The sequence below is a fragment of the Helianthus annuus genome, chromosome 6 (assembly GCF_002127325.2).
Source record: "Helianthus annuus cultivar XRQ/B chromosome 6, HanXRQr2.0-SUNRISE, whole genome shotgun sequence".
In the NCBI taxonomy this organism is placed as follows: Eukaryota; Viridiplantae; Streptophyta; class Magnoliopsida; order Asterales; family Asteraceae; genus Helianthus; species Helianthus annuus.
This window is the reverse complement of record NC_035438.2, coordinates 27,852,109-27,924,197: the sequence shown is the minus strand read 5'-3', so window position 1 is coordinate 27,924,197 and position 72,089 is coordinate 27,852,109. Positions and strand designations below refer to the sequence as shown.

At 36.4% G+C, this 72,089-nt stretch overlaps 5 protein-coding genes and 1 non-coding gene across 9 annotated transcripts in view; 3 read left to right on the top strand and 3 right to left on the bottom strand.

The window, feature by feature from the left end:
* Positions 1 to 71, bottom strand: part of LOC118480072 — a 107-nt gene extending 36 nt beyond the window's left edge. Inside the window, exon 1 of the small nucleolar RNA XR_004861711.1 lies at positions 1 to 71. This exon is cut by the window's left edge and continues 36 nt beyond it. This is a non-coding gene — a small nucleolar RNA (small nucleolar RNA R71).
* Positions 72 to 5,645: 5,574 nt separating this feature from the next.
* LOC110863886 lies at positions 5,646 to 8,061 on the top strand. The gene is made up of 2 exons (XM_022113122.2): positions 5,646 to 5,888; positions 6,225 to 8,061. The coding sequence occupies exon 2, from the start codon at positions 6,228 to 6,230 to the stop codon at positions 7,944 to 7,946; it is 1,719 nt and encodes a 572-aa protein (XP_021968814.1). The 5' UTR covers positions 5,646 to 5,888; positions 6,225 to 6,227; the 3' UTR covers positions 7,947 to 8,061.
* Positions 8,062 to 13,523: 5,462 nt separating this feature from the next.
* Positions 13,524 to 18,307, bottom strand: LOC110865095. 3 transcript variants are annotated; one of them, XM_022114300.2, is made up of 7 exons: positions 18,162 to 18,307; positions 17,540 to 17,667; positions 14,998 to 15,311; positions 14,489 to 14,641; positions 14,123 to 14,338; positions 13,831 to 13,886; positions 13,524 to 13,797 (listed from the first exon to the last, which is right to left on the bottom strand). In XM_022114300.2, exons 4-7 carry the CDS (start codon positions 14,630 to 14,632, stop codon positions 13,695 to 13,697), a joined length of 519 nt encoding a protein of 172 aa, XP_021969992.1. In that variant the 5' UTR covers positions 14,633 to 14,641; positions 14,998 to 15,311; positions 17,540 to 17,667; positions 18,162 to 18,307; the 3' UTR covers positions 13,524 to 13,694. The 3 variants fall into 3 exon arrangements, with proteins under 3 accessions (XP_021969992.1, XP_021969989.1, XP_021969990.1); XM_022114297.2 differs by having other exon boundaries at positions 13,524 to 13,886; XM_022114298.2 differs by lacking the exon at positions 17,540 to 17,667 and having other exon boundaries at positions 13,524 to 13,886.
* Positions 18,308 to 39,387: 21,080 nt separating this feature from the next.
* LOC110865094 (riboflavin biosynthesis protein PYRR, chloroplastic) lies at positions 39,388 to 45,204 on the top strand. Its single transcript, XM_022114296.2, has 9 exons — positions 39,388 to 39,784; positions 41,690 to 41,824; positions 42,699 to 42,798; positions 42,876 to 43,001; positions 43,087 to 43,400; positions 43,515 to 43,634; positions 44,191 to 44,436; positions 44,513 to 44,638; positions 44,793 to 45,204. Exons 1-9 carry the CDS (start codon positions 39,437 to 39,439, stop codon positions 45,054 to 45,056), a joined length of 1,779 nt encoding a protein of 592 aa, XP_021969988.1. The 5' UTR covers positions 39,388 to 39,436; the 3' UTR covers positions 45,057 to 45,204.
* Positions 45,205 to 48,001: 2,797 nt separating this feature from the next.
* Positions 48,002 to 51,410, top strand: LOC110865092 (ubiquitin-like-specific protease ESD4). The gene is made up of 9 exons (XM_022114295.2): positions 48,002 to 49,062; positions 49,144 to 49,223; positions 49,350 to 49,443; positions 49,527 to 49,625; positions 50,303 to 50,395; positions 50,494 to 50,613; positions 50,707 to 50,810; positions 50,887 to 50,959; positions 51,048 to 51,410. The coding sequence occupies exons 1-9, from the start codon at positions 48,280 to 48,282 to the stop codon at positions 51,108 to 51,110; spliced, it is 1,509 nt and encodes a 502-aa protein (XP_021969987.1). The 5' UTR covers positions 48,002 to 48,279; the 3' UTR covers positions 51,111 to 51,410.
* A 993-nt stretch (positions 51,411 to 52,403) lies between these two features.
* On the bottom strand, positions 52,404 to 55,115 carry LOC110865091. 2 transcript variants are annotated; one of them, XM_022114293.2, is made up of 2 exons: positions 54,961 to 55,115; positions 52,404 to 53,498 (listed from the first exon to the last, which is right to left on the bottom strand). In XM_022114293.2, exon 2 carries the CDS (start codon positions 53,484 to 53,486, stop codon positions 52,629 to 52,631), a length of 858 nt encoding a protein of 285 aa, XP_021969985.1. In that variant the 5' UTR covers positions 53,487 to 53,498; positions 54,961 to 55,115; the 3' UTR covers positions 52,404 to 52,628. The 2 variants fall into 2 exon arrangements, with proteins under 2 accessions (XP_021969985.1, XP_021969986.1); XM_022114294.2 differs by lacking the exon at positions 54,961 to 55,115 and adding an exon at positions 53,608 to 53,966.
* Between the last annotated feature and the right edge of the window lie 16,974 nt (positions 55,116 to 72,089).

Here is a 72,089-nt window from a genome sequence, read left to right as displayed (position 1 = left end):
CACGGTGAGATGTTCCATGAGGCGTTTGAGCGTTTTAACATGATGATTAAAAACTGCCCTCATCATGGAATTGAGTTATGGGAGTTGATGAACGCCTTTCATGAGGGGTTGAGTGCCGAAGACGCACGTGATCTAATGTCTATCACCGGAGGGACGTTTGGAACGAACTATGAGAATGAAGATTGGGAGTTTTTGGAAAGCATGGCAACTACATCAAAAAGGAAGGCCCAAGCTTCAAGAAGAGCCTGACCAACCACTAACCGACCACAAGTGCACGCCATAGATGATGGTAATGTTCAAACCACTAACCAAATATATAATGTTTGTGCTTTGTGTAATGAAATAGGTCATGCGGCTGAAAACTGCCAAGGGATGTTGGAAGGGCAATACGAGGAAGTCCATGCGGTTCAAGGTCAAGGTCAAGGAGGAGGTGGTAGGAACTACAATAACATGAATTCTAATACCTACCACCCCGGATTGAGGAATCACCCGAACTTTAGATATGGGAACCCGTCAAATCAAGCGAACCCAAATTTTCAAGGTAGCCAAGGTAATTTTGGTTCACGGCCATCTTACAATAACCAAGGTGGGTACCGAGGCGGGAATAACCAAGGGTATCAAAAACAATACCAAACGGGTCAAGAACAAGGGGGCCTTTCGGGTGGAAACGAGGTGATGGAGATGCTAAAGAGCATGCAAATGGAGATGCAAAAACGGAACCAACTAGACGAAGTGCGAATGCAAAAAGATGAGGTTCGTGATAAAAGCATCCAATCACTAACAACCCAAATGGGTCAATTAGCAACCGATGTGGCGGAATTAAAGAAAGGTAAGGGTCAACTTCCAAGCGACACTAAGGTAAACCCTTCACATGGTTCGTCACGAGGTAACGTTAATATTAACCATGTTAGTGTTCTAAGAAGTGGGAAAGAGTTTAAGGCCAATTTGTCACCCGAATTGGTCGAGGGGGTGGTTGAGGACATCACGGGAATAGAAAGTGATGATGAACTTTCACCGGTTAAACCAAAAGAACCAATTATTAAAAAACCGGGTTTGGGTGAAAGTGAAAAGAATGAAAAAGTTGAGGGTGAACCGAGTCAAGTTCCATTTCCATCGGCCCTACTTGACCCCGGAAAGAAAAATTTTATTGTGTCAAGAGGTCCTCAAAAGGAGGAGATGTGGGATATGTTCAAACAAGTTAAAATAAATCTCCCACTCCTTGATGCAATAAAACAAGTCCCTGCTTATGCAAAATTCTTAAAAGAATTATGTACACAAAAAAGGCAAAACAAGAAAAAAGTGCCTAAGCGGGTGGATTTAACCGGGCAAGTGAGTGCGGTGTTGAATGGGGAGCTTCCTCCTAAGCTCCAAGATCCGGGCACGCCATTGATTAATGTGCAAGTGGGTAATTTTCAAATGGCTAAGGCGTTGCTAGATCTCGGTGCCGGAGTTAGCATTTTACCGGGGGGCTTATACGACCAATATGACTTTGGTCCATTAGCAAGGGTGGAGACGACGGTTGTTTTGGCCGATTTGTCTCATAAGTTGCCTCGGGGTATGGTTCAAAATGTTATTGTAAAAATTGATGAGTTTTATTACCCGGTGGACTTCTTAGTGTTGGATTACTCATCGGCGGACCCTAAACAACAACAAAACATAATTTTGGGTCGACCATTTTTAAGCACCGCACATGCTATTATCGATTGTAGATTTGGTACAGTTGATATGGCATTTGGAAACAGAAAAATGCGTTTGAATGTTTTTACTAACAACTCTAATGCTAACGGTGTTGATGAGTGTTTCATGGCAGACATAGTAGATGGATGCAACCCGCATGAGTATGAGGAGGATGGTTTGGATATTTGCCTGTATGACTTTTCTGAACAGGTACATGCTTATGCACTAAGGATTGAAGAGGAAGCACAAGATGCTATGGCAATGAAAGAAGGTAGACCACCGTGGACCCATCAATTCGAGGGTCTACCGGTGGAAATCGATTCGGGTACAAAACCATCGTTGGAGGAACCACCAAAGTTAGAGCTCAAGGACTTGCCTGGCCATTTGAAGTATGTATTTTTAGGGGATAATGACACTTTACCGGTCATTATTGCCTCTAATTTGGAATTGGCACAAGAGCAAGCATTGATGGAGGTGTTAAAAGCGAACAAGGGTGCTATTGGATGGACGATTGCCGACCTCAAAGGAATTAGTCCATCCATCGTCATGCATAAAATTATCACAACCGAAGATGCCAAACCGACACGAGAAGCTCAAAGGCGGTTGAACCCGAACCTAAGGGAGGTAGTAAAAAAAGAGGTAATTAAATGGTTGGATGCGGGAATCATATATCCGATTTCGGATAGTGCTTGGGTGAGTCCCACCCAAGTTGTGCCTAAGAAGGCCGGCATTCAAGTAGTCAAGGATGAAAGTGGTGAACAAATTGCCACCCGACCGGTTACCGGGTGGCGGGTGTGTATTGACTACCGGAAATTGAATGCCGCCACTTCTAAGGACCATTTCCCGCTACCTTTTATTGGCCAAATTATTGAAAAATTGTCGGGTCAAAAATGTTATTGCTTCTTAGATGGGTATTCGGGTTATAATCAAATTGCCATACACCCGGATGACCAATGCAAGACCACCTTCACATGTCCATATGGCACCTTTGCCTTTAGGCGAATGCCATTTGGTTTGTGTAATGCTCCGGCAACTTTTCAACGATGTATGATGAGTATTTTCTCGGACATGGTTGGAGAGTCGCTCGAAGTATTCATGGATGACTTCTCCATTTTTGGCACTACTTTTGATGCTTGTCTCAACGAATTGCAAAAGGTTTTGAAAAGGTGCGTTGAGAAAAATTTAGTGCTAAGTTGGGAGAAAAAGTCATTTCATGGTGCAAGAGGGCATTGTGTTGGGGCATGTGATTTCGGAAAGAGGGATGGAGGTGGACAAGGCAAAGATACGGGTAATATCATCTTTGCCACCTCCTAAAAATGTTAAGGGTGTACGGTCATTCTTGGGACACGCGGGTTTTTATCGACGCTTCATTAAGGGTTTTAGTGTTATCACCAAACCCTTATGCAATTTGTTATTAAAAGATGTCCCGTTTGATTTTACTAACGAGTGTATGCAAGCTTTCACTGTTTTGAAGGAACACTTGGTCAAGGCGCCTATCTTGCAACCACCTGATTGGTCAAAGCCGTTCGAGATAATGTGTGATGCAAGCGATACCACTATTGGTGCAGTTTTGGGCCAACGGGTTGACAAGAAGCCGGTGGTTATTTATTATGCAAGCAAAACTTTATCCGAAGCGCAACTTAACTACACCACAACCGAGAAGGAATTACTAGCGGTGGTGTATGCTTTGGATAAGTTTCGCTCGTATATTTGGGGAAGCAAGGTAGTGGTTTATTCGGATCATAGTGCGGTTCGGTATTTGATGGAGAAAAAGGATGCGAAGCCGCGTTTGATTCGGTGGGTCTTGTTATTACAAGAGTTCGATTTAGAGATCCGAGACAAGAAGGGAAGTGAGAATGTAGTAGCGGATCATTTGTCTCGAATACCGGTGGAAGGGACCGATGATGCAAGCGAGATTAATGAAAGTTTCCCCGATGAACAGTTGTTAGCCGTGTCCACTTTCGTTGCACCGTGGTACGCTCATTACGTTAATTATTTGGCCACGGGTGCCATTCCAACTCATTGGACCAAAAAGCGTCGTCAACAATTCATGGTCCAAGTGAGGCAATACATTTGGGATGAGCCGGATCTTTTCAAGATCGGACCGGATCAAGTCATACGGAGGTGTGTGCCCGAGACGGAAGTGTTAGAAATCTTAACTCATGCTCATTCGTCCGCTTGCGGGGGTCATTTTAGTGGGCATAAAACCGGCTATCGGGTACTTTCTTGTGGGTTTTATTGGCCCACTATCTTTAAGGATGCAATTGAGTTCGCCCGAAATTGTGTAAATTGCCAAAAGATGGGTAGCATATCGAAGAGGGATGAGATGCCACTACAACCAATCTTGGTTGTAGAGATATTTGATGTATGGGGAATAGATTTTATGGGTCCGTTTCCGAATTCGAATGGCTTCCTTTATATTCTTGTGGCGGTGGATTATGTCTCGAAGTGGATTGAGGCTATTGCAACACGAACAAACGACCATTCGGTTGTTTGTAAATTTGTTCAATCCAACATCTTCTCTCGCTTTGGAATCCCGCGGGTTATTATCAGCGATGGTGGTTCACATTTCAAGAACTTTAACTTCGGAAAATTATTGAAGAGGTATAGCGTGAACCACCGAGTCGCCACCCCTTACCATCCGCAAACGAGTGGACAAGTCGAAGTGTCCAACTGCCAAATCAAGGAGATCCTCATGAAGACGGTAAGAACGGATAGAAAGGATTGGTCAAGCAAGTTGGATGATGCTTTGTGGGCGTACCGTACGGCCTACAAGACTCCGATTGGCACAACACCTTACCGGATGGTGTATGGTAAGGGTTGTCACTTGCCAATGGAATTGGCACATCGGGCGCATTGGGCGATCAAGACAGTAAACGCGGATTACGATGAGGCGGGAAAGTTGAGAAAGTTACAATTAAGCGAGATAGAAGAGATTCGAGATGAAGCGTACGAATGTGCATCGGCTTACAAGGATAAATTAAAGAAAGTACATGATGCGAAGTTGCGCAAGAAAACGTTCGAAGTGGGGCAGAAAGTTTGGTTGTACAACTCTCGATTGAAAATGTTCGCGGGCAAACTTAAAAGCAAATGGATGGGTCCGTATGTTATTCGAAGAGTGGGGCGATTTGGTGATGTGGACATCCAAGATGAGCAAACGTTGAAACAACAAACGGTGAACGGTCACCGCTTGAAGCCGTACTTGGAAGGAAATGACATCAACAACTTGGAGCTTGACAAAGCGGGCTACATCTTGCGCCCGGTCGAGGAGGAACAACCATGAGAGGCCCAGGTTTGGTGGTAGTGTACATAGTAGTTTTGTTTTGTCTTGTTTTGTATATTTGCACAATTGCCATAGTTCCTCGAAGTCCGTGTTAGAAACAAGTGTGGGGATGTTCGGGTCGCGAATTGCTCTTACATTGTGTTGAGGACAACACGGGATTTTTGAGGGGGTAGGGTAATTTTTACAAGTTTTTGAAAAAATTAAAAAACATAAAAAAACAAAATCGAAAAACTTAAAAAATTTAAAAAATTTGTCACATAGAACCTCAATTTTTAGCGAAACAAAGATGCCCAGCGTGTACCGTAATTTACGGTACAGCCGTAAATTACGGTGGCCATTATCATTTTTTGGGACTTTTATGGTACAATCCTACTGAGTTACGGCAAGGAATTAAAAGTTAGTGTTCACCGTAAATTACGGTAATACCGTAATTTACGGTGGTGGTTGAAATTAATGGGGATTTACGGTAGGAGTCTCCTGTGTTACGGTGCAAGAAGTGACATTCAGGTCTCACCGTAATTTACGGTGAGACCGTAAATTACGGTACGCAGATAATTCAGGTCCGTCGTTTGGGGTCCGCGTGTATATAAAAAATAATAATAATAAAATCTAATACAACAAACCCTGGTCACGTGAATTATACCCCATCCACTCATTTTCTTTCACTTTCCATCACCATCTTCCTTCTCTCAAGACCCACAACCTCCATAGTTTCTTCCACCTTCCATCTCTCATAAAACCTTCAATTCCTGTCCAAATCAAGTGGAATCTTGGTCTAAGTTGACTAATTTTTCACAAGCTTTGTGATTGTGAGGAGAGATTTCAGAGAAAACGCAATTTTGGGGTCCGAATTTGAAACCCTAGTTTGAGATAATTTGGGGGTTTTGGGATTTTTGGTTTCACAAGCACTCTTCCGTCTTGAAACAAGGTATGAACGCCTACTTTGTTATATTATGGTGCTACATTGTGAAAAGTAAGGTGATTTAGGTTATGTGTTCTTGCCCACTTGCTTGTTGTTAAGATATGATTATGAAAGTGATTATTGAACATGGTTGATGGTTGTAGATGTAGGATTTGTGGTTAAAGTAGTGAACTTTTGGGATGCTCTACATTGTAGAGACACCATGCCCAATTTTTTGAAAAATTCTTGATATATTTTTGGTTCACTAACATCTACAACCATGATAACAAGCAAGTGTGGGGAGGATTTTGAAAATAGGGTTTAATTTGGTGTTTGTTTTTGTTGTTTGCCTCATGTGTGTAGGAAATGGCAAGGACCAAGGAAAAAGCGGGTTCAAGTTCATCTTCATCAAAAGGCAAGGGCAAGCAAAAGGAGCAACCATCAAAGAAGAGGCAATATATGGGTAGGGTTAGTGAAAGCGAAAGTGAAGGCGAAGAAGAAGAGATGGAGTTAGACCCAAGTGATAAGCCGGTGTGGAACTCGGGGTCTTTGGACGACCAACCTGAGATTTGGCAGCCAACCCTTTATAATGACTGCATGAACAAGTTAAAAAACAAAGTAGCCGCATTCATTTGTGAAAAAGAGGTTGACGAACCCCAGTTTGGCCAGTTCGGGGTGTTTGCTAAGTTTCGTGCTTTGGGTTGGGAAGGAGCGCTCAAGTGTTTTGACAAAGATAAGAGCAATCTGTTTATGACTGAGATTCAGGAGTGGATGTCAACACTTAAATGTCACAACTTCAACAAGCCATCACAAATGAAGTTGATCGGGATGGTACATGGGGTGCCAGTTGAGATGTCATTCGACACGTTGAAGAAGCTGGGAAAGTATGACAGTCTCCCGGCTAAGGAGTACATGATTCCCACGCTTGATGATTTATTGCTCAAACCAGAGAAGCACGTGAGATGGAACGACATGTTAAGGGATTTGTTTTTGCCCGGTAGGTACAGTGGTGTGTTATACCGAAAGAATTTGAAGATAGAAGCCAAACTGTTGCATACAATCTGCCTGCTTAATGTCATTCCAAGAAGAGGCGATAAAGAACAGGTGAGGTTTCCAGAGATACCTGTTCTGTATTCATTGATGCATGGATCCCCACGCTTTCCAATACGCTACCTGATTATGCACCATTTGTGGGTATGCCGAAACAAATACGGAAGAGACATCGTCCCGTACTGTCGCATCATAACGGGTTTGATGAAACAGCAGAAGGCACTCACATCCGAAGACCGAGGTTTAACGAAAAGGCACCAGCCTTTTACTTTGGATAGGTTGGGAAACGTTTGGACGTATACTCAGTCTGAACGTTATCACAAATTGAAATCGGAGGGTCAACGGTGGAGGGCACTGAAATTGGGTGCAAGGGAGTTGTTACCGGGAGAGCCGGATGAGCCGGAAAGCGATGAAGAGTTGGTTCCTAGTGGGGACGAGGACTACGCGGACGAGCCGCAGGGTGGTGCAAATGTTGGTTTTGGGGTTTTTAGTGGTGGTCATGGTGGTACGTTCTACGACTACGCGCAGCAACCGTATGAGCCGGGGTGGGCTTATAGTGGTTCAATGCAAGAGGTGATCGAGAGCCAACGCCCTCCGGCGTCCATTTTTGATACTTGGTCGGGGCCGGAGAGGACGTTGTACGATCAAAACACAAGGAATAGTGCAAGCATAGAGCGGTCGTTAAAACATAGCTTCGATCGCAATGAGTCATGGAACCTTACCCACGCATACTCTCGAGAGGTGGATGCTAATAACAGATATCATGATGATCAAATGAGGCGGATGCATGCGGATTGGCATGCCGGAAGGCCGGTTGTTGAAGATCCACAACATGTGGACTATGCTTCATTGCCGCCTTATGATGGTAGCATTTCTTATCCGACTCCACCACTCCACCATTCTCAATGGCTTGACCCAAGGCGACAGGAGGGACCGCAACAACAAGAGGGGAGTAGCAGCGTCGCATTCGGATTTGGAGAGTGGAATGATATGATGTCATCCATCTTTGGACCTCCGGGACCGCGCTACTATTGATCAGGTGGTATTCTCTCTTGTGTATAGTTTGTATATATTTGTTGGTTTATGTTGATTATGGTTGGGAGGATGGGTGGTGATTAATCATGTGGTTGATTGTTGGGTTGGTGTTTGTTGGTGGTGTCGTGTTAAAAAATATATATATATATATATATATATATATATATATATATATATATATATATATATATATATATATATATATATATATAAAATGAAAAAATACAAAAAGAAATTTGGGGTTTGAGAAAAGAAGCTTTTGTGGATGTTGATTGGGTTAGTGATCAAAGCCTCCCAAAGCCATACATTGGGGTCAATGTATCCCAAGTGTGGGGATGGGGGGAATTTTTTTGAAGATTTTTGAAAAATTTTAAGCCAAGCAAAATAATGTGAAATCTTGACGCCCTAATTTAACCCCAAGTTGATGCACCGGCAACCCTTGACACCTTTTTCATTCTTGGTGAGAGTTGTAGCCACACGTGTACATAAATAACCTTTGATGAGAGTGGCTACGGGTGGGGGTGCGTTAGAACTTGTGCTTGAATGCGATTTGAATCCTTAGTTAAACATGAATGTAGAAAGGATAAGGGCATTAGGTAGCCTCGTCGTTGATGTGAGCGAGTGTGGGATTTGGGGGGTTGGACCTCATAAGTTATATATATGAGCATGGTAGTGAGAGGGGCGGGGGTTTGGTCATTTAGTTGCCCATTTTGTGCCTTTAAAGCTTATCATTTGTTTCCCCTAGCTACTTACTTGAAAATCTACCCAAATTTGACCCGGTCTTATACTATTAGTGATAGAATTAGTAGTTTTGTGAGTTTGAAGTAGTTTTGGTTAATGTGTTATCGTATGATTGAAAAAAAAAGAAAAAAAAGAAAAAGAAATAAAAAAAAAGGAAAAGCAATGAAAAAAAGAAAAAAAGAGAAAGGGTTTCATTGTCTTGTATATAGTAGTGCATATTTGTTAGTTGGTTTTTGTGTTTGTAATAAAAAGACCGGGTCGAATTTTCGTTACTCATATATATTCCATTTCCTACCCTATACACCTAGCCACGTTACAACCTTGAAGTCCCTTTGATTTGCGTTCATGTTTGACCCATTTTAGGAGAATGATCGATTCAGGTACAAGCTTATGATTGTGCAACCACCCGTTTGCCTAGTGTGTGTCTAGCTTATATTTGCTAGTTTTCACTTGTAGCCGAGAGGAGAGAATTTGAGAGGGGTGCATTGCTGGGGTGTTAAAAAGGGGTTGGTAAAGAAATTGCATGCTTTGTTTGGTTTGATTTGATCACTTGTTTTGAAACCATGTTGATGAGTTGCTTGGGACAAGCAACAGTTAAGTGTGGGGATGTGACGGGTGGTCCTTTGGACAACCCTTGAGCACGTTAAAAGATGAAATAATCTTCCATTTAACCGTGTAATTATCTTGAATTAGATAACTACGACGCTTATGTTTTAGGTACGATTTAGGAGCTAAAAGATGGATCAAAGGCAGTTTTGGAGGCTTTGGTGGAGAATGGGTCGAGAGGAGAACAAAAGAAAGAACAAAAAAGTTAGAGCAGCTGAGTACCGTAAATTACGGTTCTACCGTAATTTACGGTAGACCTGATTTCCATTTTATCACCACCGTAACACAGACTGTTGGAGCCGTAACAGATTGATGTCCACCGTAAATTACGGTGGAGCCGTAATTTACGGTGGAGCCTGCGAGGAAAAAATGTAACTGCCATCATATAATCGGTTTTTGAGTGTCTTTTGACATTATCTCATCATTGGACGGTTCTTGGACACCTTGGGGACGAATTTTGGCTTGTGGCTTGTTTTGTGAACAATTTCAATCATCCGGTTTGTTATTTCGATTCGTATGAACAATAGATTGATGTTGATGATGATTCACCGTGCCATGTCCGGCTAAACTCTTCGGTGATCATCCTAGGTGAATGTTTCTGAAACTTTTGTGTGTTTAATTTCCGCATTTCTAGAATGATATCTTGCGTTGCTTGAATGTCATGGTGTATGTTTGATTGTTTGTAGTTTGTTAATCAATATTGCAATTTCTAGTCTTAATCGTACGTTCTTGGTGCCGTTGGCAACCGAGATATCACGGGAAGGGTTAGGGTTGGTTATTGGTTAATAGGTCATCGGGAAACAACCTCGCGTTATCTAATCCGAGTACTTTGTTCCCTTTTATCACTTCAATCACATATACACGAGTTATGTCTATGTAACTCTTTCTAGCGAAATTACACACAACTGTTTAAAGAAACTGAAACCTAGGGTGATCATTGTTCTCTCCTAATTGTTTACAACCAACTTTGATTTGAATTAGTTCTTAATTTAGTTTTCTAAAACAACAATCCACAATCTTGAATTTTAATTTTCTGCAATTTAGTTTAATATTAGTTTAAATACAAAGCTATACAATCGACACATTTTCCACATACTCCCTGAGTTCGATACCCTTTTACCACTAACTACAGTTGTTTGGGGATTAAATTTGCGTGACCCACGACATCACGTCAGCTACTCCAGGCATCAATAATCAAGTCTCGCAAGCTCTAGATGTTAAAGTCTGTTGAACAATTTCCTTTTTCTTTCGATCCGCCTGTGGATCTGTTTCAACTATTTTGTGATACTTAATATTACAATTTATTCAGTTGAAATAAATCTATCTTTTGCTTCCGCTGTGCATTTAAATTTGTGTTGTTTGACTATGATGATATCAACTACGTCACGATACTCCCCACCGGGCCCACCGGTAATACGTGGAAATATCAGGGTGTGACAGGTTGGTATCAGAGCCAACACTGAGTGAATTAAACACTAACCTTTTGTGTTTAATCTCAGGGTGCTTCGTATCAGTAAAAACAATTCTAAATGACATTTATAAAGTTATGGTGCTTTGAAAAAAAATAAGATAAATGTCTTTATTAATTATAAAACATATATGAAGCAACATTAGTATGTATGCGGCTGGATGGGAGACAATGCATTGGTGGCGTCTAAAATTATATACCCAACTTTATCGTCGTGAATGTGGTTTTGTCGATCTAGGTGATTCATTGTTTTAATGTTTGCACGTTTACTTTTTTTTTATTAGAGACTCGTTATTTATTTATTTATTTATAATGAACCTTTTCACTTTCGTGTTTATAATAAAGTGTCTTGATTATTTATTTATTAATATTGATATTAATACTAATACTAATAATAGTATAACAAAATATAAAAAAGTAACAAAAGTATTATAATATAAAATAATATAAAAAACATAAGTATTCCATATATAACTTTGCAACTTTTTTGTGCATCATCACTTGTACATTGTGCTTTGATGTTTTCCAAAAAAAAAATTTATTTTTTACTTTTAACCCTAAGGTTTTTACCTTTTACAATTTTAACCCTACATAATTTGTTTTTTTAACTTTAACCCAAAACTTTTCATTATTTTCAATTTAACTTCCCAACTTTTGTCACTTATACTTTTCATCTTTTGCAAATTTTCGTTTTACGTATAGTTCTAAATTTTCAGGTTAATACGACGCAACGTTCATGTGTGGTTCAACGTTTTTACCTCTATTTTTTCATGTTTGACAGGTTCGTCGCAACACGCATATCCTAAGTCGAGTCAGGGTTCGTGGTTGATGCCGGTTGTGTGACATTAGTACTATTTGACACCGTTGTACGCCCCGCCGCAACGCGGGGTGTGCTTTGGGGGGTTTTCAAAGAAAAAATGGTTATGCATATGGTCGTCGTAACGTTGGTTTTGGGGGTTTTCCAAAAAAAAATTGATTTTTTTTACTTTTCACTCAAAAGTATTTCATAAATTACTTTTAACTCAAATCTATTTGTGTTTTTTTTTACTTTTAACACAAAACTTTTTATCTTTTCCAATCTATCCTCATAACTTTTTTTACTTTCAACTTTGGTCCTTTATAATTTTCATTTTCCGCAAATTTTTCGCTTTATGCTTGGTTCTAAATTTTGTGACTTAACGCATCGCAACGTGCGTCTTTGGTTTAACGTTTTACGTTTCGTTCTAAATTTTGCGAGTTAACACGACGCAACGTGCGTGTGTGGGTGAACGTTTTTACATTGTCTATTTTTTCCCCGTTTGACAATTTTAACATAACGTGCGGGTCCCAGATTGACTTAGTTATAACTAAAGAATCTCCGCCACATTGCGGCGGGTCATAATCCTTGTTATTACTTACTTTAAAATAAAATAATGTATTAAAGTACTTAATCTTGATTAGTTATTTATTAATATTGATACTAAGTTAGAACCCCGCGTATTACACGGGTTGAATAAATATAACTTTATATACTAAGTAATAAAATAGTTACATCTTTTAAAAACTCGTGTATTGCACGATTTGAATAAACACATGTCTTACACGAATAATGTAATCCGTTAACACAATTAGTCATCAAGATATGTTTTCTAACAAAATGAACTTTGAGGTACTATTTACTTATTGTAACATCTCACTTTATTTTTTATTAGGTTAGAGAGTTGTATATTACATGGTTTATAACATTTTACTTTGTTTTTTTTATTTATTATTAGGTTAGAAACTTACATATTACTTGATGTTGGATAATCAACAGAAAAAAAAAAAGAAATATTTTAGTAAAAAATATTAAATACACAAGAGATAAGTTGGATATTATGATGTAATATTATTATTTCATTGGAGTGTAAAACGGAATAATGAGATCCTTTATTAAAAATAGGATTCTAATTATACCACTTGTATAAAAAAAATATATATGTTCTACATGTATCACTACTAGAAAATCTGAAATTTGTTACACCAGTTTTCGTAGGAAATGCGTTACAAAACAGGCTTTCCTACACATTTGTGACAAATACCTGATGTAGGAAAATGCCTCGTAGGAAACCTGTTTCCAACGCATTTCCTACGCAATTTCCTACCCATTTCCTACAAAATCGCCGTGTCACAAACTGCTACAGATCTCCTACAACAATTCATAGTTATTTTTAATATATTATTTATGATAAATATTAATTATTATATTTTCAGAATTTTTTTAGCTACACATTTCCGACAAAAAATAAAAATAAAAAATTTCATTCAGCATTATTCGTGACAAATTTCCGACAGAAAAATAAAAAATAGTTGTTACAAATTTCCGACAAAAGCATTTTTCGTGACAAATTTCCGACAGAAAAATAAAAACAGTTGTTACAACTTTCCTACGAAACTCGGTATTTTTCGTGACAAATTTCCGACAGAAAAGTAAAAAATAGTTGTTACAAATTTCCGACAAAAGCATTATTCGTGACAAATTTCCGACAGAAAAATAAAAACCGTTGTTACAACTTTCCTACGAAACTCAGTATTTTTTGTGACAAATTTCCGACAGATAAAAGGAAATTAAAAATAAAAATTTACTATTTTTTGACTGTTTTCCGACAAAAGTTTGTTTTTATGTTGTGACACATTTCCAACAGAAAAAAGCAAAGTCATTTTTTTATTATGACACTTTTCCGACGACCTTAATTTTTAATAGAAAAAAATTGCAAAATAAAATTTAAATTTACATTTTTCCAGCAAAAAAAAATGCAGGAATAATGTTTGAACCAAGAACCTGTTTTACAAAATCCAACGAAATTCCAATAACACAAATTCAAAAATCATGCGTTGCAACGCAAGTTCAAATATGTTTAAACCGTAAACTAATACAATTTAACATATTTCCCAAAAGATATCAGAAACTATAACTAATTTGAAGGAGGACGCCAATTGTTCATAAATTCTTGAAGTTGTTGTTGAAGTTCTTCCCTTGCTTTCCTTTCTTCGTCAAGCCGAGTTGTAAGTAGATTCCTTTCTTCTTCAAGCCGAGTTGTAAGTAGATTCCTTTCTTCTTCAAGCCGAGCTTCAAGATCTACCATTTGAGTTCGCATAACTTGAACCTAAAACATTGTTAAAATGTATATAGTTATAATTAGTAACTACATTTTATAAAGAAATAGTTGACGCAAAGAAAAGTTCTTTATTGGTTTAATTTCGAAAGATAATAACACATGTATACATTCTAATACGATAAATTCTAATGGTCGGATCCTGTTTTATACGGTTTGTTTTTAATATGATATGACAAGAACTAACATTTCTAACTTTTAGTAACATCAATCGGTAATAAAGATACCTCTTCTTGAGACCGTTGGTACTCTGCGTGCGATGGTGCAGACCCGACAGAAGAAGAAGATGTCCCGGTCACCAAATAATCTAGATCCGAAGAACCTATCCCGTATACCCGGCGCGTGCGACCTTGTCCGACCACACGTGCCCACACCTCAGGGTCATCTGGAAACTCGCTATAGTTCGGCCCGTAAACCTCACGCATCGCACTCAAATAATCCCCCTACAATTTATCAAAACACGAACATTATATAAAAACAATACGAGTTAATTGCCACAGTAAACAACACATAATGAAGATGAATCTATGGAGAATAAATTAAAGGACAAGGGACGAAAATAAGTTAGTACTCAAATAATAAAGATAACTTACATATACTTTTTTGGCTCGTTCCGTACAAAACTTCAATTCCTCCAAGTTATATATGTCAATGTCCCCGTCCCACAATTTTTGCTTGCATTCTTTAGTGAGGTGGGTGTCCAGAAAGATTTGTTTAAAATTGGGTTCCTCATTCATTTTCCTTTTCTAAAAAAAGAGTGAAATAAATGTAAGGATTAACTTTATATATGGAGTTTTTTATTTCACTTGATAGCATGTGCTTGAGGTGGACATTTCTTGGATTATTTCCTAAACCTGCACCTATATTCAGCTCACACCATCAAACTTTAGTTAACATGCTTACAGTTTCTTATGTGCTGTAATTATCTCAGAATGAGTAGTTGAAAGTGTAAAACACATATTAAGTTAGTGTATTCATAGTAATTGTTTCTACTGTTCACAAATCTCATTTAAATTCACAAGCTCACCAAACAGTTTCAAAAATAGCTTTTGTATAATAGTTGTATACATAAAATTCATCATCAGTGAAGTCATGTGCTTGCCTGCTGGGTGGTCTAAATCCCGGCTTAGGAGTACGTCCACGAGTTCCAGTGTTACCACTATGAGCACCATCATTATCACTACGAGAACCATCATTACCTTTACGAGCACCACCATTACCACTAGGAGACCCACCTTTACCACCATAAGCACCACCCTTACCACCACGAGCACCACCATTACCACTAGGAGATCCACCTTTACCACCATAAGCACCAGCTTTACCACCACGAGCACCATTATTACCACTACGCGCACCACCATTACCACCATAGGCACCACCCTTACCACCATGAGCACCTGCCATAATGTACACCTGCATTTGATAGAACAAAAAAATATCAGATAAATAATACATGAATAACAGCCTATAATTGCATATAAATAAAGTGGACATACCGTATGATAAATCACAAATAACATAAACTTTACAACAAAAAACAATGTAGCCGCCCCAAAAAAAATGTAGCCGTTTAAAAAAAAAAAAAAAAAAAAAAAAAAAAAAAAAAAAACAATACTCCTAGCAATCGTCTTCGTCTGAAGAGTGGTCCAACACAGCCATGTGATCATCACCACCATCGTATGTATCCTCCTCAACTTCAATTTCTTCACCTCTGAATCCTTCATCCTCCTCATTAGTCGCTTGCTCCATTGTGTCGGTGTCTGTGACTAGGATGATGCGTTCACTACTAGTTACTTTATCCGGTAACTCAAACCGTTCATCAATCTGAAGAAACTCGTGTTCTTCTGTGTTTTCATTGTTCGCGACTTCAGTTTCAGGTTGGGCGATGTCATATATGTGTCGGGCTTTTGTCTTGACAACAGCCCATAAATCTTTTGTATCATTTCTTTGGGCAGGGTATGATGTGTAAAACACCTGTTCCGCTTGTGATGCTAAGATAAACGTGTCGTCACCTGGAAGTCGGGACTTGTGTTTGACATCAACCAATTTGTTTTTGTTAACTATTACACCGCGATAGACATTAAACCATGTACAGTTGAACAGTACAATAGTTGAAGGCCCATTGCCATTATACTCTAGCTCTAGTATCTCATCCAATAAGCCGTAGTAGTCCGTCTCTTCGGTGTTATACGCCTCCCCTCTCACACATACACCATAGTTATTGGTCACACGTCCCCTACCATGCTCTTGAGTGTGGAACTTAAAACCATTTACAAAGTACCCTTTGTGAGATTGGGCGATATTGGATGGTTTGATTTGGATCTTGATGCATACTTTCCATAACCATTTGATTGTATTCGGTATATTCACCAAAATCGTCATTAGTGTCTTGACCCGCATCTTGAGAGTGTACGGGGTTTGAACGTTGACGCACATTTTGTGTACTAAATGACTCACCGTGAACATACCAGACCTTATAATTATCCATGAATCCATTTTTATATAGATCCCCCACAATCTCAAATCTCTTCTTAAAACGACGATTTTGGCATTTGCCACACGGACATCTAATTTTAAAAACCTCGACCCCTTCTATTAGTTCTCTTTGAATGTTAGGTGTGTTATCAAATGCATAATCCAAGAAAAGGTTGACATGACGTTGAAATATCGGATCGAAAAGACCATCACTAGTGGTTCTCTTCATGTACATCCAGTTTCTATCACGCGACATCCTTATGGACCTATAACTAAATGAACTAGAAATAGTAATGTTATTAGTAATACTATTATAATATAATAATATTTATTATAATAATATTAATAATAATAATAATGATAATAATAATAAATACAAATAAATAATATAAGAATAAAAACTGACGGGTCGGTTCGATCATTTGGGTTGTAGTTGGCTCTTTGAGTTATAGTTGGGATGAGAAAACCATCACACAAAACATGGAAAACCTTACGATTGGTACCCTACTGGTGCTGCTCTTATGTTTATTGCTCGTTCTGGGATTGGGGGGCAGAGGCAGGGTGTTTTTGGCTACCTGTTGCTTTGTTTTTAAGGGTGGGAAAGGCTGAGTGGGTGTTGAATACGTCTGATGGTATTTTCGAAGACCTGCAGAACCCGGACTTCTCATTTCATTTTATTCATTGGAAGTTAAACTGTTATTCAGTGGCAGTTTAAATTATTCGTATTGTACACTGAACAAAAAAAGAAGTTAAAAATATTAATATTCAATGAAATTCAAATATCACTGCTGTCATTAATGAACTGGTGAGAAACAGAAGCGAACAGTTAACGGTTTTATGGGTAAATTGGTTATCTGGTTTGAGATTGACAAAGCAAAATGATAAATTTGAAGGTATTATTGTCGTTAATGAACTGGTGAAAAACAGAAGCGAACAGTTAACGGTAAAGAAAGCTAGAACATGATTTATGGACCACATAATGTAACGGTTATTACGCGCTAATCTTGAAAACAAACCCAAATAGTTTCATGGAAGCACTCGTTTTTACGGGGGTCATATTGCTACAGAAATCTTGTAATGATTCTTAATATTCTAGATACAAACAGTTAAAGAAACTAAGAAAGCTATAACATGATTCGTGGACCATATAAAGTAACGGTTATTACCTTACGCGCTAATCTTGAAAACAAAGCCGAATAATTTCAGGGAAGCACTCGTTTTTACGGGTCGTTTTGCTAACCGTACAGATCCATATGTATAATACTACAAACAGTAAAATCTTGAAATCCAACACCTATCACATTACATGGATAAGAAGCAGAAGAAAAAGATCAAATCAACATCATGATCTAAAAATGCAAATTACCTACACTATTCAGTTTGTTCCATCATAAAAAGAAAATGAATTACTTTTAGGCCCAAAACTTACACAAATTTAGTTCATTTTTACTTTTTTAGTAGCAAAATCTACACCAAGATTGTTCAAATGTAACACAATGGATCAAGATCCAAACTTTATCTAAAATTAGTGACTGCAGGATTAAAAAAAAAGCAAAACCCATCAAACTAAAATTACTCACGTGCGTGCATAGTTAGATATGAACTGAAGTAAAGCCCGAAAAGTTAGATAAACTTAAATTTCTATAGGAACCCTAATTAGCTAAGGCTCTAAACCAAATAAACTCAACGATGACATCAATAGATAAGATGAAATATCAACCAATTAAAACATATTCTTCATATAATTGAATCAAAGGACAAATATAGGTAAAGAAACTGGAAATTTACCTCACAAATAAATAGAAAGTGGAACAATTTTTGAAGTGAATTGAACCCTAGAGATGATGAGAGAGCGGCTGGTGGTTTCAGACGAGCAGGAGTGAAAGAGAAGGGTCGTATACAAACCCTAGCTAATTTGGGTTTTGATTTTTGAGCGGGAGTGAAATAGCGGGCTCGCATAGTTAACCCCTTGGTTAAATTTTTTTTTTTGAACACCCAACAAACTCAATCCCGAGTACTCTCGGGGCACCCACTGGACAATAGCGGGCTCGCATAGTTTTGAGCGGGAGTGAAATAGCGGGCTCGCATAGTTAACCCCTTGGTTAATTTTTTTTTTTTTGAACGGCCAACAAACTCAATCCCGGGTACTCTCGGGGCACCCACTGGACAAACGGAGTACTCCGAGAGTAACCCAAGTCCACCACTAATTCCGGGGAAAACCCGGTAACCCACCCGCCCGTAGGCACGACGGTGAAATTACCGGTAAAACCCGTTTGGCTCAAGGATCCAACCCAGGTTTCCCTGGGTCTCCTATCATTGCCCACTAATGCCTCACTCTGCACCAAGTGGGAGTCGAACTTGCATCTCTCAAGAGAAATGCAAGCCCTCCACCACTTGATCTAGAGATCATTGGCCCTTGGTTAATTTTTTAATTAGTTGTTTTTTTAAATGTGTGAATTATTCGTGAATGTCGGGAGGTGTAGCATACATTGTCTTAATCGGGTCTGCGCTAGAGATCCCCTCGCATAATATATCCCCAATTTAAACCCTTTAATGAGAAACCCCTATCACCCAGACTCGAACTTGAGACCTGCAGGGGAAAACTCACCCAAACCCACCATAGGTAGAACTTAAATACTCGTGGTCACCACTAATTGAGGCACTAGTGATGGTTTTTTTAATTAGTTGTAGTTAGTAATGTTTAGGCATTTGTTTTTAGAAGTATTTTATTTATTTTCAAATTTTATTGTTTCGTAATCCGTATATATGTTTTTTTTGGACATTCCAAGTTATTTATCCGCATGTTCTGATAGTACATCACTGTGGGCGTTGAATAGATATCAGTTTGGTTCGGTACGTTACAGTACCAGTACGATACATGCACTCGGTATAAACATTAACACACATTTTACATCGACCGAAAACAATAGTGTTTGGTATGCAGGAATGAGGGGTGGAATGGAATGAGTGATTACGAGGGAATGAAGAAAAGAGTGTTTGGTTGGTAAATGGAATGGAATCACCCATTCCAAAAGGTATTCCATTCCCTCAAAATCATTCTTTCCATCCCCCATGTTTTTTTCCCATTTCATCCCCTCTTGCACCATTCATCAACACCACAACCCACGACCTTCGCCACAACCCACCACCACTACCACCACCCACCACCGATGCTATCGCCGCCACCCGCCACCACTTCACCATGACAGCCACCGTCGCCGTCGTCACCCACTCACCACCGTTATCACCCACAGCTGCGATCAACTGCCAACGCCACTCTTCGCCATCGCTCACCACCATCGTCGACGCCACCACAAACCACCGCTGCCGCCACCTTTGCTGCCACCCACCACCAACGGCCACCTTGTCGCTACCACCACTCATCGTCACCGCCGCACCGCCACTCGCCGCCACCACCACCACCCATCACCGCCACCAACACCCACCACCGCCACCTATAACCACCCACAATCACTGCCACCGACCACCACCACCACTCATCGCTAAATTTATTACTCCGTTTTTCTTGCCTACCGAACAATACACAATAATAATTCATTCCATCCACATGGTAACCAAACAAGACATGGAATGGTAATGATCCATTGCATTCCCTCGTCCATTCCATTACCTAGTCCATTTCCGAAACACCTGGGACCAATTATGTACACTTATGAAAACAAAAAAAAGGTTGAACCGGCCAGACGAGAATCGAACCAGCGACACCCCACACAACAAACGAACACGTGACCGGTCGGGCTAAGCCCTCATTCGGTTATTTTATGAAGTTATATTATATTTATATACACATTAGGTATTTAATATATTGTCACAAATGTGTAGGAAATATAATTATTTTATTATTAATAAACTAAATTTAGTATTATTTATAAATATATAGTGTATATCCTTGTTATTACATGATTGTTTCCTACGCCTTTGTGACAAATCTAATGAAAAATAACTTTTTGTCGGAAATGTGTCACAGGTTGTGACACAATTCTAACGGAACGATTAAATCAACTAAAAAATAAATTGGTTGTCGGAAATGCGTCACGAGTTGTGACACAATTCTGACGGAATCAGCTAAAAAATAAATATTTTGTCACAAATGTGTAGGAAATATATTAATTTTTAATTATTATACTAATTTTACTATTATATATAAATATAGAAGTGATATCCTTAACTGTTTGTCGGAAATGTGTCACAAGTTGTGACACAATTCTGACGGAACGATTAAATGAACTAAAAAATAAATTGTTTGTTGGAAATGCGTCACAAGTTGTGACACAATTCTGACGGAACAGGCTAAAAAATAAATATTTTGTCAAAAATGTGTAGGAAATATAATAATTTTTAATTATTATACTAATTTTACTATTATATATAAATATAGAAGTGATATCCTTAACTGTTTGTCGGAAATGTGTCACCAGTTGTGACACAATTCTGACGGAACGATTAAATTAGCTAAAAAATAAATATTTTGTCAAAAATTTGTAGGAAATATAATAATTTTTTATAATTATACTAATTTTACTATTATATATAAATATAGAAGTGTATATCCTTGTATTTATTTTTAATAAAATTAAGTAATATGACTTAGTTGTCGGAAATGTGTCACAGGTTGTGACACAATTCTGACGGATCGATTAAATCAACTAAAAATAAACTATTTGTCGGAAATGTGTCACAAGTTGTGACACAATTCTGACGAAACGATTAAATCAGCTAAAAAATAAATATTTTGTCACAAATGTGTAGGAAATATAATAATTTTTAATTATTATACTAATTTTACTATTATATATTGACATAGAAGTGTATATCCTTGTATTTATTTTTAATAAAATTAAGTAATATGACTTAGTTGTAGGAAATCTGTCGCAACTTGTGACGCAGTTCCGACGGAATGTTTAATTTAACTAAAGAATAAATATTTTGTCACAAACTTGTAGGAAATGATTTAATAATCAACCTTTTGTAGATTATTTCTTACATATCTGTGACACAACTGTCAATTAATTAGGGTTTTTTTATTTTCTGTCATTGTTGCGTCAAAAATTTGACATAGAATTTTGGAAAAAAAAATCGTAGGAAATTTGTCACAAATGTGTTTGAATCTGTGACAAAAATAATTGTGTAGGAAATTTCCGTAGGAAATCATGCACTTTTCTAGTAGTGTATTGGATAAATCCTTTCAACGAAACAGTTGATTAGAATAAATATTTTTATTTTAATATGTGGTTATCAGTTATCCTTGTCCTTATCATCAAATATAAAAACAATTAAAACTACCAATTAAATAAAATCTTTGTTTTATAAATATTTTAGTTAATTACATAGTTAGTACCTGTGGTTTGCACAAAGTAACATACTTAGGTACTAATAGTTTAAAATCACATTCTAGGGTATTAACTTTTCATTTTGCAACGTTTGGAGGTATTAACGTTATTTGTAGGTTTAAATCACATTCTATTAGTACCTAAGTATGTTATTTTGTGCAAACCATAGGGACTAACTATGTTAATACCCTAGAATTTAATACATTCAAACGTTACATAATGAAAAGTTAATACCATAGAAGGTGATTTTAAACTATAAGTATCTAAGTATGTTATTTTATGTAAACCACCGGGACTAACTATGTAATTAACTCTAAATATTTAAAACGCTAATATTTTTTTTAGATTTTAATAATTAATATATGATTATAATAATTAATATATTATTATCAGTTATCTTTGTCTTTATCATTAAATCTCTTCCATAAATTTTAAATTTAATATTATCAATAATTAAATTTCCATAATAAATACTAGCTTACAACCCCGTGTATTACACGGGTTAAATGACGAAAAAAGTAAATTATAAACTTGTATATAATCCTTATTAATGAAATGACTTATTTAGATAAAATAGTAAAACAAAAGAATAGTTATATTTTCGCTATTTAAAATAATTTTCTAAGTTTTCACTTCTCTTTTGAGATACTACAATCCATTTTATTATGTCTTAAAAAGAATTAACACTAAAAAATAAAAAAAAATAATGATCATAAAATTGTAAGTATTTTTAAAAATAATTATAAGTTATGAGGTTATGGTAAATGAATTGTAATTAAATTCTACTATGTATATTAATGATATGATAAATATTTTGATATAAATACTATTTTTAAATATATGGATCATGAGACAAGATACGAATATCATCATTATATAGAAAATATTACATATTAAAAAAATCATACTAAAAATAAAGTATACATTTAAAAAAGTAGAACTAAAGTTTTTTAAACTATAAATTTGAGCGTCTAGAACAACTTTTTTAATTAGTAGTTGACATTTAAATATTCAAATTAAAATTTTTATAATATTATATAATATCTTTAGTTGCGTAATATGATTGAAATTAAGTTTAATATTTAAAACTCAATGTTATTAGGAAGTTGGACCATTTTTTAAAATGAAAACATATTGATAGTAACATAAATTTAAAATTGAAAGAAAATATTGAACACGTGTATTACACGGCTTAAGTAAATATAATGTTATATACTTAATAGCAAAAAAAAATATGTCTTTTAAAAACCATTTAGTGTTCGCTTTAAAGATAATTTGGTACTTTATTTAGATAATCCACTTGTAATTTTAGTCTTCTAAGTTATATGCTATAAGTACTTGTACATGTGATTTGATACTTTATTAGTAATTATTTTTTATATCCAAATAATATATTTTATCTTAACAAATATATATGGTTAGGGTAAAATGAAAATTTCGACAAGTTGTGAGAATTTAGAGAACTTGGCCTTACAAAAGGTTTTTTGAATTTTTTTACAGGGGGCGTGAATGAGCGGTTAGATACTCAGGACGTTAAACTTTTTGATTTTGGATTCAAGTGGTTAAAACCACTTAAATAGGGACTCAAAAAGTAATTTACTATTAATTAAATTTGAAATTATACGTTTGATCTCTAACTATATTAAATAATATTATACTTATTATATTATTTGATACATTTATATTTGTTATAGATAATTATTAATTAAATTTGAATTTATATGTTTATCTCTAACTATATTAAATAATCGTGACACGTGTACAAAAAGATTTTTGTTTATTAGTATAGAAAGATTTAAAAAAATAATTAAGAATGCCTCATATAGCGCCATGTGTCCCTAACATGGTTTCTTTTATTATATAATATAGATTAACAATTTAGATTTGAGGATAATATTTTATTAAAATATGACAAAATTTAATATTAATTTATTATTTATTTATTTAGTTAATATAAGATAAGTATAGATTTGAGGATACTTTCTATGAATAACACGTGTACAAAACTGGGTTTCTTTTATTATAATAGATAGATGTGCATAATTCACGTGATTGTAACGAAAAAAAATGATTTAATTAAGTTTGTATAAAGTTACGCTTTAAAAAAAGATTGTATATATAATTTTATATTATTTTTGTTCTAGACTAGGAATGGCAATGGGCCGGGCTTGGGTCGGGTATTGGTAATCCCAGGCCCGTACCCGGTTGTAATTCTTTGGCCCATACCCGGCCCATTACCCGTCGGGTATTTTTCGGGTAATTACCCGTCGGGTATCGGGCATACCCGCGGGTATCGGGTATACCCGTTAATTTCTTAAAAATACACGTTAGGACAAATATGCAATTTTTACTTTGATATTTATATAATTTACTATTTTAATGACTATAATAAATGAAAATATGACTAATAACTTACATATCATAATCAGACCACATATACTAAACTAAATTAAAACGATTACTTAATTAAGTAATTGTATCAGGACCACCTATTTGCATAAAACATCCACATAATAAAGGGTGGTAGCTTCCATATCCAATATACATGCTTAAAAATAAGTTATATGTTAACTAAACACTTGCCAAATATATAGCCACATATGACTATAGAGAAGGTAATAAGTACATTTACTAAGTTTAAATATATGGAAATCTATAATTCGGGTATTATTCGGGTAAATGGGCCGGGTATCGGGCGGGTATCACTAAATCCCATACCCGTACCCATACCCGAATTTTTTCTATTTTTAAGCCCGTACCCGGCCCATACCCATTGGGCTTCGGGTATACCCGGCCCATATGTTTCGGGTTTCGGGTATATCCGTCGGGCTTGGGCTTTTTTTGCCATCCCTATTCTAGACCCACAAATATAAGATACCCTATATTGTCCATCCATATGTTTGTGTGCCAATAGTGGAATAAACCTACCATATCCAATGATCCAAAAATCCAAGTGATGTGACAATTAAACATTTATTTTAGTTTTTTTCTAACGACAAAATTTTCTCCTTAAATATCTTAGTTTTTTTTCTAATTTTTCTCCTTAAATATTTACACCTTCTAGTATTGAATCTTGATCTTTCCAATAAGAGATAATTTCTTTTGATCACTAGGCTATAACCTAAGTGACAAACATTTATGTTACTACATTTAATTTTTATTTGTTAATGTTAATAGAAAATATTATATATTTCAAACGAAACATGTTTTCTATAAAGCTATGAAGTGTGGTTCCCCTTCTTCACCATCGTTTATCTCAACATCACATCACTATTCGCTTCCCCTTACTAAGGGTGTAGTTCCCCTTCTTCCTCTTCCATTTTTTAATATTTTTTATTTAATGTATTTTATTTATAAATAAGATTTTTTTTTTAGTTTAATTTATTAAAATAAAAATAACTAAACATATTTTTAATTTAAATTAAATCTTAAAACATTAACATATATAACTAAAATCAAATTTGAGTGTTTTTTTTTAATTAAAACCAAATTCTAAGGTGCATTATTTAAAACTAAAACAAACTTGAAGGGTTTGCAACCCTTCTTCTTAATTAACCCTTACTCTACATTTAAACCTTTCTTCCTAAACCTACAAATAACAACAAACATAGTTAATAAACAAAAAAATGTCAATAAACTAACTACAAAATACACACACAATATCACAAATCTCATCAGGGAGATCAGGGGAATTTTCCCGTTTGCACCGTGTTCCTCGTCTGGGTTACATGCCACCTCACCTCCCTGAGCACCAACCCGCTTCCACGCCCCATGACCTAACGATTAAAATTGTTTATTTGAAAGCATTACATAAATTGCATGTAAACTAAAGGAATATATCATACGGGTCACATACCAATTCAACTCTTTTATGTCTGGATTGATAGTGTTTTTATTACCTTCGACAAATATGTAAATTTATTAAATACAGAAGATTACACGTATCGTCAATATAGTATGTCCAAATTAATATATTATGGTTTTAATTTGCACTTTATGAAAGTCACATCATTGGTTCTCATTGTTAGGCATATTGGTTGTTAAAATAAGAAAACTTCACATTTAAGTGTGCTTGGATGAGAGAAATCAAAGGATGTGTGACATCTTAGAAGTCTCCACTTGGGTGACAAAAACATATCCGTGAGCTCCTTGCAGGCAAAAAACAAGAAACATCGATGGGTATGAGGGGTCGTATGTTACACACATAGTAAAATGCTTATTTCAAGTCTTTCCCACCAGTTATTTTCACATTGAGGGAAACATGTTGTCGCAACCTCTGATCCCTGATTCCCGGGAACGGGCGGACGCGATCTCAGAGTTTCGGTGGTATCAGGTTATTTAGTCTTGCAGCGGAATTTACATCAGGACCGTAGTTAGGAAATGTTTATCAGAGTAAAACCACCATATTTGATATTAATAATAAGATGGGAAAAACCCAAGTTTCTTATTACAATTCATTTATAGGGACAGACCCTATTTTATTGAATTTAAAACATCGTTTATTAGGTAACTTTTATAGCCACATTTTCCCAAGCCTTCAGTGCTCTCCAGCTGGCTTTCATTAATTGGCTGTTTACATTGTGTTACCTGTAACGCGTTTTAAAAACATTTGTCAGTCGAAAATACTGGTGAGTGAATCCCAGTTTAATCAAGAAACATTTTATCAGTTAAAACAGTATTGAGAGAGATCACATTGTTTATTTCTACACAATTACTCTATCAGTATTTGCCACTCGACCGAATCTATGGCTATGGTCAAATTACCCATTGGCTAACTCGTCGTCCAATGGTAATGCACTGTCATTCAGACTTACTACTACTCGTAGTAAATTTTGTATACAAAATCCCATAATACCGGCAGTAATTGAAGAACTACAAAGACTCAATCACCGCTTAATCACATTGTAAAACATTTAAGGTTTTGTAAAGTATTCCAAAAACATTAACAAAAAGAGGATAAACTCGCATTGCTGTCTTAGGCTTTTTGTAAGGGTTTCCTGGATATAATCTATAATTTATACAAATGTACATTGGTTAGTATCATAACCCTTTGAAAATATTAATAATACCCTCCCCGAGACGGCATTTCAACAACTACGTCGGGCAGAACCACGACAGTTGTTACGGAACCCTAAATCAATCGGACAGCGTAACTATTATGAAACTGGGGTTATAATACTTACAACGGAGCAGAACCTCGCTAATTAGGGGTATAGTACCCGACTATAATGCTTAGTACTTTCAGAATTCGAGATTGAGAAGTGTGAATGAGCGACGGAAATTGTAATCTGATGCTATCTATTTATATTGCTGGATTCTGGTCCTGTCACGGCCCGCGTAAAACATAGACAAGGTTTACGCGGCCCGCGTCAAACCTGGTCAACAGCATAGCTTAGCCCGATCACCAAGTAGATTCGACACGATGTCGACACGTTTCAGCACCGGATGTCTCCGCGTTTCATGATCTGTCGCGGCCCGCGTCAACTACACATACACTCTTACGCGGCCCGCTTCAACTAAAGAAGTCAGCGAAGTCAATTCCAGCATTGATACCACCCGCGTAAGATGTTGGGGTGGGTCTACGCGGCCCGCCTCAGCCCTATATTTCTTATTTTTAATTTATTTTATATGTTATAATCTATTTAGGGCTCGGTTTTCACATAGGGGGTGTAACATAAAACATACTGAGACATTTTATAATATATTAGAGTGTCGGAAATATTATAAGGGTGTTGGTTTTACCGAGGGTTGTTACACATGTAGTACAATCAAGCATTGTATGTTGCCAAAGTTACATTATGTTGTTAGCATCACTAACATTAAGGTCATGACACAATGATGACATTCTAAACTTACCACATGACACTGAAGTTTGAACAAAAATAGGTTAGGAAGTAATGTTGTTAGCACCCAGCTACCATGCAAGGTGTAACCATTAACAATGGAGTCCTTGATTTTTCTTTTATAACAAGTTTATACTATATTACCGTAAGAATTAAAACGGTAGAATGTATAGGTGTAATAAAAACACCAAAGTATGATGAGAAAAATATGTTATGTAATTTGATGATGTTAATGATAACCACGAAGAACCATCATTCCTTATGAACGAATACACAATCATGAAAACTCTGTAAAAGATTGAGTTGTTGGTTTGTTGTACATAAACATGATCTAAGTAGTGTTAACTAGAGATCGACAACATAGTTACTTAAATTTGGCTATAATAATTATACTTATTTTCTTCTTCCACACCTAGTGTATCTACATTATGTATATGTTTCTTGTCATCTGCCTTTTGCTTTATTGATTTGTTTGAAACTATCTTATCTTTAAACATATAAACAAAGAAACTAAAATCATAGCTTACAATTCCATTAAGGTATGATGATAACTAATTAAGTAGCTTGTGATATAGTGTTTATGCATCCTAAATTTACCAATGTATGAGAATCTCATTTATCTCTTTCTTATAATCGAAACTCTGATTGTTCTGGCATAAGATTATCTCAAACACCCTAAAGATGCAATTTCATAAGGTACCAATGTTTTTAATGGACATACACCGAAAGAAATATCTTCCAAATAAGTATGCTAAGATTTTAAGGCGTCATTAGCAAACCAAGCAACGCTTAGCCCATTTTGTGGGAGTAACAATTAACTAAAATAATTCAAGATAACATCCAACGCCTTACACACATATCTCATTGTTGTTGTTCTTAATATCATAACATTCCTTGAATGCACCCCTCTATATGTTGTGAAAGAGAAAACAAATGATATACATGAAAACATTTTGAATACGAAAAGCAAGAAATGTGAACTTGAACCAAAACAACACCCAACATGATATACATGACAACATTTTGAAACATCACACTAAACTTTTTGGATAATACATGAAAACATGATAATGGAAGAAATATACCAAACAAATCATCTAAACCTAAAAATACGTAACATAGTTGAATTTATACGCCTCATTATCATTATATAAAGGTAAACTTAAGAGAACGTTTCGTATATAACTATACCAAAAACACTTATTTCTACTATTTCAAGAATATAAAATCCACATCTACTCATTAAGGGTGTAAGGAGTGGTTAAACACTTGAGAGTAGCAAACTAAAAAATCAACCAATCAGAGTGCGTCATGTCAATCAGTGAAAAATGTTTAAACTTTGCTAAAAAGTGTTGGCAATGGTTAGACACTTAGTGAAGTGGTAAACTTTAAAAAAAAGGAAAAAGTTGTGATTGGTTGAGAGATGGTATGGACCCCACCCCACACTACCCTCTCTCTCATACCCTCCCTCTCTCTCTTCTCCGATCATCTCCCCGCATCGGCAACCTTCACCGAGCGGCAAACCCACCGGCGGCGGTTTTACCGCGCGGCAAAGGCGGTTTGCCGAGTGGGTTTGCCGCCCACTCCGTATACCCTAATTACTTTACCCAACAACTAATCACACGTATCCTAATCATCAATTTCAAAACGTACGTGAAAAATTGCACTTGTGCAAAGCAAACAACCCCTATATATTTAGTCATTAAATGCAAATATATCTTACTAGCTTTAGATCCCGTGTGTTACACGGGTTGTATAAAGAAAATACTTCTTACGAATCTATTGATTTAATAAATTATACATAGATAGCTATCCGCTTTTGAGTATCCACAAGAGAATACAATTGTTTGAGCGTACTCGATTCTTGTCGCAACTTACTAAAATGGCTATCTTTTTAATTCTAAGCTTATTGAGTTACCATATGTTGGTCTTTGAGATTGTTCCACTTGGGAACCTATCTTAATACAAACTCCAAATGAAAAAAAGGAACATTTCATCTCAAATGAACACAGATATATAGCACACAAATTTTGTTTTTACAGTAAATGTAACTGAAAAAAGACAACTATAAAAGGGACATTCAATGTTGTTTTTATAATAAATTTATACACAATGCCGCGTTGCGGCGCACTCAACCAAAACATTCTTGTTATGATAACATGTACATTTTACAACACAACTCAGAACACGATCACGTTAAACCAAATCATTCTTTGCGACGGGCATTTGATCGGTACTAATTTGGTTCGTCATGGTATCTATACTGTTAAATTTAATTGCAGAGAGACTTGCTCGCAACTCACAACTTTTGTAAGCGAAATGAAGAACTCCAAACTGCTGCAAAGTCGAAGTGTGTTCACACTGAAAAGTTCAAAAACCTCATTAAAACACACAAAACAACCATGAAACCACTCTTACCGAACACTAACAATTATCTTTAGTAACTAAATCGGTAAAATACGTGAGCACGTGGTCAGGTAATCTTAAATTTATCTCAAACATGATTTGTTTATCCCCAAGCAGTCTTGAACATCTGCATTATATTTATAACCATTTTTTGCCAAACACTCATTACTGAATTTATTGCAATGCATTTTATTTTAAACAAACAACAAATCCTATAATTTAACTTTATAAATAGACTTTAAATTTGTTTAAGTCTTAATATAAATTTTGTAATGATCGTGCAATAAAAATTATTTTACCATCAAGTTTGATTATTGTAAACTGTTACAAAAATTTTAACCATAGACCACCACTTCGATATCTTGTTAACCGGCCCATATTACCCCGCAACTAATAAACAAATGAAACTATATATGGCGTACTAACCGGAAATTCAAAGGCCTTGACTGGAAAATGCCGTGTTCAATCCGAAAAATGACTCAGCCTATCAAAAGTTTTTCTGAACTTGATCTAATTCTTTAAAAATTCGAAGGCCTTAACTACCTTGATTTTAGACCCATGAGGATCATAGTTTGTAGTTTTTGACATACCTTTGATCTTGAAGTCTTATTCTAGTCAGCCCTTGGTTGGTTTGGGTGAGTACGTCTGGAATCTTATCTTCTTTTCCAACATAATATGAGAACGGTGTTGTAATTTTTTAAGTGTACCTGAGTATTTTCAATTCTCGAAGCCAATGAATAAGGACACACCTAGTAAATATAAAACAATGAACAAAGAAAAGCTAACAAAACAATGTATAGAGTTGAATGCTACTTACATGTTTATCAACCAAAAGATAGCAGTATTCATTATTATTTCGATCATAAGAAAATCATATCTTCATGGGTCGCGCGTCAAGAAGATCAGTGTCATTGCAGGCATTAATTTCAGAAATCTTTGCACGGGTCATTGTACTTTGCCTTTAACGAAATGCAACCAATGCATGCATATGGGTTAGTTTAAATTGTAGTTAATTGATGTGGTCTAAAATATATTTATTTTTATATAAATATTCCTACACTTTTGAATAGCTTTAAAGCTATTTTTATTAAATTATACTCGTATCTGGTTCATAACTAAAGTTTACTGATTTAAAATGAGGGATTAGGATCAAATACAAAGGATCCTAATTGTAAGAAGTGTAAGAAGGATTTATAGAGTGACAAGTGTCCAATAACCTTAAAAAACCCACTACACAAAAAAACCCCACTACAAAAAAAAAAAAAAAAAAAAAACCTTAAACATCCACCACCACCAAAAACCTAAACCCTCCCCCCCCCCCCCCCCACACACACACACACACATCACCCACCCAAAATTTTTTTTTTTTTTTTTTTTTTTGCCAAGGGGGTGGGGGGTGGGGGTTTAGGTTTTTGGGTGGTGGTGGGGTGGGGGTGGGTGTTCAGATTTTTTTAGATTTTTTTTTAGGTTTTTTGGGGGTGGGTGGGGGGGGGTTAGGTTTTTTTAGGTTTTTGGGGTGTGTGTGTGTGGGGGGGGGGGTGTTAGGTTTTTGGGGGGTGGGGTTAGGTTTTTTTGGTGAGGTATAGTTTTTTTTTTTTTTTTTTGCCGCGGGGGGGGGGGGTAGGTTTCTGGGTGGTGGTGGGTGTTTAGGTTTTTGGTGGTGATGTAATGGGTTTAGTTTTAGCTTATTGGACACTTGTCACTCTATAAATCCTTCTTACATTTCTTACAATTAGAAGCCTTTGTAGAATAACTTGACCCTTAAAATGAGAATGAGCTGAAACGACCAAATCCAATGTAGATAATTTTATTATTAAGTGATATGATTAACTTTGTACATGAGATATTTGATAAATCGTTTATTTCAATTATGTAGACATAAAAGCCAAAAAGAAGTGACGTAGATGGCATTTTAAAAGGCACTTTGGCTCTAGAGAAATAAAGTGGGTCATAAGACGAATTTTTGGTGGATGGTTATAAATTGAAGGCTACGTATATGAGGTAATTAGTGAGAGGGTGGCTAGAGTATTAGACGCAGTCATGGAAAAGAACTAAAAAGGTTTGGGCCGGTCACTAACCGATTGCTATTTTGGGCCTATTACCGTGTTACGCAAGATTCATAGAAGAACCCTACAGCAAAGACAATATATAGATAGATATTAAAGTGAGGGGGGGAATAATATTATACACATAACTGGACGATCACATCATTACATTCTACATCACATCAGCCGAAAATAATAGAGACATCAGAAACAGGGGACGCAGCAATCATAAGGGACGAATTATTAAGCTTCTTTTGCAAGAAATCAAGGTTACGGAATCTACGGGATCGAGCGGGAAGCTTGGAGAGCAAGAAATAAACGGGTTCTTCTACTCGATTTCTTTAGTTTTCTATTTTTCTTTGTTCGTTGTCGATGAATTCTTGTTCTAAACCTTGTTTGATTGTTTTTAAGATTATGTTTCTTGGCTAAATTGTTTTAACTACCTAGGTTATGACAATAGTTTAAATAAAGTTTGGATTTTTATTCGGTTTTTGGCGTGGTTTGTGGATTTTCTTGTATTGTAAAAGTTATGGAATTTTAACTTGGTGTATATGCATGCTTGATAGTGTTTTATTGATGTTTATTGCTTCATATAATCCTTGGTGACGGTCTATATCACATAATAGGGTTATATTAGGGTTCTTGATTTAGGTAAGTGTCTATATCACGTAATAAGTCATTAATCCTTTAGGGTGAAAATCACGTGAAGTAACCTTAGAAGTAATCTTCGGTAATTTAATAAAATCAAGTGTTCTGCTAATCTTGTCGCTGTGAGGCTCGAGGTTATTAATAGGTCTCAGTTTGGTTTATAGCTAGGTCTAAGAAATCGGTCTAGTCCTTAAACATTCTCGTGTCTATTAAACCAAGATTAAAATCCATAGTTGCCTTAGAATTTCGCGCTGTGAGGTAGATTGTCTTATTTAGGCACTTTCAAGAAACTAGAGGACTGTGAGGAGATCTAGAAAACCGGTAAGCGTAACAGCCTAGGTAGTGCCATAAGAATCGCCTTGAGAGTGTTTGAGGGGCTTAGTGGTGTCTTAATAGGTTTAGTATCCAAAGATCTCGGTTCCATACCACAAAACTATCGAATAGAAATCCATTCTGAGTTTAGCTTGCATCTAGCCTAGGTAGTCTTCATTACCACTGGTCAAAGTCTTCGTCCGAGTTCGTGTTAGTTATTTAGCTAATTTAGTTTATTCGTTTTTGCATTCTTTAGGATTTTTAGAAACCCCCCCAATCAACAAACAATTAGTTAAAGTCCGTGTCAGTCTAAGTCTAGATAAAGTCATTAGCGTAATTTAGTAGAGTCTCTTGGGTTCGATACTCGGACTTCCTTAAGCTATATTGCATCGATCGGTACACTTGCCGGTCGTGTGGTTTAGGTTTTAGAGAGTCTTCGTTTTATAAATTTAAAACTTAGAGAGTCTAGTTTAGGGTTTAATTTAGTTAATTTAGTTAAACCACTTTTAGCACATCATTAATCCATGATGGAACTAATGGGTAGTTTAATGTTTTTAATTGATAAACAGAAATAATCAAAAACACACTTTAACTTTTATCATAACGTTTAAAAATAAATCGTGTATATAAAAATATCAAACTTTGCCACATGAGAGTAACTACTGAATCAAACACATTATCTACAACACATAATCCTACTTCTCTAAAAGAACTTACTTTTGATATATATAATTGGAAACACAACTATAGCTCCAATCACTACCGCTTGTTCACCTTTTAGCCCTCGTCTTTGTTATAAAAAATATTAACAAACATAATAATAGCTTAGGAGCGCACATTCAAAGTTGAACATAAGCACCACAAAAGATAATTGATAATTAAGAACTCTAAAAAGGAAGTAATAAACTTATAACAAATTTAAAAACAACTTTGTGTGCACCTAGAGCAAGTTTCTCGCCTTGCGTTAACCTAGGATATAATATCCTCGCCTTGCATTAACCTAAGATGCAATGGCCTCGCCTAAACACGTGCAAGACAACTGCAACATATAGATTTGATAATCTTTAAGATATCTAACACATGCAAGACAACATTCAGATTAAATAATCTTTAAGATGTCTTTCAGTTGTAGTAAAGAAAACCCAACCGTTTTTCTTCAAAATCTTAAAACCATTAGTGTTTTATGCTAAATAATTCATGATCAAGAAGAAAAGTGAAAAAAGTCTTTTTTTGACAAAATGGCTGATTCCATCTAAAATTAAAATTTTAACCAGAGAGATTAATTATGAGTGAACTTACAGTCGGTTTCAAGTGTGAAGCCACAACGTTCATTAAGAATGAGTATTGAGGCCATGATTGTGTTAAGCGATCAAACAGGATGCCAACCATCTTTTACCAGCAGACTCGTCGCCTGAGTAAGGAAGCAAAAATTGTTTAAAAAAACGTGGTCTTAATCAAATCTAATGCTTTTTGTATGCTTGATTACTTCATAAATGTAAAAATATATATTTTCTAAAAAAAATTACATATGGCAGATCTGTATAGCAAAATATGGTATGGGCTTATAGGGATTTTCTATGGAGACGTGTCCTCGACAACCTGGCAGTTCTCCGGTCTCAGCTTTTGGGGCGGGGGTGCTTGATTGCTGGGTTTTCCTTTTCCTCTAATGATTAGAAAACAACCATTAAAGTGTCCATACCTGCAAATGAATTTGCTTTAAAAGTTAGAACCCTAAAATGTACCTGCCACATCCTATCTACACATCAAACATCAGCAAAAATAGCTTTCAATAAGCAAATTATTTAAAAATCAATATATCAATCAATAAGAAATTAAAAAGGCGAAAACTTTAACCTTGAACAGGATACCATCAGGTAGTTCCTAAACATAGGGTAAAAGCCAATCGAACTACCCAGCTAGCTAGCTAACTGGTGCGTACCCTGAACCAAATATTGAAGATCAATATAATAGATATCAGAAGTGGATCTAAATTTCAGATTCTTAAACTGGTAGAAAAAAAAAAAAAAACCAAACATGGAAAACATATTGAATCAAGAGTCATACTAAAACTCGATTTTGCCTAAATAAAAAGCTGTTGAAAGATTGAGAGAGGGTCATGTCGCCGTAAGAACCCATACTTAGACTCTCATCGTTCTCAGATTCAATAACAAACAAACATCCATGAGCAATCCGATGGGAGTTTAGAAGAGCCAAAAAGGTTATCGGATATACCATAAAACTACTAAGTAAAAATAATGTTACTATCAGCATATAAACATGGAATAATATGATGAACAACACAATTATTAAAAAACCGCGTTAGCAACATGATGATGATTGAATCTGGTTATATGATTCATTAGACACCTTCCAGTAACATTTAAAAACCAAACAAACAATTTTTTCCTAAAAATTAGAGTTTACAATATCATATTACAAAAAATTAACGGATGAAAGAGGAGCTCAAAAGATCCTACAAAAACATTCATAATAACAAACCAAAATTGTTGAAAATCTAACCGATTGAAGAACATAAAATACAAAAAACACTTACCGATTGAACATGATAATGATGTTCGGATTCGAAAGAAACAACAAACGTATTTAGTCATCGCCATCGAAAACAACACAATAATTATTCCCTAAAAATTAGGGTTTACGATATTAAATAACAAAAAGAAACAACTTATATAGGAGATCAAAACATTCATAACAAATAACCGAAAGCGTTGATAATCAAAACGACTGAAGAATATAAAATCATTTAAACACTTACCCAACGAAGATGATGTTCTGCCTGGGATCTGCGAATAACATAAAACGAAGGAAGTAATACTTATTGAAGAAACATGTTATAGATAGATGATTCCGATTCAAAATAGCGAAAGAAAAAGGGGAGGAGAAGAATTCGTGACTGATTGAGGGCTAGGGTTAAAGAAAAATGGGGAAAGAAGAGAGAGATGTAGTGGGAAGAAACGTACGTGAGAAGTAGATTAGGAAAAGATATCGGCGCCCAAGAGGAATTCTCTGGCCTAAGAGGGTGTCCACATCATCAAAATGATTGGTTAAGAATAGCCCATGTGGCCTAAGAGAATTCATTTAGTATAATAGATATATTAATACTAATACTAATAATAGTATAACAAAATATAAAAAAGTAACAAAAGTATTATAAAATAAAATTATATAAAAAACATAATTATTACTTTTGACTTTAGAATAAAATAATATATTAAAGTACTTAATCATTACCAAGTTTGACTAATTTGGTATATTAATCTAGGGTGGAGATACAATAGGAAGTTTATTTGGCTAAGAAGGCTAGGAAGTGATCTTAACCATCCATTTAGTTAATCAAGGGCTAAGATTAAATGATGGAAATTGAAGGGAAGAAAAGAGGTGCGTGAGTTTGTTTAAGGGCATTCTAGTCAATACAAGGCAATAGTTTCTTTCTCCTCCAATTCCCCCCCCCCCATTTTTTAAACGTTAATAACTCTTTCATACGACATTATTTTTTTATAAAAATTGCACCAAAAAAACAAGCGTTTTTTATCTTTAAAACGAGTATACTATTGCTATATTTTCGAATTTTTTTTTTGAAAACCCAGTTGCGTAAAACGCAATGGAAAAAACCCAGTTGCGTAAAACGCAATGGAAAAAAACCTAAAAAATGACATTTTTCTAAAACGCAATGCACCAAAATCACAAAGAAATGTCTTATTTGTAAAACGCAATGGCCAGAAAACACAAAGAAATGTGTTATTTCTAAAACGCAATAGCCTAAAAACTCAAAAGAAAGTGTAGTTTCTAAAACGCAATGGGCTGAAAACACATAAAAATGTGTTTTACCTAAAACACAATGCACTAAAAACACAAACACATGTCTTATTTCTAAAACGCAATGGCCAGAAAACACTTAAAATGTCTGTTTTCTAAAACGCAATGGACTGAAAACACATAGAAATGTGTTTTACCTAAAACGCAATGCATAAAAAACACAAAGAAATGTCTTATTTATAAAACGCAATGGCCAAAAAACACTTAAAAATGTCTCATCTCTAAAACGCAATGACCTAAAAAAACAAAAGAAAGTGTTCTATGTAAAACGCAATGGACTGAAAACACCTAAAAATGTGTTTTACCTAAAACGCAATGACTACAAACACTTCAAAAATGTGTTTTTCTAAAACGCAATGACCAGAAAACGCATAAAAATGTCTTAGTTTTAAAACGCAATGGCATAAAAACACCAAAGAAAGTGTTCTCTCTAAAACGCATTGAACCAGGACAATAGTTGTCTGTGAATTGTCTGAACCAGGAATGCAGTTCTAAAACACAATGGCATAAAACTGTCTACGAATGCAGTTTTCTAGAGGCAAATTTATAGAAAATTAATTTATTTGATGCATTTTTATTAAAGCAATTTAATCGGAAAAAAAAATTCCGAGCTGATCTGGCAGCTCAACCCCAGCCAGGGGCTCTGCCCCTTGGACCCCGACAGGGCCTGCCGCCCCTGGGACCCTGCTACCAGGGCCCCCCGCCAAGATCGTAAAACGCAAACTAAATCAAAAACCCAGATCGTGAAAATGAAATTAAAGAATTTCTTACATGGATCGAAGCCGATTTCTTCATCGATTGACGAAATTTGAATGATAGAAACACTTATCAGCGATTGAATCGAACGGATCGAGTGATTATCTTCAAAATCACGGGAAAAAACGAGATTTTGAATGAGATTAAACTGGGTTTTCTTCAAAAAAAAAAAAAAAGCTGAAGAACACGTTGATCGGGTGTTTGAATCATTGATTGATGACGAAAATCGCATTATAATGTAGTGATTATTGAGACAGTAAGTGAAGAAAAGGTTGGAGATGGTGGGTTTTGAAAATGGTGGGTTTTGAAGTAACTGGGGAGAAGAAGGAAGAAGAAAGGATGTGATTGACTAAAATACCTTTTCTCTTTATTTTAAAATTTGCCACATGTTATAATCCTATTGCTTCCTATCTTTCCTAGCCAAAATAAACTTACTATTTGATCCTCACTCTATTAATCTATATGTTTGGTGTATTTATCACACCCCAATATTTAAAACAAAAAATTAAAGCCATGGCCAATGAGGAATCCTAACACTGGGTAGGAGTTGGCTACAAAGCCAACTTTTCCTACAAAGTGTAGGAAGCCATATGTTTGTGACATGTGACAATTAGTTATTTCAATCAAAAGAGCTTGATGGTAATTTAATAATTATTTTAATTATGGAATATATTACATCCTAAACTAACTAACAAGAATTTTAAGGAAGTTGAATATCTTTTTGATTTCAAATGTGACAGTTATCAATGATCATAATACAATCGCTACAACATATTCACATTGAATTTGTATTTCATCTAGTTCGTCACATTGTGTTTTATCACTAAAACACACTACTATGAACATAACTACGTTGTGTTTTAGCAGTCTGTAACTGGTTCGTCATGTTGTGTTTTAGCAATCAGTAACTGTAACTGGTTCGTCACATTGTCTTTTATCATAGACAAATTCTTGACGTTGTGTTTTAGAAGCCAGTCACTAGTTCGTCACATTGTGTTTTATCACTAAAACACACTACTATGAACACATCTAGTATCAAACATCAAGTGTAGTAAAACACAATGCTATGATCAAACTTAAAAAAAATTTGTCTTCAACAAAATATGCTAATACATATGTATATGCAGGATCTAATCACAATGTAGCTTTAACACGTCAATCCTTAAATCAATATCAATATAAAAAACAACACATTTACCACTTAAACACAATGTCAAACACATCTTTCAAGTATTCCGAAGAAGACACATAAAAACATCTTTGATCTCTAAAAAAGAAGAAATAACAAAACCCTAGATTTGATTTATTACTATTTTTGTATGATTTGGTGTGTTTTCAGAGGTGGGGGATTAGGGGAGAGAAGTCGTGACAATTATGGAGGTTGATTTTATGATTGATAATTATTTCCTTATTTAAAACAAGTTAAATTACACATTTACCCTCAATCAATTAAATTAGCCCATTTTTAAGATACACATATTACCAAAATGCCACCAAAATGATCTCAACCATCAAACACACACATCCAATGGTCAAGATCACTTCCTACACTTTGTAGGAAAAACAGACTTTGTAGAGGAACTTGACTCTCCTAACACTATTCCTATTCCTGGCAGCTTTATATATAGAAATAGGAAGGAAGGTTTCACGTAGAACACTAAATATTACGAGAACACGCGTAATTAAATGATTCATCCATTTTGTTAATTTTAAAAACCTAAAAGTAAATGAAAATGTTACGTGTTTATGAAATTTATAAAAAGTAAAACACAATAATAGTTGGAGGACCATTTTGGTCCAATCTAAAAACCCAAATCATAACGAATCTATTAACCCTCCGATCGCCACAGAACTTCTAATCCGCCATGACGACGGCAATGTGGTTCACTCCCCCATTCACGCGCCACCCAACCTCCATCATCAACTGCACCTATAACCATCACCACGCACTCGACGCCTCCTACGTCAAACGCGCCGCCGATTTATCTGATAAGTCCGCCTGTTTCACTTCGCCACACCCTAACTTCGGTTGCGTCATAGCAACCGCCAGAAACGTCGTCGGAGAAGGTTACCTTTACGCGCAAGGTACGAAGCCGGCGGAGGTTCAGGCGGTGGAGGCCGCCGGAGAGTTCTGCCGTGGCGCCACTGCGTATGTTAATATGGAACCTGGAGACTGTCATGGCGATTTTACTGCTGTTTCTGCTTTTATAAAGGTTTTTGCGTTTGCTTGATTACTTTATTTATTTGAATATTGCATGTGATGATTGTTGTGGAAACTTGAATTGTGTGGAAGTTGTAAGTTAATAAAGTGATTGTTATTGTGTGGTGATTTAGATGCTTATAATAATTTGATTTAGGATACTCTAATTAAGTAATTAGATAAGCCTAAATTGGAATCAGAGGTTAAGAAGACTGGCATTTGTCACGTCGAGGCTCCGTGTGGCATCCTCGGTTGCACGGGGATAAGCCAATTTATCCTGCTCATGATCTTGGTCACTGGTTTTGTCCTGCCTTGGACTCATCAGGAGAGCGGCAACAACTCTTGACCAGTGGTGCGCTCGTCGGAGAGACACGTCTAGGCATGTTAATGATCTTATTCCGCTGAGGCCGTCCATGATAAAGTCCCAGACTAGCCAGCTAACCCGTTCAAGTACAACCCAAGCAAAACGACCTTAGAACATTTGGCCCACACAGTAACTACTAATATGGAGAAGGACCTTACTGAACGTATGTTATCTTAATGATTGTAGTAAGCGTATTAGACCAGTATTGATAGGAAACAAATTTAGGGGGTGGGTTCGATTGAGAATCGTTAAATAGTTAGGAACCAAAGGAAAACTTTTTGGTCCTTGATTATGGAATGGATGAGGAGGGATGGTTGTGATTCATGAAGTGAAAGAGACGAGATTGTATTCGATCTTAGCTGTCCATTTGAAAAAATGATTCAAGGTCCAAAAAGTGGTTTCTTTGAAGTTTGAACCTCCCTCCAAAATCACGTAATCCAGTATACGGTGATTTAATTGAAAGTGAAATGTGATGTGTTTAGTGAAGGCTATTTTGCCCCCAAAATCGGTCAATGAGACGGTGAAACGATCTGGTGAGCCTGAACTGTATCGGTTATACGAAGGGAGGGTGTCAACAGTAATGGATGGTGGTTGTTTTGTTCGGACTGGTGATATTGATGGTCAAGAGGGTCTGGTTCATGTGTCACAGATGTCTACAAGAAGAGTTTTAAATGCTAAAGATGCGGTTAAAGTTGATCAAAAGGTTTTCGTGAAGGTGATTTCACTTTCGGGTCAGAAGTTGTCGCTTTCGATGAGAGATGTTGATCAGAACTCCGGTAAGGACTTGTTGCCGTTAAACAAAGCTGTTGAACTAAAATCTAAGACGGGATTCTTAGAGATGAAGGTCTCCGAAGAAGATGCGGTTTCTGGTTCTCGGATGCGTTTGAAGAGAATGAATTCTCCAGAGAGATGGGAGGCGAATCAGTTAATTGCTTCGGATGTTTTAACTGCAAAAGATTATCCATTGTATAATGAAGAAACTACAGACACAATGGTTTCTCAAGAAGAAGACAGTGACAAGGATGTTGAGGTTGAGTTAAACATTTAAATTGTTTTTTTTATTTATTAAACAATTAAATAAAAACATGAATTGACCTTAATACCCTTAAGTGAATAAACTTAACAAAACTTTTTAACCAGGTTAGTGCTAAAGGACGTAGAGTGTAATGAGTTTTGCAAATAAAGGATTGTGACTGTAATTATTGAAGTTAAAGGCTATCCGTTGCAATCCGGTACAAACATAAAGGACGAAAAGTGTAATTTACCCTAAATGTTTTTTTAATTAAACTAGAAAGTTAAAGCTACAGAAATAATTGATTATACATGAGTTGTTTTGGGTTGACACAGGGCCTTTACATGGCTTGTATTATCATCCTGGAATAACCTTCACTTTATAATGTGAAATAGCAAGTTGATTCAGTTTCATAAAAGAAATATGATGATTATTGATACTTGATATCTTTGCTTTCTCTCTGTTATCAAATGAGTTTTTACTTAAACTTAATGAAAAAAAAATTACTTCAAATTTACATGCATCTAAAACTTAATTCTTAGGCAGGAATCACTAGAGTTGTTATCGGGATCAGACATCCCTTACCACATCTTCGAGGAAAAGCTATTCAAACATTAAGAACAGAAGGCTTGCAGGTTGATGTTCTTGGGGAAGACATACAAAGTATCTCCATCGAGGTATGCTTTGAATTGTAGGTCCCAAAATATGTGGGCCAGGCACGTTCAGTAACCGGTCAAAACTGGTTCGGGTTGAAACATGTTAACTTTTAAGTACAGGTCAAAGCTGACCGGTCGGTTTGGGTCACCCACAAAACTTTTTGTCCATTTCGCTAAATAGTTAATGTGTTAATTATGATTACAAACAGTGGCGAAGCTTGAAAATTTCCACCGGGGGGGTCGGAAGTCACCAGACCTAAAAATTCTATATAAGTAAAAAAAAGTTATAAAACTGGGGGGTCGAAAACGTATATACCTAAAAAATTCTAGAGTAAATTGCCATTTTAGTCCCTGAGGTTTGATCCAAATCTCCATTTTAGTCCAAATAGTTTTTTTTCCTCCTCTGGGTCCCTGACTTTTCCATTTTCTTGCCATTTTGATCACATTGCCTAACTCAGTCTAAAAATCTGGTTATAACCAAGGGTATTTTTGGCATAACTGTTGTGTAGTAATAACCAGGGGTAGTTTACAACATAATTTATAAACCTCATAATAATTTAATGCCAAAAAGACCCCTGATTATAACCTGGTTTTTAGACTAAGTTAGGCAATGTGATCAAAATGGCAAGAAGAAGGAAAAGTCAGGGACCCAGAGGAGAAAAAAGAACTATTTGGACTAAAATGGCAAACATACATACATGACACTACTGAGCGAAAAGTTCGGGGGGTCCCCGCCCCTTGAAAGTTGCGCCTCTGATTACAAAATATTGATACAGTGATAATATACCACCTTTACATTCTTTTCTTAAGTATTACATTTGCACTCTGTTTCTTTGTTTTCCTGCTTTTGATGGCGAGTCATGCATTTGTTAACTAAATCTATTAATTTTTTTAGGACGCTCTAAAGTCATGTCTAGTTGTCAATGCTCCTTTGCTATATAGATCAGCTTGTCGAGTCCCATTCTCTGTTCTCAAGTATGCAATGACCCTTGACGGTTAGTATCATGCACTTATAATTATATTGAATTTTATCTTAAGCTAAAGTATTCATTGTTTCTTTATATTCTGATAGGAAAAATTGCTGCTACTAGCGGGCACGCATCATGGATAAGTAGCAAAGAGTCAAGATCTCGTGTTTTTGAATTACGTGGTAGAAGTGACGCAGTTATTGTCGGAGGAAATACTGTACGCAAAGATAGTATGCAACTTTATTGTCTGCTAACTTCATAATTTTTGCAGATTCTAGATTTTTTTTACTGAATCTCGTTTCATTTAAAATACAGATCCACGTTTAACTCCGAGACACGGAGGTGGACATTTACCTATGAGAATTGTCATGTCACAAACGCTTAATCTTCCCGAAGTTGCAAATCTTTGGGATGTCAGAGAAGTACCTACGATAGTCGCTACTCAAAGAGGTGCAAGAAGAAGTTTCCAGAAGTTTCTTGCATCAAAAGGCGTTGAAGTAGTGGAGTTTGATATCTTGAATCCCAAAGATGTTGTAGATTACCTTTATGATCGTGGATATTTATCAATTTTATGGGAATGTGGCGGGACGTTATCTGCATCCGCTATTTCTGCCGGTGTCATACATAAGGTCATTTTAAAAATTGATTCCCATTCTCATACCAGACTGCTACAAACCCATACCCATAGTGGTTTCTGATTGCGAACCAAACGCCACGTAAAAATTCATGGTTTGTTTATGCAGGTGCATGCGTTTGTTGCTCCTAAAATAATCGGTGGAAAGAACGCGCCTTCTCCGGTTGGGGAACTTGGAATGGTTGAAATGACACAGGCTTTGGAGTTGATTGATGTTTCTTATGAGCAGGTTTGTATAAATAGACTGAACAACAGGGACCGTTTATCTTTGATTTTATCAATAGAGGAAAATGCTATTTTCGTCCCTGAGGTTTGGCCAGTTTTGCGACTTTCATCCAAAGGTTTGTTTTTTCGCATCTGGATCCAAAAGGTTTGAAATCTTGCCATTTTCATCCGGCTCATTAACCCCGTTAAGTCAGGGGTATTTCCGTCTTTTCTGTTAACTTAAAAGGCAATTCGGTCTTTTTCACTTTATGTACAAGCATTTAGCATAATGTACAAGTATTCAAAAATCAAAAGATCGAATTGCCCTTTAAGTTAACAACAAAAATACCCCTGACTTAACAGAGAAAAATGGATGGAGTTAACGAGCTGTATGAATATGGCAAGATTTCAAACCTTTTGGATCCAGATGCTAAAAAACAAACCTTTGGACGAAAGTCGCAAAACTGGCCAAACCTCAGGGACAAAAACGGCACTTCACTCTTATCAATAAATTATGAAGCATGCACTGAAAAATCTAATTGTTCATGTCTTGTATTTTAAAATGTTGACTGAAATGGCAGATAGGATCTGATGTGCTTATAAGTGGTTATCTGCAACCTATTCCTGATATGACGCCTGTGATTCCATCGGTTGATGAAACGTCAGCCATTGATCCGTCTTTATCTCTTTATGATTCACCAATCATATTCTTCTACAAGACATGGGACCCATACGGGAGTTTCTCCAACTTTTCTCCTCATCCAATCAGATTACCTGATGAAAACGGTGACTATGTGACTTGGTCAAGCGTAGAGCACTATTATCAGGTGATTTTTTGAACTAGTTGTAGCTTCCCACATGATATGATGCGATCTGAGGTGTATATTCTTTTCTAATATGCAGGCACACAAGTTTGTGGGGTCAAGCAATCCTAATGCAAGAAGTTACATCGAAGCAATACGTTCAGCAAAAAGTCCTGAAGAAGCGGCGCGTATGGGAAGGAGAACGCAAAGGGAGCACCCAGATATGGTATACCCTTCACTTAGTTAACGATGCTATCCGAGTTTTTTTCGACAATTTCATACGAACACTATTAGTTGGTGGAGCCCCGTGAGTCTTCTGGTGATGGGTTTTCACGGTTATTAAAAAGGCAATAAGTTAATAGAACAAATTGGTTATGCAGGTACGGGCTGATTGGGAAAGCATGAAAATAGAGGTGATGTACAAAGCATTAAAATGCAAATTCTCAATTTACCCACACTTGAATTCGATGCTTTTATCAACATCGGGTTGTATATTGGTCGAAGCTTCACCTCATGATCTCTTCTGGGGTGGGGGCCGTGATGGTGAAGGTCTCAACTACTTAGGGCGATTACTTATGAAGTTAAGATCTGAGTTTCTAGGTGATGATGATACACATAAGCTTGAGATATCTGGAGGATACTGAGAATTTTAGCCATATATTTATTCATTTAATATGGTATTGTTGCTTGCGTTGTTAACATAAGTTAATATATTATTCTTTTGCATTGTATTTACACAAACGAATACTGTATACAAAACAGATGTTAACTTGAATACTTGTTTTCAGTTTAGATACAATTTACACAATAGTTAATCGAAACTACTATATTCCAGTCCTTATTTACTAATTGATTTTTAAAATTACCATATGCCCGTATACATAATATATTTCCTTATATAATGTCTATGATTAAGATCAACTTGTTGAAAACCCAGATGGCTTTTATAAACACTACTTATGTGTGGGGATGAGATCGAACTAATACCCTACTGTATAGTACTGATTTCGTCGGTATCGGTATGGTACGGTACCATTAACATATAAGTAACATGAATGTTCTTGTGGTATACTTATATTTTGGATTTCGCCTTAACTTTGAACTTAAGAATGTGGTTTCATTTTGAAACCCTGTAACATGTTTGAAAATATTGAAAATAACAAAAAAAATTAGAAGGTTGTTAAGCTGATTTGAAATTATTATTTTATAATTTCACTAAAAAAGGTTTAAATATATTTAATCTCTCTTAAAGACAAACTAATCTACTCTTATAAACATGGTGGTGTACATGTTATGTAGGGCTGTTCAAATTGCTCGGCGCTCGATGCTCGTTCGATGCTCGCTCGGAAAATGCTCGGAATTTGCTCGTTCGATTCAGCTCGATTAAAAAAATGCTCGGTTCGGATCGGCTCGGTTTGTAAACGAACCGAGCACGAGCAAAGGTCCGCTCAGTTCGGTTCGACTTGGTTGGCTCGATTTATCTTTTAATATATATACATATGTATTTGTGTTTGTGTGTGTATCAATATTAATGAAATGACTAGAAACCAACATTAACGATGTTTGGTCCAAGATTCAAATAAAACTCATTTAAGTAATTAGAATTGAAATCCAATACCAATAGTCCATTATCTAATACTTAAATGTCCATTTGAGTAATTGAGTCATTATTTCAAATACTAAAATGTGAAACGCTGATCAATACTCAAGTCTCAACCTACCATTTGATTCAGAAGTGCAAGATCCTCATCAAAACCCCCATTAGCCATCGTTATTCGATTTCTCCATCGCCACTCGCCAAGACGCCAACTCGCAAGGGTTTAGCTTCAATCGATCCATTCAATTTCAAACTTCCGATAGAACAAGTGTATGTTTCAATTGGTTGACGATTTTTCTTCCCGCTTAGTTAATCTCGATAGAACTAGTTGAGTGTTTTTGTATTCCTTGTTATTTGTTAAATTTTTACTTCTGTTCTGTTGGACGAAATATCAGGGACGATATTTGCAACGCTCGATATTTGCTCGACGTCATTTTCCTTATTTATTCTGCAACGCTCGATATTTGCTCGACGTTTGTTCGAAAAATGCTCGGATCGAAAAACGCTCGCTCGACTTTGGCTCGGTTGAAAAAATGTTCGGTTCGGATCGGTTTGTAAACGAACCAAACACGAGCAAAGGTCTGACCAGTTCGCTTCGACTCGTGAACAGCCCTAATGTTATGTTTCAGAATTAAAACCATTCACAAGCCCATATCACCAAACCATGCAGTGTTCCTCTATCAAAATAATAATAATAATAATAATAATAATAATAATAATAATAATAATAATAATAATAATAATAATAATAATAATAATAATAATAATAATAATTAATAATAATAATAATAATAATTAACATAATTAAAAAGCTTATCAACATTTTCTTGTGTATTTAATATTGAGTCCGGTATCCGGTCAACTTCTAATTCTTGATTAGCTTTTCTATGTTTCTTATTTCATTGCTTTAGTTCATTTTGGGATGATTCTTATTGTTCATAATTCTGACATGTGCTGATTGAAAAAAAAAAAAAAGAATTTTAAGGAGTTCGGTAAATAAATAGGGAATATGCCACAGAATAGTAATGAAGTTTTATGAGTGTTCCATTTAAGTCACTGATAAAATTTATTGTTCCAATTAGATCATTCTACTTTATTTTGGTGTTCTAATGCTAGAGATTTTACCTGAATAGCAGGTCATAGTCCTACTTGGCACTTATTTAACTTTTTTTTTAAAAAACATGATGACATGGAATAAAAAAAAGAAATATAATAAATCAAAACAAAATCAAAACCCAAAAGGATCAAATATTACAAATCGTTGAAATTATATCCTTACTTGTTTATCTTCATTTATAACTTTTTTAGATATTTTGAAAAAAATCACATTTTTTAATTTTTTTTTCGCATTTTTTTAACTTTTCTACAATTTAAAAAAAAAATTAAACCTATTTCGCATTTTTTTCTAATCCATTTGCCATTTATGTGCCATGTCAACAATTTTTTTTAAATAAAAAACCTAAATAAATGCCATGTAGGATGGATGACCTTCTATTTAGGTAAAATATCTAGGATTGAAACATCAAATGAAACTTGAATGACCTAATTAGAACAAAAAAAATTATGAGTGACCTAATTAGAACACTCTCGAAACTTGGTTACTATTGTATAAAGTTAAAGTAAAAAACATCCCTAATTTGTTTATTGAAGAAAATATATTGAAGGATGAACATATGAGACTTGCTTGGCACTATACGGTATCAAATTTTTAGTGTCAAAATATTTTGGTACCGATTTGATACATTTTTTGGCGTTTTTGGTATGGTACCAGTATTTTATCGAATTTTACACACAAATACCGATACCGTAGCGTATCAAACGTTTTCAGTATCGGTACTCATATTTGACTATTTTCAGTCCTGGTACCGAGCTTATCCTAAGATAAAAAAAAAAATAAAAAAAAAAAAAAAAAAAACTCTATACCTTCATTGTTTTAACTTTTCACCGTTAAAAACTTATCCACAACCACATATTAACCCAAAACACAAAACAAACATTTCACCATTTCAACTTTCATGATCCAAAACCCTCTTCTCATCTCAGAAACACCCAAACCTGACACTTTTCTTCTTCTTCTTCTGTCAAAACAGATCTGCACCTTCACCACCCAGCTACCCCCAAATCATTCAACCAAAATCCCCAATCACAAACCCTAATTCACTCAACAACCTTAATAATCCCCCTATTCACATGCTACTACACACTCACCACCTCCCAAATTTCACTCTCAATGCTTTTCCCCAAACCCTAATTTCTTCCCCCAAGCCCTAATGGGCGCCTTGACGTCCAATCGCTTCAAACGCCACTCAGATTCTCAAATTTCATCACCAGCTGCCTTCGGTTATGATCAAATTCACGTTTCCAAGAAGCTGAAACCATCCGGTTGGGCTTCCGGTTCAGTTTCGACTTTTTCGGGTGTTTCGAGTGTGTCGAGGCTCCGGTTGTATCCGAATCAGGTGACTCCTATTGTGAGGGAGATTCAAGCTCCTTGTGTAGTTGTTAGGGGTTTTGGTTATAGCTGTAGTGGAAATTCTAGGGCTAAATTGGATAAATTGAGTAATTCGGGTGGTAGAATGGATTTGTTTACGAAGTATTTGCGTGCGAAAGAAGACGCGAAAGGTAGTTGTAGGTTTGTTAGTTTTGAAAAGGATGAAGAGGTTGTAGAGGTTATTGAAGTTGATGATGAAAATGATGGTTCTGCAGTGGTGGAGAGTGACAGAGAAGATGTTGTTAATAAGTTAGGAGAGTTGCAGGATATTAGAGATAAATATAGGGAATTAGATGTAAAAGCTGAAGAAAATGTTGGATTGCAGCCTTCTACTTCTTCGGGAGCGGTTTTGGAGTTGTTGGATGGGAAGGGGTTAGAATCTTTGTCGTTGGAACCGAGGGTGGATGCGGGTCTGCCTTATCATAAAAAGTTGTTGATTGAGTCAGCCCGGAAGCATGATATGCGGTTACAGAGATTGAATTTTGATATCAAGTTACAAGAGGAGAGGAGGGCTTTGTTTAAACAGTTGACTCCTGCTAAGAAAGATGAGTCGAAGAAAGATGAGGTGAATGGTTTATGTCCGGTGTGTATTAATGGAATTTGTGTTGATTTTTTGTGTCTTGTGTTGAATTGTTTTGTTTTTCAGGATGTATTGCTTGAGCCTTTCCGGCCACTTACCGAGGATGACGAGGAAATGGTAGCTGATGCGTTGTCTAGTTCTAGTCGGTATGATTTATACATAAATATGTAGCTAGTATATGTATGTATTGTATATTTGTATACTCATATATGAATGAATTCTGTATGTTTTTACTGTCTGATTTGGTATAAAATGGTGCTCTGATTATGTAGAAGGAAGGTTTTGGTCACTCACGATAATTCGAATATTACAATAACTGGAGAAGTTTTACGGTGTTTAAGACCCGGGGCATGGTTAAATGATGAGGTAACTAATGGTTTTGCATGTTATATTTGGGAGCAACATAGCTTGTTAAACAATATGCTCAGTGCTGATTTTTCATAATATAGGTTATTAATTTGTATCTTGAATTGCTGAAAGAGCGGGAAAAGAAGGAACCGAAAAAGTTCCTGAAATGTCATTTCTTCAACACGTTTTTCTACAAGAAGGTTAGTTAAGTACTTAATTATCCCTTACCATCTCCTTCTTGGATTTATTACATCATCATTACGAGTTACGTCCCAAATAATTTAGGAAAGTCCTTGTTTTTAGGATATATTTCTTTATTCAGGAAATTGTGAAAGTTAATTTACCAGTGGTCGCATTTAATACATGTCATAGATGAATTCGCTTAAAGTATTAAGTATTTAAGTCGATGATGACTATGAGTGGAAACTTCGGTTTTACTATTTCTATATAAATTGCAATCTCTAGCAATAAGTGAAGTATCAAACAGAGGAGGCGTAGTAGGAAATCCATTGGAGTAATCAGCATGTTATATTTGTGTGGTTTGCCCCTAAATTATAAGAAATTTGTTGTTTTCTTATATAAACTGATGTGTGCGTTGAAATGGACCAAGGTCTGTACTTATTCAGATATCATTTGCGTTCGTGACACCTAGGCGTTGGCTGGAAAACAGGATGAGGCTTAAACTTGACTGATTTCTAAATCCTGGGTAAATGGATGCAAATAGCTGAAATGTGTATTAAGTCTCGAAATCAGTTTTGCCTTTGATTATAGAATATAGAATCACCAATTTTTTTAGTAACAATGAACATACGACAGACTGAATCTTATACGTGACACCTTTCATGATCCTTATCTTGTCTCTTTGTTGCTACAATAGTTGATAAGTGGAAGAACGGGCTATGATTACAAGTCGGTTAGAAGATGGACTACCCAAAGGAAGTTGGGATACAGTCTTCTTGAGTGCGACAAAGTAATGCTATATATGTGTATTATATTATATAACTTCTCTTTTTTCAACTTATCATTCTATTCTTGCTTAAATTTGGAGCCCTGACCATATATTTACAGATATTTGTCCCTGTTCATAAAGAGATACATTGGTGTTTGGCTGTAATCAACAAAAAAGAAGAAAAATTCCAGTATCTTGATTCTCTTGGAGGTGTTGATAAACAAGTAATGAGGGTATTGGTATGTATCATAGTGACTTGTATAGTTGTATACATCACAGATAGGCTTTATTATTGTTATTATTATTAACATGACAGTTATTTGTGGGTCCAGGCCAAATACTTTGTGGATGAGGTGAAAGATAAGAACGGGGAAGACATTGATGTTACTTCTTGGCAGCAAGAATACGTTACAGATCTTCCTAATCAGCAGAACGGGTGTGTAACCTTTTGTTTTTGAAGACTCGATACTGTTATATGTTCTCTTTTGACGGTGATTTGTTTTGTTAACCAGGTTTGACTGTGGTGTATTTATGATCAAATACGCGGACTTTTATAGCAGGGACATTGGCCTCTGTTTCAAGCAGGTTAGTTATATTATATGTATTCTGTATGAATCATCCAATCTTATTTGTGAGGTTAAGCTAAACACGGACTAAATGATCTTTGGTGTAGGAACACATGCCGTATTTTAGGTTGAGGACTGCCAAGGAGATATTGAGATTGAGAGCCGATTAAACATCTGTCATGCTCTAAGCAAGCATGTGGTGTACATAATAATCTCCCCTGATTTATATTCATCAAGCCGCCGCAAATATGACAAATGACAAATGTAGTTGCGAGTTTCGTTAGTTGATGACGTTTGGTTAGTTTACGATGTTTGGTTATTCTACTAGCTGGTTTGAATTATAGAAAAAACCTCTTTGCAAAAAGCCTACGTTTGGAATTTGGATAGAATATTATATGCATGGATATTATTGCTGTTCTATTTAATCCAATGCTTTGATCGTTTACATAATAAACTTGGCGTTTCAAACGTTTGCCATCGCTATGAATCTCATTTTATTGTGTTAGGAAATTCATCCAAAGAAACCATAATCTCTGACACCCTCAACATCACTGCATTTGTTGCCGGAGTCACCACCACTACAAATTTCAACTTGTTTAAGACATACTAATATGTTTTGTAGGGGAATGTTCAAATGAAAAACACTAGTTAACGTGAAAACTCAAAAACTAACTAAAAAAGCCAAAAAAAACATACCATTTTTTTTTTTTTGCATACTAATTTTCGCTACTTTTAGTATATAAAAAAATTTTCAAAAAAAAAAAAAAAATTTGTAGTACACATACACATGTGTAGTATTACACATCTGTAATACAAAAAAAAAAAAAATTAAATTTTTTTTTTTAGGGTGGAGGGTATAAGGGTGTTTGAGTTGGGTGTTTGAGTGGAGTCACCAATCGGTGACCACCCCCACTTGATTAAGTTGGGTGTTTGAGTTGGAGAGAGGATGTGGAATTCGATGTTTAGTCACTGATTTGTTTGAGAGGAGAGGAGAGAGGAGGGACCAATCATGTTTTTTTGTTTGTTTGTTTTTTTTAATTGAAGGGTGTTTGACTATACCTAGTGATTGAGTGTAAAATGGGGAGTAGAATGAGGAGTTGACATGGCATAATATTATTGGCTAGGATTTCACTCAAACACCCTAAGGTGTTTGACTATACCCTCCACCCTTATATAAAAAAACCTGCAATTTTTTATAAAAAGATTAAAAAAAAATTGGTATGTTTTTTAAGCTTTTTTTAATTAGTTTTCGAGTTTTCGCGATAAAAGTGGTTTTCATTTGAACCATCCATATGTTTTGTATTATTAATAAATATAAGACCAAACACCAACTAAATTACTTGTAAAATTGGCTAAAGCCCAAACACAAAACCTTTTAAGAACATGTCGTGTTAACAAGTCCATGTCTAAATTGTCAGCCATATTCTAAATGTAAACATTCTCCGTAAAAACAACCACGATCATGATTCTACGCTGTGCAGTCGATTATTGTGGGTCGGAAAATTTTAATGTCTATATAGACTCATAAGATGTTAAATAAGCAGAATAAATACCTAAAAACCATAACTTACAAAAACAAGAAACAAAACCATGCCATCCAATAACTATAGTTTCAAATAACATCCAATCCCTCCACTATGCATCATGCTGCCTCCTTAAACCGCCATAAAACACCCAACCCGCCTCCATTACACATCACGCCGCCTCCTCGAGCCGCCATAAAGCACCCTGCCTTGGCGGCGACGGGCAACTCGAGGAATGTGAATACGTTCCACAATTTCATCCTCACTTTCAACATCATCATCATCATCGAACGATTCATAACCCCTTCCAAATATAGAATTTCTTGATTCTAACTGCAGAATAACATTATCCAGATAATTATAATCCACGTCGCGAAAATTCCTTTCAATTACATAATCCCCCATTATGATCGACCCGGGCATTGTTGAGTTAATCGTGCTCATCACATCGTTTAACTCCCTATCGTTTTCAAGCTTCTTCCATTTCTTTGCAAGCGACGGGTCAACTTCTCGAGGGCGAGCTGAAGGGTGATCGGCCCGAACATGCTTCCTTAAATCTTTATACGACCCAACAAACGAGCAGTTCTCTAGCATGCAACTCCTCTTCTTGGAATTCAGAAACTTACGGGCCCGTTTCACCACAGTCCACCCTTTTACCTGACCACGACAAAGCGGGCATAAAAGCTCATCTGAACCTGAACTAAAGCTCGGGTCATCAATTGACCCGTTGACTTTGGTGTAGGCTTTCTTGTACTGGTCTAAACAATTGGAATAACGGTAACTGGTTGCACACATGTATGAGCGGCAGCCTTTGTGATGCGAAGAACACAGTAGAAGAACAGCGTTGTGCGGGTATTCCAGACAAACCGAACATTTTGCATCTCGCCATTCCTTCTTTTCGGATGCGTTCTTTTGTTTTTTGCGACGGGAATCTTTCGCGATCTTTGATTGGAATGGTCGTAAAGAATTTGGGCTTGTCACCTTTGATCCAGATCGTTGCGGTACCTTATTGACTTTAGCCATTGCAAGTCAAACCTAATACACATATCACCAATACATAAAGTTGTTAAGAATGTATAAATGTGTAAATCACCTGATAGACTTTTAAATATTAAAGTCCATGAACTTGTTAAAGATATACAACCTATGAAATTAATCGTAATAACTGCTTTCTTGCACTTGTAGTACAAAGGCGGGTGATGTGGACGCTATGTAGACTTCCTCACCAGTTAATCCAACATACAACCTCAGTTTCTTCCCATCCAATCGATTAGTATATATGTTTGTGTTCACAGGTGTGACTGTCATTATGTGTGTACGTATTCGTGTTATGTTGTATGTGCGTGTGTGCAACGTAAGTTACATGTTAGACTTGTGCAAGCCACTGCCTAATTGCCACCAAGGTTTAAAAGAACGGAAACGAGTTTTGAGGCGTTTTCCCTTCGCCTCACGAGGCGTAAGCCTCGAGGCGAACCGAGGGTAAGCTCGAGGCAGAATTAAAAATAGATATAAAAATTATATATCTTATAAAAATAATAATACTAACTAAATTCATCATCAAATTCATCAAAATGATCAAAAACACACATAAAAAAGACATAAATTGCTTGAAATTGACACAAAAATTCAAAAACATCAAAAACAAGTATCAAAAACCCCTGAGGCGCATCCTTTTTAGTGCCTCAGCCCCTCTGGGGCGCACGTACAACATAAACCCCCTGAGGCGTGCCTCAGAATCGTTTTTTGGGTGTTTCACCTTGAGGCGCACGCCTCAGCCGTTTTTTAAAACTATGAGTGCCACAAGTACAAGCAACCGCCTATTACCAATAAACGCACAAGGCTGTATATAATATAATATATATGATATATTTAACAAGTTAAATGATATTTGCATAAATTAAGAAACTTCTTCATTAAATATGTGAAATTATTCTTTTTTTCATGATATGAACCCTGATAATTGTAAAAGAATACACTTTTACTTCAACCAAAATTCACTCACACAACTCCCATCATTAATAACAGATTAAACCCAAAATTCCTCCACAAAATATGATTAATCACATAATAATCACCCAACCATCTTCACTAATAATTTACATCTGCAACAATACTTTAACATATCATCCAACAAATTTCATCAATGTCAAAAAATCATAACCACATATCTACAAGCAAGTGAATCATACATCCAGAAAAGTAACCAAACACCATAAATCATCACACACAACACATACTTAAACACATCAAGAACAAAGTCTATTTCTCAAAATTAGGGTTTCAAAAACGGGAAAAAAAAAACCCTAAATATTCTCAGCATCTATAGACATGTAACTAATTCAAACTCATTTATCTGGAATTTCAATTCGTACACGTGAGATTACATAACATGTTTATTTATTCACATAAATAATAATATTAAATTAACATAACACTCTTTAGACGATGTTGAAAATCTTCGATGTTAACGGAATGAAAAGATTGCAGAGAGTGATACCGTTGAGAAAACAGCGCCGCCGTAGACGGTGGAAGGCGACGGAGGAAAGTGTCGTACTCAGTCGCGTGCGATTGGTGCGTTCTGCGTGCGGCAGGGGAGTGAATAAATAATAAATAAATATAAATATAAGTAAAGGGATCGAAGGAAGAGATATTAAGTTTGTTGAGATTAACCACTTATGTTTTATGAATTTACGGGAAGTATCCTGATAAGTCTTGTTGCATTTCATGTCAAACGTGTGTAATGTCTTATGTTGCAAATATATTTTTTAAATATCACTTTTCTTTCGGATTATTTTAAAAAAAAGGTAGTGGGACTGTTTGTGCGTTGTGACGGGCATTCGGTCGGTATCGGTTTCGTCCATTATATTACTGGTATGATATTAGCATTCGAGACGTTTTACAACAATTAAAAACTATAAAAGCGAATACTGGTAGTGGTAGCAAAGTTTTTCAGATGGTATCGGTTCAGTTTGTCACGGTATCGACACACAGTATAGCTTACAATAAAGTACTCTTTTGGGAATAGAACTCCGGGACATCGAGAAAACTATTAAAACAAAACTGGTATCGAGAAAACTACTGCGGCGAGAATTCGGTCGGTATCGATTCATTACGGTACAAATAAAAATACCTTAAACGAAAACCATAGAAAAACGAATATTGATACACATGTACCGATGTAGTTTGATCAGAATCAGTTCTGTTCTTAATGACGCTGATATGGTACCAACACTAAAAGTACCTCTACTTTGAAGGCAACAATGTTTTCAAGATTGTTTGGATGGAGCCGTTGATATAGTACTAACACTCACTATAGCTTACGATACCATAAAACAACTTCTTTTTAATAAGAATTTTGTTTTAGAATTCAATTGATATTAATCAAGTTAGTTAGAGTATCGGTAAGTTACCAACACTTAGTGTAGCAATCGAAAGATAGTACCTAAAAAATAAAGTCGTGATATCCCAAAAGAATATCGATACGTGCTTTACATCGATCAAAGACCGTAAAAAGAATAATGATACATGTTTTAATAAGGGTTATTGAATTTTAATAATCCTAAGTTTCACCTGTTAGCCGATAATAATCACAACTTTAAAAATTTCCTCCAACGATCCTAACTTATAAGAATTTGACCCTCATTGATCCTTTTTCAACATAGGTACACTTAAATCATTTAAGGAGTCTGCAGGTGCACTTGAATCTATTGAGGAAGCGAAATTCTTATATGTTAGAAAAGAATTAATGGGGGCCAAATTGTTACAAGTTGGGATTGTTGGAGAGAATTTTTAAAGTTGGGATTATTATCGGCCAACAGGTGAAATTTAGGATTATTAAAATCCAATAACCCTTTTAATGATACTAATACTAGTACAAATGTTGTTTGGTCGAAATCATTTTGCTCTGTAGTGGCACAGAAACGGTACTGACTATAATAATAAAATAATTCGTTTGTGCTTTGATCACCTATACGTCACTATTTGCAAATCGGTTTTGAGTGATATAAACACATCACCACGACATGCTTAGTCTTTTTTTAAAAAACATCATATTTTAAAAGTTTTATTATTCATTTAGAGTAAACTTTCATTTAAGCCCCCATGGTTTAGACATATTTAGCATTTTAATCCATTTTTTTATGTGGACTTTGACGTTTTTTATTTTGTAATTATTTTTGTCAAAGGTATTTTGAAACTTTTACCTGTTTGTTTTTGTTTTCTAAATATTTTTTTTCTTAGTTTTTAAATAAAGATTAAAGTATTTATAACCATGCTCCCTCTCTTGAACACACCATTATCATTCGACCACTACCTCACCATTATAACCACCACCAGTCCACCACACCACAAATTCCGATGTCAGTAGCAGCGGTTTAGAGAGATGATTCCTGGAATATGTCGGTAATACTCATTACACAAGGCTAAGGTTTTGCTAGATGGGCAAGTAGCGACAACAATAGATGGTCCATGTCACAACCCCCGACCCTACCCTGAAGGAAAGTCGTGAGCATATCACAAGTGGTACTGGTGTTTATTAAAATTATCGCAATGGAAAATTCATCAGGACCGGGTATCAGGAAAAATATCAGAGTTTTCAAAACAACGTAGTTTTCATTTCATAAATTGTGGGATGAAACTCATATTTACATAAATGATTTTCACCGGGATAACCCTTGATTACAAAACACGTTTTATTCAGGTTTACATAGCCACTTATTTAAGCTTGAGTGCCTCATAGCACTTTTTATTCTCTTCACAGTAAATCACCTGAAACGCGTTTTAAAAACATTTGATCAGCGAAAAATACTGGTGAGTTCATTCAATTCTTGTAAAACACACAGTATTGTAATTGCAGTATTAAAAGTTTTTACATTTTTTTATATCTTACAATTACTCAATCAATATTTGTCACCTATCCAACTAGGTGGTTGTGGTCATATTACTATTGGCAAATTCTTCGTCCAATAGCAACGTTGGACTAGTAGTGTATACAAAACCCCACATACTGGCAGTAATGTCAGAATACAAAGACTTAATCACTGTAAGTACAACTTGGAAAACATTTAGGGTTTTGAAAGCATTTGATAAAAATAGAATGACTCACCTTGCAGATATAGGGTTTCAGTAATATCCTTCTAGTCTAAGTCTTGGTTTCCTAATTAAGCACACAAGGCAACACCTATGAGTGTATTAACCCAATTCAAACCTTAGCGATAATCACGAGATCAAAACCACAACGTAAATGACAAAGTATAGCCTTATTCAGGCAACACTTAAACATCCGTTGATTTAGTTTCAGATCGATCGGATAGGGTATCGTACAAGTGATTCGGATTAGCACGCTGATTACGGGGAAAAGTTTTAGGGCTTCGGGAATAATACCCTTGTTACGAGAGAAAAGAAAAGTGTTTGAGCGAGTCTGCATGTCCAAAATCACGTCCCTTTTTATAGCTAAGTTTTGACCTCGTCGTGTCAAGCGACCGAGATCATGGTTTACCTTCGCGAAGGGGGTAGCTAGGGCATAGGTGGCATGAGTCACCATGTAGGCATGCCACGTGGTGCCATGTGTGACACCTGTGTCACCGTGACCATCAAACAAATACCAAGCCGATGAAATATTGTATTTCATACTTGGGATCTTGTATAAATATGTGTATGTTTTGCACATATCAATTATTGTTCAATTTCAAACTCTACATTGCTTTCTAGAGCATTATACGCAAACTGGTGCGTAAACGTACTTAGTTTAATGCGACAAATACTCCGGAACATCAACATATACTCAACATACCTTAAATAACCTTTACATAACTTAGAAATAAGTTTTGAAGGCTTGGGTATAGCAAAAACAAGTTAATTCGCTTACAGGGACTAAACTTGACAAACTGCGAAAGTATGCCAATTTGAACTGTAACGAACATTCCGGAACATGTCCATAAGTTAAACATACCTTAAATATCCTTTGCATAGCTTAGAAATAGGCTTTGAGGGGTTTGGTATGCTAAAATAAACTTTTGGGTCATTTAGGGACTAAAAGTGTCAAAAAGTGCACAAGTTTGCACTTTTGCGCATAACTTACGTTCTGAATACATCCGGATATCCAAAAATTTATGTAAGCATCCTTATATTATGCCTTAGTGTTTGGCATGAGAAAAATCCATTCGTCGCGTCATTTGGATCGTCTTTTGTGCTTATGCGCATTCCGTCGTAATTAAGCGAACATCGCGATCGTACGACCAAACGAACCGACATCCGACCTATTTTTGGGCATGTTTCATGTCCACAATGTTTAGGCATCATTTTAGGGCCTTAAAGATAACTTTACAGGTCTTAAAGGGGCTGGAAATAGCTTAAAAACGCAACAGGGGCCAAATACGTAAATTCTGCAAGTGGTGCAGATCAGACGGGGCTAGGCGACCCGCGTAAGACCTGCACCCACTTTCACGCGGGCCGCGTGAACATGTCTGACAGCAGATTCTGCATTTAATGCAGAATCTGGCCTTTCGTTCGATCAAAGGGCGATGCCTTTTCACCCAAATGAAGGGCCAAGGGTCAAGTACACTGAATCTAACCCCTGGACACATGTACGCACGAGATCAAAGCACGTTATTCGATAAAACGATCCTAACGGTTCCACTTTTCCTATAAATACCCCCCCCCCCTTTTGTGTAAAAACCCACAAATCAGATCTAAATGCTCTAAGTTGATGCTTTTGCTTCATACCTGAGCTATTGGATCTTGGTTAGCACTCGGGGACCCTCCGTAAGTCTTCTTTCGCTCTTTTATTCGCTTTTCGAGTCCGAAAGTCAACGTTTTGTTGACTTTTTGCATTGACCAGCCTATGGTCGATGCGAAGTTCATGGAACTTCATAACGTGAGCGTGATCACGATGGTTATGGTCCATAGTGACCATCCCTACTGATCACCACGTTATCTAGGCTCAGTGACGAGTCGTAGTTTCGGCCAAAATGTGCATTCTTGCATGTTTTGTAACCAAACTACTCGTGGGCATCAAAGCCGTTTGTTTTGATGTCAAACCTGTTCCTAAACTTAGTTAAGCATGTTCTAACATGCTTAGCTCGTCACTTTTAGTTTAGTGCTTATATAGGGTCGTAAGGTAAGCGATCTAAACCGTCGCTTATGCTTTCGAACCTGACCCATTTGGTCGGTCATTAGGACCTGACCAAACACATTAGGTGACCATAGCTATAACCTTCTGAGGTTATACCTTGTGGTCACGATGTTAGGCGTTCCAGACGCGTTCTACGCGAGCGACGCGTTAGGGTAGCGTAAGCTACCTAAACGGGTCGTGATGGACCGTAAGCACTTAGGTTAAGTTTCATTTTAGTATGTAGGCTTTGTTAAACCATATTACACGAGTCTCCATACTCGTTTGGTTTACGAACCCGCGTACTATCCGATCCTTCCGATTTGGTCCGGTATATTAACATAGCTACCTATTAGGTGCCGTTTGATATCCCGTGACCTCTAGCATTATCTGGTTATTACACAAGAACTCCAAAGCAATCTCAAGTGAGTACATTGAACCCCATCTTTTACATGTTTTCGAGGATTCAATGTAAGTACATTGAACCCCTCTTTTACTGTTTCCAAACTGTTTTGGGGTGAAACACGTGTGCCTACTTGTTACTTTCATGCTTTCCATGTTTTCACATCATATACTGCTATGTTCGATAGTACATATATAGTACATGATTTCATTGTGTTTATGCTATGTATGCCCATTGTGTGCGTACTTAGTACATTGCTTTACATTTCATGCTACGTACGCCCATTGTGTGCATACGTAGTACATTGCTTCACATTGCATTACTGTTGCATATGCTCATCCAGCATATGAACACATTACACTACATTTTGAACCGTTGTACTCTACAATACATTTCATGCTACGTACGCCCATTGTGTGCATACGTAGTACATTGTTTCACATTGCATATCTGTTGCATATGCTCATCCAGCATATGAACACATTTTGAACCGTTGTACTCTACAATACATTTCATGCTACGTACGCCCATTGTGTGCATACGTAGTACATTGTTTCGCATTACATTTCTGTTGCATATGCTCATCCAGCATATGAACACATTACACTACATTTTGAACCGTTGTAACCATTTGACTATGTGGACCGCCTTACCATTTTGATTTCATGAACCGTCTGTAACCATTGAACCGTGTAAACCAGTTGTATCCGTTGACATGAATTACATTTGACAATAGACTTTAACTATACATGAACATTTCTACCGCTGTTAAACATTTCATTCTGATGGTTTGATTTGAGTAAGTGATTAAGTAACGAGGCGTGTGTAATATGATACAAGCATGGTGGATACGCCGCTGGTACTTCCTATATATAAGTGTTTGTATGGTATTACATATCGTAGCGTTATTTGAATCATTTCAATTTGAAACATAGAACATTTTATACAAATAACACGCTTTTCACAAGACATTGATTTACAAACAACAAATCTTATACAAACTCTTTTTACATGGTTACTCAGTTAACCATGCATTGTTCTCTTATTTATACATATCATTTGATCTTACCGTTTTTTCAAATGATTTACAAGACAAAGCAAAATACGAGGTTCATGACTAAACATTTTCTCAAACTCAAGTCATGAATTCCGTTTTCACAAAACCAATGTATCTCACAGGCATTTTTATGCTGACGTACCTATTTTCACATGTGTTTTCAGGAGATGATGCATAGGACTTATCAAGACATACTTAGGCGGACCTGTGCCTTGGTGACTTAAAACGAGACAAGAACTAGTTAATTTATGTTATGTACAATTTGATTCTTGTTTAGACAATGTAAACTTTCATGTTTGATTTATAAAACGAAACTTCATTTGCCATGGATTTGAAACAATTGATTCTGTTACAACACTCCCCGACGTTTCCGCCACGTTTTGTATGTTCTACGTGGTCGGGGTGTGACAGAAAAGTTGGTATCAGAGCCAATGGTTATAGGGAATTAGGTTATTAGTAATGCTTTGACCTAGTCTATAACCTTCCTAGGACCCTAACGCGAGTTCACTTGCGTTTAGTCACAAAACAATACCGTCACCTATCCTTAGGCGACGACCACAACAAGAACATAAATTTCAAAACCGCTTTGAAAACCAATCATCTGTTCTAGGATGATTGATTACTAGGTTTTGAACCCTCTGTTATAAGGTTTTGAACCCCTTTGAATTTTCAAAACTCCCGTCAAAGTTTTGGGTCCTAACTAGTGTGAACACGTGCGAACTGGAAGAGTGAATGCCTGTACCCTGGGTTTTCTGTCTAAGGTTAGAGTGTTCGTACAAATCCACATAATCGGACCAGTCACTCTTACCTGGGAACTCTTGGGGTGAGTGTCCACTTATAGGCGAGCATGTCTTCGGGATACACTATGAGGATCTATTTGCTTTGATTCAGCCTTGGTGTTGTTTGTTTGCTTCATGATTCAAACAAGTGACCATCAACCGTGATTATGGTCAGTGATTGTAACATCCTATTCTTACCCAATACCATTTTATTTGTTTCCTTTCATGTTTTCCTCTTTTAGAATGCCTCCTCGACGCGAACACCAGATAGCAACTGCCGAGCTGGCAGAAATTATTGCGCAGCAGATGGCTGCTCAATTCCCAAATCTCTTTGCTCAATGGAACCAAGCCAACAACAACAACAATGGTACATGCAATTTCAAGAACTTTAACTCGGCTAAACCACTCAAGTTTAGTGGTTCTGAGGGAGCAACTGGGCTTCTCCAATGGTTCGAGAGCATCGAGAATACCTTTCGCCACGTGCAGTGTCCGGGAAATCGCAAGGTCGAGTTTTCTTCGAGTGTGTTTCAAAAGAGGGCTCTTACATGGTGGAACGGGGTAATGAGAGACCGTGGTGCAGATGTTGCTCTAGCACAAACATGGGCTGAACTGAGAGCACTTATGATGAGAGAGTTTTGTCCTCGTCATGAACAACGAGCGTTGGAGAAGGAGTTTGATGATTTGAAACAAGATAGTGGCGAACACAGGGCATATACTGATAGGTTTGAGGAGTTGAGTCTACTTTGCCCGACTATGGTCGCCCCACTCGACAAGGCTATCGAAAGGTACATCGACGGCCTGCCTGACTCGGTACAAGACATTGTCACTGGTAGCAACCCTACCACACTCCGTCAGGCCATTGAGCTATCTGCAACCTTGACTGAATCGCAGATCAGAAAGCATAAACTTTTTCGAAAAGGTGACAAGAAATCCGCCGGGGAATCGAACCCAATCGAGGAATCAAAGACCATGGATGAACAGACTGAATCTCCTAAGAAGTCAAGGAAGCGAAAGGCTTCTCAGAACTTCGCCGTGGTCGCTCACAATGGTCAAGCCGTCCCCAACCAACCAGCTCAACCCCCTGCTAGAAAACCATACAATGGAACTGCACCCTTGTGCAACCAATGTAGCCTCCATCATCACGCCAATGTACAATGCCGCAAATGCCAAACTTGTGGACTCATAGGCCATACAACAAGAATCTGCCCAGCTGCAGCTGCACCAAACCAAGCTGGAAACAATCCCGCTCAAGGTCGTTTCCTACCAGGTTCTTGTTTCAACTGTGGCGAGATGGGTCATTTCCGAAGAAATTGCCCAAAGCTTGCTAATGCAAATCCAGCACAAGGATGATCACCCGACTGACTAGAAGACAACATCGTTTAGAAATAATCATATGTATTAAGTTTCTTTTGTTGTCAAGATCCAAGGAACAGTTGATATCGTTGTTTATAAATAAATCTTTCATTTACATTGCAATGTATTTCGATGGTTGCATGTATAAACGACATATCCCTTGCAATACCGACAATCAAGGAACCGTATTCCTTGAAGAACAAACTACCCCCAAAATTCTCCCATCCTATAATCGCTTGCGTCTTCCACGGAATTCCTAAGTACCCGTTTATTCTAAGGAAACGAAGTACAAGGCGCAGGTTACAACACAAGACGAATACCCAAGGTACCACTATAAATCCTTAATAGGGTACCAAGGAATTTCCCGTAAGTCTTTAATTGTTGTATACCTTCATTCGAATGTGGTGATTCCTTGTAATCAAAAATCGAATTTTGGGAGATCTTTCTACCTTCTCAGGTAGATTCCAGTGAACATTGAGATCCGTCGACAGGTTTCCATATCCGTATTCAATCGATAACAAGTTAATAACAAATTATGATCAAATTAAACAATTATGTGACTATGTGCTTATGTGTTTCCTTATGTATTGTTGTGTGATCCAAAGTATGTTATCCAAATCTTCGTAGAATCTTACATATCCGTGTACAAGAGATTCATAGTAGGATGCCCAAAGGTATTACTTAAAATCCTCAATGGACTTCTATGTTATAGTTAAGTCCCTCGGATTATAAAGTACTACTTCATAATTAGACCCCTTGAGTGGTCTAGCTAAACAGATTCATCCAAAAATCTGGTTAGGGATATCATGTGATGATATAGCTGAAAGGACTCCTTGGTGGCCTAACCAAGAGGATCCCCTGTCGATCTAATTAAAAGGAACCGATGGAAGTCTAGTCACCCTCATCACAAGTTTGATATCCTTCCCCAAAACATTACAAAACAAACTGTGCGGACTGTGCAAAGGATTACGTAATTATGGATGCATACATAATTATGGAATTTAGTGCACAGAAATCACAGCAAGTTCTGTCATGTGTCTGGAGTTAACCCTATTCATTTCCAATTCTGATGAAGCATCCGTTGAGGAAAAATGAACTAGCTATTCATTTTTCACTTCTGAAGAATATCCGTTGAGGAAATGAATATCCGTTTATCCTTCATTTCCAAATCTGAAGAATACCCGTCGAGGAAAATGACTCCGTTTGTTCATTTTCGTTCTGAAGATTTATCCGTTGAGGAAATGAATATCCGTTTATCCTTCATTTCCAAATCTGAAGAATACCCGTTGAAGATGACCCCGTTTGCTCATTTTCGTTTCTGAAGATTTATCCGTTGAGGAAATGAATATCCGTTGTGTAATCCTTCATTTCCAACTCTGAGGAAGCAACCGTTGAAGATGACTCCGTTAGTTCATTTTCGTTTCTAAAGATTATCCGTTGAGGAAATGAATATCCGTTGTGTAATACTTCATTTCCAACTCTGAGGAAGCAACCGTTGAAGATGACCCCGTTTGTTCATTTTCGTTTCTGAAGATTATCCGCTGAGGAAATGAATATCCGTTGTGTAATACTTCATTTCCAACTCTGAGGAAGCAACCGTTGAAGATGACCCCGTTTGTTCATTTTCGTTTCTGAAGATTATCCGTTGAGGAAATGAATATCCGTTGTGTAATCCTTCATTTCCAACTCTGAGGAAGCAACCGTTGAAGATGACTCCGTTAGTTCATTTTCGTTTCTGAAGATTATCCGTTGAGGAAATGAATATCCGTTGTGTAATACTTCATTTCCAACTCTGAGGAAGCAACCGTTGAAGATGACCCCGTTTGTTCATTTTCGTTTCTGAAGATTATCCGTTGAGGAAATGAATATCCGTTGTGTAATCCTTCATTTCCAATTCTGATGAAGCAACCATTGAAAATGACCCGTCTGTTCATTTTCGTTTCGGAAGAATGACCGTTAAGGAAATGACAAGATATTGCCTTACATATCATTGGTGGTTATTTGGCAAATTCACAAATAGACTCCTACGAATAAATTTCGGGACGAAATTTCCTAAAGTAGGGGAGACTGTGACACCTGTGTCACCGTGACCATCAAACAAATACCAAGCCGATGAAATATTGTATTTCATACTTGGGATCTTGTATAAATATGTGTATGTTTTGCACATATCAATTATTGTTCAATTTCAAACTCTACATTGCTTTCTAGAGCATTATACGCAAACTGGTGCGTAAACGTACTTAGTTTAATGCGACAAATACTCCGGAACATCAACATATACTCAACATACCTTAAATAACCTTTACATAACTTAGAAATAAGTTTTGAAGGCTTGGGTATAGCAAAAACAAGTTAATTCGCTTACAGGGACTAAACTTGACAAACTGCGAAAGTATGCCAATTTGAACTGTAACGAACATTCCGGAACATGTCCATAAGTTAAACATACCTTAAATATCCTTTGCATAGCTTAGAAATAGGCTTTGAGGGGTTTGGTATGCTAAAATAAACTTTTGGGTCATTTAGGGACTAAAAGTGTCAAAAAGTGCACAAGTTTGCACTTTTGCGCATAACTTACGTTCTGAATACATCCGGACATCCAAAAATTTATGTAAGCATCCTTATATTATGCCTTAGTGTTTGGCATGAGAAAAATCCATTCGTCGCGTCATTTGGATCGTCTTTTGTGCTTATGCGCATTCCGTCGTAATTAAGCGAACATCGCGATCGTACGACCAAACGAACCGACATCCGACCTATTTTTGGGCATGTTTCATGTCCACAATGTTTAGGCATCATTTTAGGGCCTTAAAGATAACTTTACAGGTCTTAAAGGGGCTGGAAATAGCTTAAAAACGCAACAGGGGCCAAATACGTAAATTCTGCAAGTGGTGCAGATCAGACGGGGCTAGGCGACCCGCGTAAGACCTGCACCCACTTTCACGCGGGCCGCGTGAACATGTCTGACAGCAGATTCTGCATTTAATGCAGAATCTGGCCTTTCGTTCGATCAAAGGGCGATGCCTTTTCACCCAAATGAAGGGCCAAGGGTCAAGTACACTGAATCTAACCCCTGGACACATGTACGCACGAGATCAAAGCACGTTATTCGATAAAACGATCCTAACGGTTCCACTTTTCCTATAAATACCCCCCCTTTTGTGTAAAAACCCACAAATCAGATCTAAATGCTCTAAGTTGATGCTTTTGCTTCATACCTGAGCTATTGGATCTTGGTTAGCACTCGGGGACCCTCCGTAAGTCTTCTTTCGCTCTTTTATTCGCTTTTCGAGTCCGAAAGTCAACGTTTTGTTGACTTTCTGCATTGACCAGCCTATGGTCGATGCGAAGTTCATGGAACTTCATAACGTGAGCGTGATCACGATGGTTATGGTCCATAGTGACCATCCCTACTGATCACCACGTTATCTAGGCTCAGTGACGAGTCGTAGTTTCGGCCAAAATGTGCATTCTTGCATGTTTTGTAACCAAACTACTCGTGGGCATCAAAGCCGTTTGTTTTGATGTCAAACCTGTTCCTAAACTTAGTTAAGCATGTTCTAACATGCTTAGCTCGTCACTTTTAGTTTAGTGCTTATATAGGGTCGTAAGGTAAGCGATCTAAACCGTCGCTTATGCTTTCGAACCCGACCCATTTGGTCGGTCATTAGGACCTGACCAAACACATTAGGTGACCATAGCTATAACCTTCCGAGGTTATACCTTGTGGTCACGATGTTAGGCGTTCCAGACGCGTTCTACGCGAGCGACGCGTTAGGGTAGCGTAAGCTACCTAAACGGGTCGTGATGGACCGTAAGCACTTAGGTTAAGTTTCATTTTAGTATGTAGGCTTTGTTAAACCATATTACACGAGTCTCCATACTCGTTTGGTTTACGAACCCGCGTACTATCCGATCCTTCCGATTTGGTCCGGTATATTAACATAGCTACCTATTAGGTGCCGTTTGATATCCCGTGACCTCTAGCATTATCTGGTTATTACACAAGAACTCCAAAGCAATCTCAAGTGAGTACATTGAACCCCATCTTTTACATGTTTTCGAGGATTCAATGTAAGTACATTGAACCCCTCTTTTACTGTTTCCAAACTGTTTTGGGGTGAAACACGTGTGCCTACTTGTTACTTTCATGCTTTCCATGTTTTCACATCATATACTGCTATGTTCGATAGTACATATATAGTACATGATTTCATTGTGTTTATGCTATGTATGCCCATTGTGTGCGTACTTAGTACATTGCTTTACATTTCATGCTACGTACGCCCATTGTGTGCATACGTAGTACATTGCTTCACATTGCATTACTGTTGCATATGCTCATCCAGCATATGAACACATTACACTACATTTTGAACCGTTGTACTCTACAATACATTTCATGCTACGTACGCCCATTGTGTGCATACGTAGTACATTGTTTCACATTGCATATCTGTTGCATATGCTCATCCAGCATATGAACACATTTTGAACCGTTGTACTCTACAATACATTTCATGCTACGTACGCCCATTGTGTGCATACGTAGTACATTGTTTCGCATTACATTTCTGTTGCATATGCTCATCCAGCATATGAACACATTACACTACATTTTGAACCGTTGTAACCATTTGACTATGTGGACCGCCTTACCATTTTGATTTCATGAACCGTCTGTAACCATTGAACCGTGTAAACCAGTTGTATCCGTTGACATGAATTACATTTGACAATAGACTTTAACTATACATGAACATTTCTACCGCTGTTAAACATTTCATTCTGATGGTTTGATTTGAGTAAGTGATTAAGTAACGAGGCGTGTGTAATATGATACAAGCATGGTGGATACGCCGCTGGTACTTCCTATATATAAGTGTTTGTATGGTATTACATATCATAGCGTTATTTGAATCATTTCAATTTGAAACATAGAACATTTTATACAAATAACACGCTTTTCACAAGACATTGATTTACAAACAACAAATCTTATACAAACTCTTTTTACATGGTTACTCAGTTAACCATGCATTGTTCTCTTATTTATACATATCATTTGATCTTACCGTTTTTTCAAATGATTTACAAGACAAAGCAAAATACGAGGTTCATGACTAAACATTTTCTCAAACTCAAGTCATGAATTCCGTTTTCACAAAACCAATGTATCTCACAGGCATTTTTATGCTGACGTACCTATTTTCACATGTGTTTTCAGGAGATGATGCATAGGACTTATCAAGACATACTTAGGCGGACCTGTGCCTTAGTGACTTAAAACGAGACAAGAACTAGTTAATTTATGTTATGTACAATTTGATTCTAGTTTAGACAATGTAAACTTTCATGTTTGATTTATAAAACGAAACTTCATTTGCCATGGATTTGAAACAATTGATTCTGTTACAACACTCCCCGACGTTTCCGCCACGTTTTGTATGTTCTACGTGGTCGGGGTGTGACACCATGTGTCAGCTGACGGTCAAAGATCCGTCGCATCGCGCGGCCATGTTCTAAGATCACCGTTGCGTTGCGTCGCGACGTGACCCAACTAGGTTTTCTTCGTTTATCATGTTGTCACACCCCTAACTCGTTGGTGAGGTCGTTTTATGAAAAGAAGGAGCGGAGTTAATCGTCAAGGTAAGGAAATCACTTCTATCTCGATGATATGTCTCCATTTTGGGGTTACAAGAAATGTAAATCTAGGTGGTGACGTTTTCGAAATCATGCATGTGTATAAATGTATTAAAAGATTTAGTATGATGTGTGTGTGAGAGAAAAAAATCTCGAAAATAAATTTGAATTTGAAAAGATTGCATCGCATAATATTGATAATAGGAAAACATAAACGGAACTTTGACTAACCAAAGTGGTCGAAAAGTCTTTCGAATTTGAGAAACATGCTTTGGCCTAATAGGTGGAATACTGTCGCCGACATGTCGATTAACGGTATTCACCCTTCCGGTTACTACATGTCCGAAATCAATCAAAATTTCGAGACTTGGCGGGATTTATGAAAAAAATCAAGGAGTGGGACTAGTCGACAAGGTGCGGGTTTCGCCCCTTACTTGACGATTTCGTACCCTAAGTGTGGTTGGTACTCGTCGGGTTAAAATTTTAATTTCGATACTTTGATGAGGGTCCACTAGAATTCGAATAGGAATTCTTCATCAAGGTGAGGATTTATTTCACTCCTAACTTGATGGCGAATATCGAGTAAAAAGAATAGGTGGATTGAGAGTCGTTCACCAATTTGTGGGTTTTACGCCTATTTTGGTGAAATCGTCTCGTTTATGTATTATGAGTGTTTTCGAGTTTAGTATAATCGAGTAAAATGCATTAGGAAAGACGTACCTTATGGAATAATAAAACAAGTATGAGTACATAAAAGGCATTTCAAGAATAATACATAAAGGCATCTCACGAAAATTAACATATGAATCAAGTATGGTCGAATTTGGTACTTAACTATAGATTAGGTCAAAAGCATGGCAATTTTCCTAATTCCCTATAGTTATGGCTCTGATACCAATCTGTCACACCCCAACCGATGGCGGAAACATCATAGTGAGACGAAGAAAGATTGCTCATCACACATAAAGCTAATTGTGACAATAGAATTAAAGATAAATTGATTTCATTCATAAATAAATGTTACAATACATGAAAAATACAAGAAAACAATACAACAACAAATATGAAATTTATACAACGTATTTGACCTAAGACGTCTAAATGTGTATCTAAGCATCAACATTACTTCAGTTTCAAAGCCTCGTCATCCTCAACGTGTAACATGTTTAAAATAAAGTTCAATGCAAAAGCAAAGGCGAGTATACAAGTTTTCATACATAGCATAAAAAGATAAGTTTCAAACAATTCCATGTGGCATGCTCTTGATACAAGACAAACAATAAAATCGGCATGTGTTCGACAAATCAACCCAATGATGAAACGCGATAAGCTCATGACATAGCCCAAAGTTACAGGCGGTGCGTTAATCCTATAGCGCTATATATGTCAAGGATAGGCTCGTACGAAGTTAACGATAAGTCTAACACAAAACGTATAACCCCAAGTTTAATATATCAAGTAATCAAGTATGCAAGCATGTATAAGGAATGTTTGTGCATTTACGAATAAAGTTTAAGTGTAAGTTTATGTTTAACACGTTACACCCCAAAAGGTGGTAAACGGAAATGGGGTTCAAGTATACTCACAGTTTTGCAAAGTTTCCTTTGGTGATTCCGTGAAGAGTTAGAGGTTGGAGCTTCAAAGCTTCCTTTAAAACACTTAGTGTTTTCTTTTAGAACTCTTAGATTTCTCTTCCTTGCTTTGAAGATTTGAGATAAGTAAAGACGTTGAGAGAAGAATGGTTGGAACACTTAATGTCCTTTTAGAATTCTTATAATTCTTGATTTAGAGAGATTGAGAGAATTAGAGAGATTGAGAGAAGAATGGTGTGAAGAAAATGGTAGAAGTATATTGGTATTTATAGGTAGAGAAGGTGGAAAAGGGTGAAATATGATTGGTTAAAAAAGGTGGAAGAGGATTGAAAAGATGATTGGTGGAGAAAGGAGATGGAAAATGGTGAAATATGATTAGCTAAAGAAGGTGGAAGAGGATTGATAAGGTGGAAAGATGATTGGTATATTTCTTGGTATTCCTTGAGTATATATATATATTGTAATTTAGTATATAAAAAGTATAATTCAAGTATTGAGGATGTGCATATAAGTATTTATACGTATAATTATGTCGGTTTGCGTATAAAAACGTATTTAAATGATCGGTTGTGTGAATAAAAAAATATGTATAAAATATGAATTTTATTATGATTAACACCTCGAAGTGTGAGATTGAAATTAAAATACGAATGTAAGGTTTCTAAAATTAGAATACGAATACGAACATTTTTAAAATAGAAATACGAAGATACGAGGCGTTACATGTGTCGATTTCAGTCATACGTGTTCGGGGTCTTGATTATGATCTGTTATGGGTCTTATCCGAGGGTTGTTATAGTCCAAGACTAGATCTGGGCATGCAACGACTAGGGTTTACGTGGTGATTTCAGTGAGAGTCCTTGCAGTTATGACGAGAACGACCATGCTCCGATAGCGGCAATTATTATTGGACTTCATAAAGCTGGTGGCATTAAGTAGTGAAGTAGTTCCAGCGTTTGTTATACCGCTCTTGAATTCTAGAAGGGGATGGATTTTATAAATACTTAATCTTTTACTTAAAAGTAAAGAGAAACAAAAAAAACTAGAAAACAAAAATAAATAGGCAAAACGTCACCTCTAACTTAACTGACTTTTTTGTATAGAGTTATTAGTTTGCCCAAACCACATAGACTAAAATTGCAATTTACTCTTAAATATATTTTTATAAATTTGTAACATTTAAAAACCCTTAAAATAAATGAAAATTTCTTATTGAATTTATAGTTTATGTCAATTAGAACTCGTTAACTCCAAAAAAACACTAAACAAGTCCCAATCCTTCAAAATAAAATCTAAAAAACACGTTATCCCCTTAAATATCGACAAATACCTCTTTTTGTATCAAAACTAGTATTAAGCACCCTGTGTTGAGGCGGGGGGCGAACATCAATGTCACACTACTGACAGCGACCACCAATACTGAAGTTGCGGCGTGTTAATGCGAAGAAATTAAATCGAAACGTAAAACATATAAAAGAATAACTAAGTCGATCTAGGACTCGCGCGTTATGATGAACCCGACAAACGGGAAAAAATAGACAACGTAAAAACGTTAACCACACGCGCACGTTACGCCATGTTAACTCGCAAAATTTAGAACGGAACGTAAAACGAAAATTTTGCGAAAAATGAAAAGTATAAAGGACCAAAATTGAAAGTAAAAAAGCTGTGAGGTTAAATTACAAAAG

Excerpts from the sequence above, each read along its gene's own strand:
- LOC110865094 (XM_022114296.2), top strand. The coding sequence starts at position 39,437 with ATGACGACGGCAATGTGGTTCACTCCCCCATTCACGCGCCACCCAACC. Across the intron at positions 43,401-43,514 it reads CTGCCGGTGTCATACATAAG|GTGCATGCGTTTGTTGCTCC; the intron begins GTCATTTTAAAA and ends TTGTTTATGCAG. Across the intron at positions 43,635-44,190 it reads TTGATGTTTCTTATGAGCAG|ATAGGATCTGATGTGCTTAT; the intron begins GTTTGTATAAAT and ends CTGAAATGGCAG.
- LOC110865095 (XM_022114297.2), bottom strand. The coding sequence starts at position 14,632 with ATGAATGAGGAACCCAATTTTAAACAAATCTTTCTGGACACCCACCTC. Across the intron at positions 14,339-14,488 it reads AACGAGCCAAAAAAGTATAT|GGGGATTATTTGAGTGCGAT; the intron begins GTAAGTTATCTT and ends GATAAATTGTAG. Across the intron at positions 13,887-14,122 it reads ACCAACGGTCTCAAGAAGAG|GTTCAAGTTATGCGAACTCA; the intron begins GTATCTTTATTA and ends ACAATGTTTTAG.
- LOC110865091 (XM_022114293.2), bottom strand. The coding sequence starts at position 53,486 with ATGGCTAAAGTCAATAAGGTACCGCAACGATCTGGATCAAAGGTGACA.
- LOC110865092 (XM_022114295.2), top strand. The coding sequence starts at position 48,280 with ATGGGCGCCTTGACGTCCAATCGCTTCAAACGCCACTCAGATTCTCAA. Across the intron at positions 49,224-49,349 it reads GCGTTGTCTAGTTCTAGTCG|AAGGAAGGTTTTGGTCACTC; the intron begins GTATGATTTATA and ends CTGATTATGTAG. Across the intron at positions 50,396-50,493 it reads GTCTTCTTGAGTGCGACAAA|ATATTTGTCCCTGTTCATAA; the intron begins GTAATGCTATAT and ends ATATATTTACAG.
- LOC110863886 (XM_022113122.2), top strand. The coding sequence starts at position 6,228 with ATGGCAAGGACCAAGGAAAAAGCGGGTTCAAGTTCATCTTCATCAAAA.